Consider the following 60,948-nt stretch of genomic DNA (forward strand, 5'->3'; position numbering starts at 1 on the left):
CGGTAAAATGTCACCTTTTGGACACGTTTTGCAGGACAACTAAGGCGATTAGAAAACCGTCCAAAATGTGTGACTAGCGGTTGCAGATTTCACCTACATGTTCGGCAACCACCGCACGACTCTGGAGCAAATGAGTCGCATGCCTCGGAGCTTCGGTACACCAGAGGACCTTCGCGTGGTTGTGCGGGAGAGGGGTCCATGTTCGGATCCCGGACTTTCATTTTGACCACGAGTAGAGCCGAAAAGGAAAAGAACTGGACAGAGCGAGGGAAAAAAGAAAACGAACGGGACAGAGACTCACAGTGAGACAGCCGAGACAGGGAAAGAATGCAGAATGGTTCCACAAGGACAGGGGACGGTCGGCAAAGACCACCGCCGCGTTAGTCGCAGTTCCAGGACCCGTTTTTTGGACACGCATCAGCTATCAGCCGCAGTCTGAATGTCCGGAGTGCTTTCAGAAGGCAAAAAAACAAACGAGCATGTGTTCTGGTTTCCGAGTTGGTCTACATGTCGAGAAGCCATAGTAACACCACGGCACGAGAACTGATTATGACACACAGAGCCCTTAACCCTTGAAATCGTTCGGTCGCCCGAAGCGTTTCAGCCTTTTCCATCTCACTCGCGAAAGACTAGAGGTCTTCGCACATTCAAAACTTCCACTGAAGTACACATTACCAGCTTCCTTATTCGTCTACTTCGTTCTTACTGCAGCTTATCCCTCATAACTACGTCGCACAGAGGCAGACGAAACGCGAATATCAGCCTCTGCTCATGCTTTTTTTCCACGGACGATAGCTAGAATACAGTGTTAGCTACACCGAAAAACACCCCCCCAGGAAATGTCTGACCCTTCAGGCTTATCAGATTTCAAACGCTCTTGGATTCAGAGGCAGCCCTCTCGCGTCTACCTTCTTCTGTCCACCCCCTCTCGAGGTCGCTGACTGGGGTTCGAGGAAGCCGTGGCCGGAGCGCCCTGCCCGTTCTGAGGCGCGGCTCCGCCAGAGTCGCCTCCCATGAGACTTGCCATGACGAGAACACACAAAATCAGCCACCAGTTCCGTCTCCAGAACGACGGCTGTTCATCCTCCTTCTCGCCTTGGCCTCCTTGGATCGGAGCGCCCGCGGCGCCGGCCCGGTGCTGGCTCTCGCCGGGAAAGTAGACGGGGACGATGAGCGCCTCTTTGCCAGCTTTTGCCGGCGGCAAAACCACTTGCAGCGCAGGCGCTCTACCGGTAGACAGCTCCCTGTTCTGCCCCGCTGCAGTCGGAGTCACCTCCGGACACGTGAGCACGATGCGGTCGGAAACCGCCTTCTCGTCGGAGCCTCGATCTACACTCCGGGCAGGTTCACTTGTCGCAGATACCTGGTCGCTCGTGCTTTCTGGGAGGCGTCGAATCGAAGCAGAGAAGGGAACGAGGGAAGGCGAGACGTGGAGAGAAAGCAGGAACGGGGTCTCAGTGCGACAGACTGCTGACGGCGACCCGGGCCTGTCAGCGTTCACTAGGAAGGAAACAGGGGCGGATACTTCGAGAGCTGGAATGAGCCTATTTTGTTGGTTTTTTTCTTCCTGCGTCACGACGGGTTCCAGCCGTAGAGACAGCAAAGGAAACATGTTCCAGGGCAGCGTTTCTGTCCCGCCACTCTGCTGCTCGCGGGTAGCCGCCTCCAAAGCCGACGAAAGCACGCTGCCGGAAAAGGAAATCCAGTTCGCTCGAACCGCGCGTGTCGGACCTTCAGCAAATGCTGGTGCAGAAGCGCTGCCAGAGAAATGGCTCTTCGCGTTCAGTGCTGGGGACTCCGCTGGACGGCTGTATTCCCGGATCGCGAGGCGTCCCAGCGGCTTCCCCTCGAGTTGTGTGCCGGCCCCTAGCCCCGAGAGAACGGAGAGCTTTACATCATATACGAGGGCAGATGATGCCGAACAGCACAGGAAAACGTAAACGCCAAGGGTGGCCCAGAGGAAGAAGAACCTCACACAGTCATGGGCTGCATGCCCGCGTAGAGAGAATGGAGCGGACACCATCCTGGCGCTGCTGCCTGCGAGAGGAAGGTCACACCTTCCTCGACAGGGGAATTGCGCTCTCTCGCTGGAAGGGAACAGAAAAAAGGAGGAAGACACCTTGAGATACCCTGAATGAGGAGCCTCAGCCAAAACCTGATGCGGCGTGGAGTGCAGGCGCCGCTGGCAAGGACGCTGGGGTAACACACGCTACAAGCTCGTTCGCTGCACACCAGCTTTCAGGGAGCCCCACAAGTGCCATGGACGAAACACAAAACCGATAGTTGAGATTTTTCCCTCGTGTGGTAACTTTAAAGTGTCCATGAGGCGCCAGCATTCTTAATCGCGTGATTTGCGACCGCATGCACAGAGGTAGCGACTCAGACAGGGGGTAGCGGTTGGCACTGAGCGGCCACAGAAGTGTACACACCGTTTAGTTAGAGTCCGCTGACCCCTTCACAATTGAAGATGTTCTGCTGTGGATAGAAGAGGACAAGAATAACAAGGCTGATGTTGAAGAGGATCTTCTTCACTCGTGAATTGATAACTGTGTGGATGCTTTGCAGCCTACTAGCTGCAAGCTTGCCGCGCTGGCCTTATTGGTGACGCAGACGAAAAGCGGGCCCATGTCTGCACAGGCGTCCTGTCGAGATCTCAGGAGGAAGTAGTCGCGCTCTGTTAATGGTTCGCCTTGAGTCGGTCGATGGACACGAGGAACGATTGTTCAGTTGTATCAAAGCATGCATCCTCTCTTTAACCGCGTTGCGTCATATTCCTGTGTACGTGTGGCGTTTTCCGTCGGATGACCAGAACAATCCGGATTGTAGACGAGACCTGCTACGTGTGGGGCAAAGTGGCGTCTTATCGGAACTGAAAATGGCTAACCCTCGAGTTTTCTTCGATATAGCCATTGGCGGAAGGCCAGCTGGTCGCGTCGAATTTGAGCTGTTCAAGTCTATTGTTCCCCGGACAGTAGAGAACTTCAGGGCTCTGTGCACCGGTGAAAAGGGCGTGGGTGTTTCGGGTAAGCCGTTGTGCTACAAGAACTCTACTTTCCACCGGATCATTCCTTCCTTCATGTGCCAAGGAGGAGACTTCACAAGATTCAATGGAACTGGAGGAGAAAGCATCTACGGCCGGACTTTCGCTGATGAGAACTTCAAGCTGAAGCACACGGAGCCTTTCTTGCTGTCTATGGCGAACGCCGGCCCGAACACAAACGGATCCCAATTTTTCATTACGACAGTCCCATGCCCGTGGCTCGACGGGAAGCATACCGTTTTTGGCAAGGTCACTAGCGGGCAAAATGTGATTAAGATGATGGAGAGTCAAGGAACACAGTCCGGCAGCGTGAAGCAGACTGTGGTCATCACAGACTGCGGAGAGACCAAATAGGTATTGGGAAAGCGAGCAACTGCAGCAAAGAAAGTGCCTTCTCTCGTGAACTGCACAGAGGAATTGTAGGTGTGAGAAGGTGAATACTCTAATGTTATGAGTGGTCCCTTAAACCACTGGTTACGCCGTCGTGAGCAAGTCTACCTCATTAAAAATTTGTTTTCTGTGGGTCCTGCTGCTGGGGAGAGGGAGTGTGGCATGCAAGCGGCTGATGCGATGGCATTAACGTGCTTACATAAAGAACATTGGCTTAACTTCTGTCTGAAGACCTATTTGTTGTACCAGCAAATACCAGGACGAGCGCCTTGCGGCGCGCCGACAGGTGCAATTTCCCTTAAGTTTTTTTTTGCGAGGGAAGATTTGCTCTATAACGTTCGACGTAGCTGAGGCAAAGCGCTCCGGCTAGTAGTTGCTTCGTTGGAGCCGTCCTTAGTACTTCACAGTTTATGTTTTGCCTTCTCAGTTCACTGATTTGCAAACAGGTATTTGTCGGCGCGCGTATTCTCGTTTCCTCATAGATATACTCATGGCCCTCTTATATCTGAGTATCGTGTGTCACATACAACGTACAAGTTCTTTGTACAGTAACGTTTGCTGCTCCGAATCCGTTCTATTAGACGCATGTTGAGAGCGAAGAGCTACTCTCAATGGCGATCGACCAACACGTAAAATTTTCTTTACGCGTATAACGTAGCGGACGGACACGGTCCCTGGATACAAATTTCTCCGCAGTTTGCTTCGAATCGATTTCGACCCTGTTCTTCGCTATTACTCCAGGTGGACAGAAGTACAGCACTCCTCGGTTGTCTACAGCAATACAACGCTAACGGTTTTGCCCCGCCCCTGTGTTACACATACGTCATCCTATAGAATGGCAGCCCTCGCGCTAACAGAGTACCTGTGCAGGCAAGTAGTCGTTTGAGCCATGCTGTCTTGGCCTTGGCGGGAAATCGCTTACCAGTTGTTTCAAGCCATTGGGCCCCTACAAAGAGCTAATGGGACAGTTTTGAAGGATAGGAATTAGGCATTAGTTTTACCGTAGCGATCCATTCGGGACCTCAGTTCCTCCACCGACAGGGATGAGTAACCGCTCTGTATGAAGAATTCAGCCTGTTCCTTTCTGCGATCACTCGTCGCACTGAGGTGGCTAAACAATGCCTGCGTCACTCGAGTTTTCGGAGGTAGCAGTGGGGCAACGCCGGACAGTTCACATTCCTGTGTGGAGGCAATCTCCTGAGGAAAACAGGAATTGTGACTTGGCTGACAGTGACTCAAGTAACATACTCGCTTACGATAAATGCTTTCGGATCACTCCTCCCATTCAGAACGTCAAGGTAAACCTTCTTGGAGTTTGGATTAGTTTTGTCCCAAGCGACATTCAGGAACGCCTTCATAGTAACGAGCGGTAGTTCTGCTCCCGATAGTGCTGGCTGGTGGTCACTTCTGCTCATGAGGGCAGCTGCTTACCTCTGCCAACGTGATACCTGCAAGGATGATGACGTAAGCCAGTCAGGAGTGTTCCCCTTTCCCAGATTACTTACCAGGACGGGTTCTTCACCATGTTTCGAAAATGAGAATCCCCAATCTGCATGATCAAGGTGTGTTAAAGCGGCACTTAATGTCGTCGAAGGTAGGGAGAGGTTACGTTTCGGGGCTGGGACAGCGCTGCTTTTATGTCAGACTGCAGGGCTGGATCAGGTTGTGAGAGATCGAGTCCCTCCTGCAAACCAGATCTGCCGTTGCTTAACACGAGTGCCATTGTTCTACTTACGACACCAAGAGAACGGTCAAAGCTAGACATTGCCGCTTCGTCGGTGCAATGGTAGAAGAGCCGATCCGATGGTATGGTGGCCAAATAGTTGCTCAGCAACGACGTTACTGTTGCCTCATCGTACGGAATACCACTGGCAGCGAGAGCAAGTGTAAATTCACCAAGGTCGCCGCCTGAGAGCGACAATTCTTGTGCGTCGTGTGGTTCTACTTTGATACCTTACCAGGGGTGCTCAAGGATGCTTCTGTGATGCGGTCGTCCATACAAGAAAAGTGGTTTTCTTTTACCCTTCCAAAAGTTACATCCGAAGGTTGGCCCCAATTCACCCGTACTTCTGCTGCAGTAAGTCCGATTGCAGAGGAATGATCTTGATGTATTTTTACTTTGCTCGGATTGCTGTGTCCACAAGGATCGTATGGCAATGTCCGATTACAATAGGCGCCAGCGAAAACTTACCAAAGTGGAGCGATCTGTGCCAGCCTTCTCTCAACATCTGTCACACCTAAAAATCAGTTCATACTGCTTGCTTCAATATTAGAGTAGGGAACTAAGAACGGCAAGTCTACCTTCGTTGCAGTTGCATACTGCTCGATACGTTTTCCCATTCAATGTCAGTGTTCCTTGAACGAACGGTTCTGCGCCCGGTTCGGCCGCTTGAACGACCACACACAGACCGGCCGAGAATAGTGATGCAACTGTGGTACGGGAGAAAGGCGACATGTTGGCACGTAGGATCACTCGTTGACTAGCGAGTCACCACAATAACACGTCCATCGATAGATTTTGTGGAGTCATTTATTCAGTGACACACTGCGGTAGCCGGGTGTACATACTCTGCCTCAACTACCTGAATGAAACGCAGGCGACCGGTCGCTAAACCTTTTTGGTGTGATGAGACTTGTAAACACTTTCTTCCTGCTAACGACGCGTTTCGTCTTCGCAAGCTGTATCCGCAGTACCGTTCCGTGTCCATCCATTCTAAATTCTGCTATTCACACTGGTTTCTACAGTGAGGTCATGATAAACATGCTATGAATCAGTATCCCTCCGGGGCTGTTCCTCGCCCCAACTTCGGTCAGTAGAAGGAGGATCGTGTGGTGCTTCCGTCGTCGGCCACCGATACTTTTTCATGTGGCAGGAGACTGGCAGCTTGCAACAGCAGAGGTCTCATATAACTCAGGGAAGTGGTTTTGACCTGGTCAACCGAAACTTCTCGAAAAAACGTTGTGTGTGGTACAATAGTTTGGGAACCCTAGTGGCACGATGCCTCTCGAAAAACGGCCTCCGACTGTGGTATCGCGGACATTGTTACTTCATTTGCATGTTTCGATAACCTTGCCAGTCTGGAGGTGGAACACCGTCCAAGCTTTTCAAGTAATTGAGCAACTGCAATGAAGGGCCATCTTCTGGCATTACCATGAGACATTTCCTAGCGAATTCTTCCGCTTTGCCCCACTCGCCCCGCAAGTAGTTGTCCAGGGCTTGTCTCCACATGCCTTGGAACTCCACCGTTATTCCTCTCTGCATCATTGCAATATCTTGATCCTACCAACAGCGTCGGACATTCTGACACAGAACTGCATAAGGTGTTTTTCCTTGTTCAGTCTGTGCGCATGCCAGTTCTACAGAAGCACCCGTCACAATAAAGTAACTCACCACCATGAACATCCAGTCGACGTTTTCGCTCGTTTCTGAAGCATCATCAGGTGGATGGAATTTTCCCAACTTGGGCGGGACAATTTGGATCCCCTCAAAAGCTGCAGAAACGAGGAAGTCTCATCGACAAGAGATACGCGATATCATCGCCAGGCTGAAGGAGCCAGCTCGATCAGTGCATGCTGCATAAACCAATGATACCTTCACATTAGCGGTGTGGTCTAGTCCTCACTTACCGTGTCTAATATTGTCAAACGTGAATATTTTAATTGGACAATGAGTACCTTTAAGGACAACACAGTCGACCTGCCGGCAACGAGACTGGGCTTGCGCACAGAGGTTGGACTGGAACTCGTCGGAGAACAAGATATTCACTCCGAAATGACGGGTGGCCCCCAGTAGACGTGCTGCTAGATTCACATGAGGGGAGAAATATGATGCGTCGATTTTGAACTTCGAACCGATCACTCCTGCGAAAATTGGCGTTCGCACATCAGACGCTGCCGATACATTTTTCGGATACATCACATTGAATCAGATACAGCTGACTGGTGCCTCTTCAGTGAGTGCGTTTATTTTTATGAAATCAGTGGCACAGCAGTTGTGCCTGGTTACCTTGTATTGCCCACCCACAATGGAGACCGAGATTTATGTGTACATTGTACCCAGCGCCAAAGCGGGGGATTATTTTTGGATGCTTCGCGTACGTCGCTAAGTCCGAAGCACGACCGAATTCCGCTGCGCCACACACCCAATATGACAAAGCGAAACACGGGGGGAGCATTACTTGGCAGCCGAATTTCCAACTGTTACACCACTATAGCCAAACAGCAGTCTCTGATTAGAGCAAAGACTCACCAAGGATCTTTAAAAATGAAAACAGCGACCGATTGCATAACTCCTTCACCTTTTTTACAGCTGTGTCTGTCTGCGCGTTCTTGCCGATGCCTAACACCGACGTGCGGGAGAGGGACTTGTTATCAGCCTGGTATTAATGAAGCGAAATCAACGACGACATCATCTGTGTAACGATATGACAGACTTCGATTTCCTGGAAAGAATTTTGCCTGGTTGGTTGACTGGCTCACCACGTCCCTTTCTTCTTCGTCGTCCACGAGCCAAACAACAAAAAATGAGTCACCGATATTCTTGTTCGTTGTTCCTCCCCATTCGTTGACACAGTGATGGACGATCCGAGCAATTTTATTGACGAAGACCATGACCTGCAAAATATGTAATCGCCATAGAGTCACTGACTAAAATTCGAAGAGAGAGAGCAGACGTGAGTGCCGCTTAGGCAACAAACTGGCATTTCATGTGTTTTGAACAGGACTATATCTGCACCTCAGACTTACTTCCTCGGAGAGGCACTCTGTAATATCCTGGAAGTTGACGATATCCGCGAATCCATAGACGCCGTAGACTTTCCTCCCCGGGATGAGCAGGTCCAGGCTGCCCCCTTCAGAGGACATGTTCTGAGCAATGATCTCTGCTCCAGCTTGACCAAATCCCAGCTGCGAAGCAAGACAGTCCCCGTTTTCTAGATAGACCAGAGCGATGACCCGGCCTTAGGGTGCCAGGAAGAATAGGAAGACACAGCAACTGTAATCCGCTCTAGGAATCTCGTTTTGGAAACCGCGTCAGTATGATTTGATTTATCAGGTGGTGTCTCAGTGTAGAGCATGCTACTTGAGAGTCGAGTAATAGAAGATGTCTCCGTTTCACCGTTCAGGCAAACAGTTGGTTTCTATATGATCAAACACAAGCGCCGTTTTGTGTCCTGAAGGACTGACGCGTGCCTAAAACCGAGTAGTCCCGTATGGAGTCATTCGCACCTGCATGAGGCCTCCTATTTTTAAGATGGTGTTTTCCAGCATGCTTGTTTCAAGCTGAGCAACAACAATCGAATCACAAGCTCGCGACGCTGTTGCCCGCGCACGGTGACTCTTCTCCAAAACTCCCCTGGAGACCGACAGAAGAAACACGAAGATAAATTCCAGACTTTACATTCAGTCTTGAAACGAAGCGCAATCTAACCGCCGCGACCACAAGCCATGGAACGCCGCTGTTCTCCGTTGGAAACCCCAAACTCACGAGATGTTACTGCAAGCAAAGGCTGCAATCCTGCGTTCGAATCAGCATCTTGCTTCTGTTCAAGTCCTCCCCATACCTTGCTCTCATTCTTATTCTTCTTCGAGGTGGCGACTTCGTCACTGTCAGTGACTTGTGGCCGCTTTAGAGGATCTCGTGCGAGCTGTTTGATGATTTGGACCATCTTTTCTATGGGCTCGATAACTAGTGTATGGGTGAAGGAGCTGAAAAGGAAAGAACCTAACACACCCCGGCCCCCAACAAGAAACAGTATAATTCTACGGTGACATACGTATGTATGTCTTTTTCTTAGCGGCAGATTTAAGCGTATTTAAATAGGACCATCGACTGGTTCTTCTCGGGCCTTTGCTGGTGATGGAAAACTGTCACTATATGTACCTCTTTTATTTTAGTGCCTTACCAAGGCAGAGAAGAAAGACTATAAGCAGCGTGACAAGCATCTGTTGAATTGCCTCCAGCTGCTTCCCTGTCCGATTCTCGAAAACGGCTCGGCTTGAGATACTCATACATGCCGAGTCCTCATCCGTACACTCTTCAGGTACGAACACGACTTCATGGAGCTGCATATGAACAGGACCGAGTGGAGGCACATAAACCCGGTAGTACCGCGAGCACTGTCAAAGCTAGTACGCACATTTCTATGTGTTTAAAATATGTAGTTCAGTTTCCCCTCGAAAGGAGCACAGAAATTCGGAACCGAAAGGCACGGACTGTGAGAATTCCGCCACTGCTTTCAAGGGAGATGCACTGGATTCGCTGCAGAATGTACCTCTGTTTTTCTGTATGAACACTTTTCCAAACTTGGATCTAACCACGAGACGCATTCCGGATGGGAAACCCATCCACCTGCACAGAGATACGATCACACCACAGTCCCGAAAGAAAAGGTCCAGTGTCGTCAAAAGTAGGCTACACCCAGACATGCCACCCGTTCGTTTTTCTTTTCGGAGTGCTGGATCCATCTCATCTTCAACTTTGGGGCAGCAGTTGCTTTACGTCCATGCAGAAGGTGTTGCCTACATATAGGTATAATAACGGAAATGTATATGTTTACCTCTCAGAGTGTAGAGAAACAGATGACTAGAGCAGCGCCTGTTTAAGTTATAACAGCAGTAAAAAGGCGTGTGTGGAGCGTGTGATCAGGGGGAAGTGCCTAGTGGCGGCTGCGCCCTCACCATCAGTGGAACTTATTTTGTTCAAGGGCTGCACTCTGCCTCCGCCTTCTAGGTCCGGTACCTCCAAAGAGAGCAGCTGTCGCTCAAAGGACTCTCCGCTCAAGTACGTTCCTTTGTAACTCTGTTTGTAAACCCAGAGAAGTTTCTCCCAGCCTTCTGCAGTCAGCCAACCTTTTTCAGCTGCGCGTAAAATACGAAACAGAAGCAAAGAGAGGTCAAGTGTCTGAGTGCGATGCCGACCTTAATCTTAGGTTGCATCCCGTGGTCAGCTGAGCCCTGTCGGTCTCAACGCAGCTGCTACCGGCTATGCCAGTTTCCTTCGCATGTATTATGTTTTTCTGCGATTTCACGGAAGTGCGAATAATATGATGAGTGACGCCTACTGACGTTTGTTGCCGGCGATGTTCAATTTTGAACATGGAAAGTCCCAGCCTTGCTGGTCGCAGCTCTGTTTCGTATGGCTACTGCCGAAGTAGAAGAGCATGGGAAGACCTGCTGCTGCGGTATTGTCTTCCTCGTCGGGCATGAGCCTGTCCAATACACGTAACGCAACACAGAAACCAAAAGACCAGATTTCTGCGCAAGATCTTTGAGCATGAGGAGATCTCCGTCGATTGGTCGCGATCATGCGAACATCTGTCGTTCGTGCTAAGGCTTACAGTGGCTGAACAGTCAAAATTAGCAGGATGCTCACAACCACCTTCCGCGTATTCGAATCGGATAACGTTTTGCTGAGCCTGCTTGCCTCGATCTTCGGACTTTTTGACGGCCGTCTTTGTGGGCTTGACTCCTGGTTCGTAAGCACGTTATCGAAAATCGGAAAGACACAAAGTAGATGTCCAGTACCCGCTCCTTGTAGGCGTCAACGGCCTGTCTACCGTCTGTATCCATGTTTTAGCGTGGCGCGCGCCTCGTTGGGTCTGACTTTTGAAGGGCCGTATCTGGTTAGTTCGGCGCTTTTTCGAATGTAACGGGAGACAGCCACTCTACTAGCACTAGACACAGGACAGCATGAGCGTTATGTGCAAAAGCAAACAAAGCTACTGGCTTCCCTTTCTGGAAGAACTGAAGTTCATTTTCGCCAGGTGTAATGCTTTAGTGTCAGACCTGTGATGGAGGTGCACCCATGTTACTGTCCGCGTCATCATCTTCATTTCGTTTGTCCTTTTGGAAGTACGCGAAGACGTCGGACATTTTAACAACGCGGATCATTCTGTTGATTCGTAGGATCCGTGTTACCCTGCCGGTCCTCGCACCTTTAATGTACAGCAGTACACACAGAGAACACATGTTCACTACCGTCGTCTGCATGAAAAATCGTATCTAGGAAAAGGAGTCCAGTGCGGTTGTTTATCGATCATGATCTTTCGTTTGACAACACTGTCTCGGGTTCTGAGTGTCTCTTGACCGCAGCGATGAGCCCCATATCGTTACCATTGTGGCATTTGTCTCTTTACCGAACGAAAGCAATCTACTGGCTTGCCGATCCATTTGACAGGAAAAAGTGTGCATTTCTGGTAAACGGCAAAATTTCAAGAATGCTTGGTATTTAGACAGTACGACATCTGTACACTATGGCAGAAGACGGCATAGTTACCGCGGTCCTTTTTCTTCTCATTTTCATCCGATTTTTCCTTTTACTGTGTCTCTTTCATTCCCGTCATCCAGTTTGGACAACGAAAGACAGCCGAATATGCTTCGTTTTGCTGTGTCGAAAACGAAAGTCAGACTCACCTATTCTTCCGGCCCTGCCAGCCCTGGCTGCGGTCGTTCCTGCATGAGAGCTGCGATGTGTTTTAGCGTCGAAGAGGAACGCGTATATTGGATCAATGATCCACGGAACGTCGAGACAAAGAGAAGCAGTCGCGATAACATCCAGCCAGAAAAAGAAACTCCACTTATAGTTTTCGTCTACGAGAATTGTGACAATCATTTCTGTGAGAAAAAGGACGAGGGAAACGATGAAGCCGATTTGGAATGCGGTATCTGCTGATTTATCAAAGAACGCCAGTTGCAAGTCGCTGCCGAAGAGGGCGAAGAAGACGTTCAGAGTGGAAATGACCAGAACTGCACATAGACCAAAGCGCAGCAAGCACAATCGTTGAATGACATCGTTCTGTTTCTTGAAAGAGATAGAGAAAAAGTATATTGATTCTTCATAAGATCTGCCGGAGAGTATTTTGCAACTCTTATACAACAACACTGTTCCTGCCGCAGTGTGTAGACTAAAAAACTCGACAAGCGAAATGTGGTTTCAGAATGCGACCTGCGATTCTCTATTGGGCAAGAATGAGAAATTCACTGACCCGTCATGCCTACGGGATTCTCGTGTTTGAGAATTCCAGCCAGGCGATCCCTCAAGCTCTCTTGCGGTTTCCCTTCTGTCATCAGCGCATCGGTTTCTGAATGTACGGGGCCGTCATTTTCCTTGTTCAAGTTTGTCCGCACACAGTCCCGATTTGACATTTTTTCCTTGTCCGAGGGCTCCAGAGAGTCATTAATGTTTCGGCTGCATTCAGGCTGATTTACCAGGTTTCGTAACCTGTGGACCTGACTATAAAGCGGATAGAAAAGAAAACTTTTGAGTGTCGTGGAAATACTTAGTACGCGAAGGTAAGTTGGATATAAAGTGCTGATAATCTAGAAGCAAAGCATGAGCTGAACCCGACATGGCAGTGCTGCTGTAGCGAGTCGATCCTAACCTGCCTTCAGTCACTGTCGTCAAACTGTCGAGTGGAATCCGGTTTTTTCAGAAACTCGACAGTGCATGCACTAAAAAACTTAGCCTTGCTCTACCGCGGGTAAGCGATACTACTGTCAGGCACGCAGTCACCTAAGATTCCTTGGGGCCCAGACCGAGAGATACACAACACTCACAAGGTGAATCATTGTTTACGTCATTGACTTACTGATTGATAATGTGATCTGCCGACCAGTGACCGCACAGCGTTCTCAACCACAATGCGGGTCACTCTAGCGCCGGTGATGGACGGGACGTCTTTTTTCGCCACTAAAATCCCTATACACTTCGGGCGCTCAGGAGGGAGACTATCAGCATTAAAAAGAAAAACCAGGTTTGTTGCTTAAGAAGTTGCTGTAAAACGATCTCTTGCATGCAATACAAACAGCGCAGCAAACCAAGATGTGTCAATTCTTTCTTGTGGAGTGTTCTGTACGAGAAATCTAAAACTACGTTGATCCATCAGCGCCTTTGGTGCCAGCTTATTGGATTCACGAATCGGTGCGGGTGCTAACTGTACTTTTCTAAGCACCCGAAAAACAAGTTGATCTCCAAATTGTTTTTGAGCATGCACGCTGTCCTTGCATTAGCTCTCTGGTTTTCGTTTCCTAGGAGCATTTACGTCATTGCCGAATATTGTGGTCGCGCGTCACTTTTGAACAAGATTCCTTGGCACGCCTTGTGCACACAACATTCTGTCCATTCTAAGAATGCGCTCTACCAGCGGACGCAAAAATCACCACTAGCTGATCAGCCTCTCCTTCGCTACCCGCACCCTTTCTTACGTCAACACGGACCAGCGCACACTTTCGTGTTTGGAAAAGACATTTATGACGAACTAGTCTAACGATCTTATCTTCGGATGAGTAATCCCGTTATTGTCAGAATGGTCCGCGGAAAGCACGACGAATAACTCAACAACGAATGGACCATTGGCTCAACAAGCGGCCTCGCTGCGACTGACAGTAATTTTGTCCCATGGGGTTCACTCAGCGGACAGCAAGTGCAGCTGTTGGACCCTCGGAACACTTCTGCGGATGCGGCGGGTTTGTCGTACGTTCATGGAAAACCGTATTAGACTATATGTAGATGTGGATGTATAGAATTCGCTTGTATATCGATTTGTGATGATGACACTGATTTTGTTACTCTTAGTCGTTAAATGGATATCTCGCTACCAAATTAGATGCACCAAAAGTTCCGTCTAGCCTCTTCGCAGCGCTGCAGCAGCGGGCACGATAGTTCATTGCCATAGCATTACCCATGTTATGACCGAAGAGGTCTAAAAAAAGATTTGTTCCACTTCGAATGACATTTTACAGCATAACCAGTCCATAAGACCGTCTAGAAACATACTTCCTAATGGCGCTGCCTCGGTTCAGGAACAACCCACTGCTGTGCACGGCCTCCAGGGACCAGGGGTAAGACAGTTAAACGTTTTGTGAATGATGACCAACAAGAGGCCATCTTTTTCGGTAGGCGGTCATAGAAACAAGTTAATGAGCATGTACCGAGCCATTCGTGCATTGCCACGCATACAAATGCAGATGTGCAGAGGCTCACAAAACTCCATCCGTTACGTTGACGGATAGTTCATAACCCTACCAAAAGCGAACGAGCGTTTCGTGCAGATGTCGTGGTTCATAATAAAAAGAAGGATTCTAAATGTATGTGCCTGTCAAGATGCGGAACAGATACTTCCAGTCTCTTCAGCTCCTCACAGCTCCTGCTGTCGCGCCGCAGAAGTATGCTGGTACAAAACTGGCAGTCGTTCGCTCAGAACTGGGCTTCAGCGGAACTATGTGACCGATAGGAGCCTACGGATGCATGGCACCGGACATCTCACGTTATTGGGATTTCTTGAGGCAACGGAGTACTTCCCGTATTGGTAAGGGAGCATTCCAATATCACGTAAAATCTTACGAGGCCCCTCGGAGATATGCACAGTAGCAAGCCATATTTTTCTTGTTAGTCCTATCGTCTCAGTTCCACTGTCACCGTATCGCGACAGGCAGAATAGTCTTCTGAACGCAGTGCACCATACATGTCTCATTGCTCCACAAAACTGCAGCAAGCGCCGTCCCACCATGAACTGCAACACGGCCGGTCTTCTACGGGTTGCCTTGCAGTGTTTGTTTACCTGCATCCCCCTCTGTGGTCGGATACCACGCTGCAGCCATAGCACAGGCCAAAGTAATCGTTATTGCACATACAAGAGCACTCACCCCCCCCTACTGACGCCACCCCACTCGGCCGAAGAACTTTGTCTCATTAACACCAGTGGATGGCGTTTTGCAACCCACAATTGCCTATTTTACTATCGAAAATCAGTCCTGTCCATGCGCACCTGGGATGAATGTGGATGTGGGGACTCTGATGAACCACGCCGCTCTGAGGATTTTTTCAATGCCCAGCCCCCCTCGCATCGCCCCTGAAACGATGGTTCTAATGCGATGAACATGCAAGAAACTGCCTGCGTTGATCGTGGGCAAGCTCATCTCGTTGCTAAAAGTGAAAAACTCCACTGATCTCCACAAAAAATTGTTTCTCAGCACGGACGATCGAAACTGCCCCTCCTTGTCTGCCACTTCAGTTGAATGGTCGCCTGACACGACCTACCCTCAGGGACATGTCCGCAGGCAAGAGAACCTCACCAGTCATTAGCATAACATCAATATGGTTAGCGTTTCAACTAATTTGCCGTGTCCTTTATCACTGGTGCTCGTCCTCTTCCACAAAAACACAAAGACCGCCCCATCCACTGAATTCTATGCAACCGTGTAGACGGCAAAATCACGATGTCCGCAGTTAGACACTGGAGTATTCAGTGAGTCCCTACCTCCCCATCCCCCCCACCCATTCGGAACAGTGCGGCAGAAGTCCATGTGATCTCAATTTCTCGAGTCTCACCATAAAACGATGATCTCCAACAAGACAGTGGTACATCACACTGCTGCCTGATGACACGTCAAACTCGCTCGACTCACGAACGCACAGCAGAAAATGAACTGCCTTTCTTGAACGAAGAAACTGTTCCCTGCTACACAAAACGGTGGCACACAGAAGGCGACGAGCTGCCCCTTCAAAATTTAAAAAAAGTCTCGCCTAGCTTCTGATGCAAAGCGCGATCTCGTGGTCCTCCTCATTGACTGAGAACAAGAGCGGGAATGCGAGAAGATGCCTCCTGATTTGAAGGGGTGCGCGAATCATTCGTGGCCGCAAGCTCATCACGCATTCGCCGCGCCGACATTGCCGTCATGAATACCCCGACCAGACCGAAGAGAGACCAAAAGAGAATAAGCTGCACACCAATCACAACAACCTCGCAGTTCCTCGCCACTGTGAATACCACGGTGCTTGTACAGTATATATAGAGATAGTGGTTTTTCAAATATGATCAATGGTGAGCAAGAATCGGGACTACCGCCTGAGTATGAGCCAACACCGCGGCTCAGAAGAGACTGACCGTCTCGGCTGCCCTCTAGGACAAGGAATACAGATGCCTTAGAATCTTGGCTTGAGAACAAACACTGTGGAATTGGGTAGGTGTCGCAAAGGTGGTGCGTTGCACTTCAAACTATAAAACACACACTGGACGCAGCGAACCGCGCAAAGGATAGTCGTTGCTCACCTTGCGAAAAATAAATAAACAAACATCCGAGGAGAAGCAGCGTGCTCGTGAATAGTATACAGTGAAGCCTGTTTCTGAGGAAAGCCGGACAATTGTCCCCCATATGGGTGCACTTTATAGAAGTTTCCTCTGCGCGGCGCGCATGCGCTGCCCTAAGAAATGCCTCTGCACGCATTTCACCCACTTTCCGATCAGCGAGAAACCCACAACTAGGTACTCACTCTCATGCCGACGGTATCACCTTTAACGAAGTCCATCACGGCGCCGGGAAGAAACGTGCCTGACGAAAAGAAACAAAAAGAAAGAATCAGTAAAAACGCATGTCCTGTGTCAATCCTTGTCTTTCAGAGGCAAATGTCAATCCCAACAGAAAACAACCGGTGCGAAAGTTGTAACTCGCTCTGAAACGGCAAGGTTTACTCTGCACTCCTGGGGACAAAGAGATGCTGAGAAAAAATATGTAACGCGGTAGCCGCAAAGCCCTCTGGCTTGTGGATAGCCACGTACACCAAAACAGGCGGCCTCATGCCAAGCACAGCAGCTGTGGCTTCTCCATTCGCGCAGTGGCGTGGACAAGATGCATAGTCCCAGGTATATATATATATATATATATATACATGCATATATACTTCTATCCATGGATAGATAAACATGTACAAACACTCCTGGCGCAAGTGTATATATGCCCTCCCCTCGGCGTCTGTTCTCTGAAAGGGCTGCGTGTCTCGTTGTCCTTAGCAGCTGCTGTACTTTATGGTGGGAAGCGTGAGAGCAACCAACACAAAACCAGAGGTTCCTGGCGTTATGCGTTCCACATCCGGATGATTGTGTACTGCACAGTGAACCACAAATTTTGAAAAAGCCGCTGCCACGCACCAAGAGCGTAGCCGCAGATGTTGTACGTGAACATGGACAAGCCGCTAGCGAAGGTCCGGAGTGGTGTCTCTACAGCAGCGATTTGCAAGCCAGTTAGAGGCGGGAGCAGCGCGCCTCCGAAGCACAGGAGAAACCAGAGAGAAAGGACGAAGGTCAGAGCGTCCGTCGTCACCGCTCCAACAAAACCTGCGAGATACCCGAAAAAAGCGCAAGACACGCGATATCAAAGACAAAACCTTGACTGCGTTGCCGGCGGTCTGAGATGATTGAGACGTGAGAACGCTGGCGACGCTCAAGAGAAACGCTGCCAACGAACACTCGATACACCAAAAAAACGAAATCCTTCGTGGACGCAGAAGGAATATATATATTCGTACATCCGTACATGTGTTGATTTAGATAGGTGCAGACTCTTGTAAGGTGTGCCTCTGCGACCATACATACGAAAATACAAATTTAATCGTTCCCTCAGACAGCCACGCATGTGCATCCTAGTGTCTATTGATATTGAACACTCACGCTTCTTGCATCACCGGACACGGCATCCACTTTATCACCATGGGCAGCAATGCTCGCAGCATGCATCCAGAGTATCAAATGTTTCGTCTGTGTGACAATGAGTGGAGTTTCGAGAAAAGTCGAGCTACCTACGCTGTCACCGAATTTCTGTCACCCCCCGCAAAACGTCTCCCCAGTTATGCCCGAAGGTTGACTCCGCCGAAAAAAGAACCATGATGTCTTACCGCAAACCACTGCCGCTGCAGCTGCTGCGAGGCAAGCCTGGAGCGTCTTTAGTTTCGCGTCCAGAGTCTTGTAGCCCCCGAGCCTGTCAACCATGATGCCTCCTCCAATGACGCCTGCTGTCGGCGCGCTGGCGGCGACTGCAGCGAAGGTCAGCATCGCCACCGAGGGCGTGAGCTGCAAGTTCGATGTAAGGTGAACAGTTCCCCAGAACTGGACTCCAGTGACCACAAAGAGCAGCGCCGACAACGTGAAAACCGGCAAGATGTACAGCGGGTTCCTGAATCAAAGGAGCGAAACAACTGTCGAGAGCGTGAAAAGAGTCCGAAACTACGGCTCTGCAATTCGTAAATGTCCACTGAGTCAAATTATTGTGAGGGTGTCTCGGACAGAAGTACCAGTGTGTATCTGCATGGTGCCTACGCCACGTGGTCATCCTGGACACTTATGGAAGAGCTGGAAAAATTGTAAAGGGTCCTGGGATGTCAGTGGTGTCGCCACAAACCTGTTGCCTAAAATAACTGCTTCAGGACCCACACCCACCACTAGGAGACAGGCCACAGATTCATTCATTGAGACCTCCTCCTTACACGGAATCCGGAGACCTGCAGCCGACATTCTGTGTACAGCTAAAGCATGCGAAGACACACACATACACACCTTCTCCCTCGGTCGCTTTCACCACAGCGATACACGCGGACCACTTAGTGTTTCAAACGTTGAACGCTCTGCACCACAAACTATGCCAGAAAATACCGTTCAGGTGTGAAACAACCAAACTCGATTGTTGAAAATCAACAGTTGCACGTGTGCTCATCACACTCACTTTGCCAGCTGCTTCATCATGGCGCAAGCCGAGAGAGTCTTTTCGTCTCGTCGCTTCCGTTCTGCCCGTCGCTCCCTCCACCCGTGTCCACCGCGAGAGGTGCGCGAATCGTGAACCTCTCTCTCGTCGTCCGCAGAGCCTTCCTCCTGTTCCTCAATCATTAAGACTCTCAGCTCCCGTCTAGGCAGGCTTCTCTTGTGTGACGAGTCTGCTGGAAACCTCCCCTTCGGAGATACGTACGTGATAGGCCGACTCTCCTGCAAATTGAGTTCTCTGTGCACCTCGCCGTCTTGGCCGCGGCTGTCTCCACCTTTCCCTCGCCTGCCAGTCTCCTGCGTACCCTCGCAGCCTCCCTGTGTGTAGATACCCCGCGTCTTGTCATACTGCGAAAAAGAGTGCAAAGTCAACGTGGGCAGTGCGTCTTCCCGTTCGTGAGCACCCCCCTCCCCGGATCCCGCGTCTGCATGCAAAGCCGTCTCATCGGCACTGTCGTGCATCCAGTCTAGCTCCGCGTTCGCGGATTCACCCCGCTCGTCAGTTTGTCCTGCCTCGGCTAAGCGCGGGTCAAACGCTAGACCCTGCGCCGGTCTCGTGGAGCGGTCATCCTTCCCCATGTGCCCCCCCAGGTTCTCAGAGACACCGCCGCGGGCGCCGCCGCGTTTGAACGCCAGAGTCCGAGCAGACCTCGAGGCTTCGCGGAAGCGGCGAGCGTCTGCGATTCTCTGTTGGGGTCGCGCGTCGCAGTGACCAACTTCCGTGTCCTCCGCCTCAGAGGACGCTTCTTGCAGTGCCTCGGATCCCGATTCGTCCATCTTGGAGCTGGCATCGATCGCCTCCGAAGGCAACTCCGCGAGAGCCGCCACCAACGCAGCGCAGACAACCGCTTGGAGCAAGAACGCCCACCGCCAGTCCAGCAGCAAGTAGATGCAGAGAAACGCAGTCGCCAAGTAGCCGACCTGCAGGAGACATAGAGAGAGAGAGAGAGCTCCTTTGGTTTCCATCCGCTTAGTTACATATTATATTGCCTTTTACATAGATATGTTTACCGGAATCTGCACAGAAACGCAGTCGCCAATTAGGCTATCTATGGGCGAGAGGAGAAAAACAGCCGGATTCCACTACACTTCATGTACTTAACATGAGGGTCACGAACGGCACAGGAGAACTTGGGTGTCTTCCATTCCGTGGTGATGAGAGGCGAGCATCGCCTGCGGGGCAGGAAAGGGAGAAAGGCGCCCTTTCTATCGTTGAGGAATCTCAGTCTCAGACGGGAAATGCCTCGAAAACTGCAAAAACGGTGATAAATGACGGAGAACTCTGTGCCAGGCGCAGTGTGCCGAAACACACAGGATATCTCCGCGTTTCATTTAGAAGAAGCTCAATCGAAACAAGACTGAATACACACTTCAAATAGGACTTCAGCGTCTGACTTTAAATGGTAGAGATAAAAAGGTAGCCCTCTATGACCCCACACCTCAAATGGCGTCGCCTCACGCCTTCCGTGTGCACAGACTCGCGAAGCACGTTGTTGGTTGTATCTTACATCCGGAGTTCAGAGCTCGACACTTGTCTGAGCTCACCAACTCCAAAAAAGCTAGCGTGAATCGTTCTCGGCGCGAGTTCCCGCTTCAGAAAAGAGTGTTTTCAGATAGCCCCTGGGGTGCTTCAAGAGAATCTCACATCACAGAATGGAACCCCGCCTTCTCTCCGAGGCTGGGCCCTCGACGCGCCGCGATTCTCCGCGCCAGACAGGCACAGCTGGTTCCACTCGCTCCTCAGGTGTCTCTACAGAAGAGACACCGCCCGCGACTGCCCCACGGACCTTCGTTATTCTTTAGGAGGGAATCACCCCAGACCTTCCCGGGTGAATAGCTCCCTTTGAAGCATTATATATGTTAGAAGCTACCTTTCCTCGCCGCGTCTTCGAGACTTTTCCTCCTTGTCTTTTAGTGGAGCCTGCCACTTACTGTCACTCCAACGACGGCGGCGCCTTGGACGATGCCCATCCAGAGAGCTGCGTACTGAGGCGGAGCAAATTCATCGACCCAGACGGGGGCGTAGATGACGAAGGCAGCCTGCGTGATGCCGACGAAGAAGCGACTGGTGAGGAGAAGCCAGGCAGAGGGCGTGAGGTCATCTAGGCCGAATGCAGGCAGAGACGGGAACGAAGGAAACAAGTAGCCGCTGCTGTGTGCCTCGTCACTCGACGACCCTGCAGACAGCTGGACCGTCGTCGTGGAAGACGCCTCTTCATCTGGAGACGGCCGGGCAACTGGCTCGGGGAATTCGTGATAGGTCCCAGGAAAGGCGTAGGTCACAATCAGCAGCAACATCGCCACGACGTTCAGCGCCATCGTCGAGATAATCACCGACCGAGGACGGTACACTGTAAGGAGTCGGCCCACAAACGGAGACGCCAGCGTCAAGCCGACGTACGGCAACGCTCCCACCAAGCCTGGCATTCACAGGGAAAACACGCACGCAGGAAAAAAAGTCTGAATCTGGCAAGGTTCATTATCTAAGAATCGAGCTTAGAATATCCGAATGGAGATTCACCATCAATCCATGACTCGAAATTGAGTCAGTGGATGGGTCATTATCTTAGTATATAGGAGGCACATCTTGACGATTATATGTAGTGCAGATACAACCCAAGCCAAGAATCACAAATGGGCCACCGAAGACCGCTCGATACGAAATCAAAGAGTTTGAACTCGGCATGTGTACAGTTTAACCGTTACTCCTACCCCGATCTCCAAGAGTTCAATAGAAGTTGGAAGCGAAAAGCTTGCGAGAGAAAGTGGATCTTTGCTGGCTGCAGTGCGCTCATACTTGCGGGTGACTTTGCACGGAAACGGCCGGAGAACCAGGCATGCGTGTCAGAAATCCCCCGTTTTTTTCAAGTGAAACGAATAGGCAGAAAAACGCTTGTTTCAAAAGCAATATCTATTACGGTGCTCTGCACTCCGCGCTTACCCTGCCACGTTGTGGACAAACGAAAGTGGAGAGCGATCTCTGACAAAGAAGCCGGAACGGCGCCGCAGTCGAAATTCACGAAGACTTCCAGAAGGAAGATGAGTGCGAAGACCAGAGAGCAAAGTCGCTGATTCTCACGGGGATGGACACCCGCCTGAAAACACAGAAGACCCACTCTTACCCTCATGCCATGGAGTTATTTCGTTCTTCTGCGCATAAAATACGCATCGATGCATGTACCAGTGCGCAGAACAACGTGACACGTGCTAGGCTTGTAACAGGTGACCTCAAGAACTCAGGCACTCAGGCCGGAGCGTAGCGTCAGGTCTCCTGAGTTAGACATGCAGTCGCATTACTCGGCTTCGATCACAATCCCAAGAAACAGGCACACTTGCGTTTCACATACGTCCTCAAATGGAAACACACTTTATATCGGAGACGACACAAAGTCACATGTAGGCCGCAAGAACATCCCACAGACAGCCTGAAGTAGCAAAGACGCCAGGTCCGGGATGCCTTCTGTTGAACCACTATATCAACATTTGTGCACATCTATTTGTACGCATCTACGTCTATGCATATCTAATTTGTTTTTTCGCATGTTTCTCTTTATACCTCATGTGAGTGGACAGAAGCAAATGCACTGGCAGTCGACAAGTGACTTCGCACACACGCAAGGGCCTGCGACTCGCCACAGCGATCCCCCCATCTCGGCACCTGTGAACCGCTACCTACACTCGTTTGCTCCACTCCGATGCACTTCCACTTTTCATATTTGTTCACGTCGGCGCTGGGTTTTCTGTGTCCCGCTCGCCCGTTCTCCTGTCCCTCTATCCAGAAGAAGCGCCCCTCCCGGTGTCCTCTGCCCTCGTCTGCTGCGTCGGCTTCTCTGCTGTCTGCGTGCTGTGTCATGCGTCGCAGGGAGCCCGGCGTCTCTTCGCTTTCGGCGTTGAACTCCTCCTGATCTTCGTCGTAGCCGCCCTCCACCTCGGTGAATCCGCCTGGCCCCGCTCGCAGCCTGCGCCAGTGGCCGTGGAGTGTCTCGGCAACTGTGGCGACGCGAGCTGCCACGCGGAAGGCCAAGCGGGCGGCCATCGTGGCTGCAGATCGAGCGGCCGACGTTTCACTATTTCCCGGTCTTCCACCCGCTCTGTTGGCTCTGCGTGACAGTCCTCGATCTCGACCGAAAGAGCGTGCATACCCCGCGTCGCTTGTCCAAAAGTCAGCAGACCCCTCCTCGAACAAGACTGATGACCCAAGCTCCTCGCCGCCAGCGTAGGCTTTCTCGGCAGCTTCTGGGTCCCGCCCAGCCTTCGCGTGCGACTTCGCACGCAGATCTCCGCTCGGAAACTCCGGAACATCTCCGTTGCACGGCCTTCCGTACAGACACGGCGAGACTCCCACTGAAGACAGCAAAGTGACGGCGGGACGCGTAGGGACATCCGTCTGTGTCGACGTCTCTCGGTTCCCCGAAGACGGGACTCCTGGGTCCACAGGGCGACCCTGATTGTCAACTGGTCCCGGTAGGTGAAGCGCGCCGGGGAAAGCGGCCTCTGCGGGCCTGCCTTGAGGCCCCAGCTCGCTCGAGCAGCCCGTCGCCGGTACCGCGGGCGTGCATGCAACGGCGGCGAGAGCCTCAGAGGTAGCGAGGGCTTCAGAGGCAGTGTAGGAATTTGATGTCACGGGCGATTCGAAGAAATACGGTGAGTCTTCGGGCACTGCCAGCGCATCCGCAGGCGACGCTCTGCTCTCACTCGTCGCGCTATCACCAGAGTAATCTGCAGTAGCTACGACAACTAAACTCGGGAACGGCGATGACACCGACGGCCGCCGGTGAGAGTCCCCGTAGGTGCCGCCTTCGTCACCCGGATCGGAGAGAGGAGCAAACTCATCGGAGGAGACGCACAAGCGCTCCCCGTCTCGGCGCCGACGCATTTGAGAGTCCTCACTTCGAGGGGAGCCGAACGGCGAGGAAACCGCACCCGCCACGACATGGACCTCACTGGCGTACGGATCGTCTGCGTGCAGCCGAAACGCATCGTTGTCCGAAGGAAATACTGGCATTTCGCTCACGCGGTGGACGCTAATCTCTGCTGGGGGTCGACGCGACACGACCTCGGCAAGGAAACTCTCCCGTTTAACCGGTTTATCCAGGGAAACTCCGATTCGGCTGTCAGCTGGTCCAGAGCGGCGCGCGCCGTGGCGGGGTGTACATACACCCGGAACGAGAGCTGTGGCCACTGGGCGCTGCGCACTAACGCGGTATACACTCTGCTTTCAGTTCTGATATTGAACAAAATTCACCACAACTTTTGAGGGGCCTTCAGAACGAAGGGGCAGTTGCGCGGAGCTGCTTTCTTCCGACAAACATGACTCTCAGACCCAGCGCAGCGGACGACTCGTTACGATAATGGTTTGTCGCCAGCGAATCGAAGCTTATTCACAAGTCGAAAAAGAGTTCATGGATGCAATTAAACAAATAGTCTCAGAGTGTTGCCATGTAGAAGAAGAAGTTGAACTGCGAACCGGAAAGGCGACTCGAGCTGTCACCGCTAGAAAGTTATGTTTCCGTCTCGCTTTCGGGAAGTGTCCGTTCACAAACCTCACATAGTCGTGCACAATCGGCCTTGTGCACAGGAGATTCTAGATAAGCAAATTTGGACAATCCATGGCGTAGAGAGACATGGGAAAGCTTACTGATTTACCATGGATCGTAAGATACGTAACATACAGTGGGATTCAGCATCAACGGCCAATTCTCTTCCCGATGCGATCCTCCCTTCTGCTGCCTTAAGACAAAAATGGCTCTTTGGAACCGAGAAAACCGCCGTAGCATATCCAAGTTATGTGGATGTCGGAGCATGTGTCCAGCCAATTTCCGCACGAACTCTGTCCAGTGTCGTTCTGTTTCGAGTGTGAACTACACCCTTGCAAACGTTTTTGCGTAGTGAGAGGACAAATACGGCACCTAGCGCAGCTTGGAATGCAGAGAACAGTCGAATGCAAGAAAGCTTTTCAATTTGCCCAAGGTACACAGAAGAACATGTGAGAAGGTTGAGTCTTGGATCCCGAGAGAGTCTCCGCAGAGACGATTCTACGGAAGGCTCACTTGAGAAATCGCCATCGACAAACGGTTCCCTTATTCGGGCTTTCTCTGTCTCTCATTCGACTCCAGAAATGCGGTAAGCAACTGGGAAAGAGGAAAAACGGACAATTTGCGCGTTGCGAAAACCGGCAGCAATGAGTCGACAGTCAAGCGCGCGGCCGAGCATGCGTCTCTTCAAAAAATACGCTGCGGCGGATACGGAATCCGAAGTACGACAAAGAACTCCGATTTTCAGCTTTGACCTTCAAGCAAGGAACACGAGAAACGCATTTGGCGTTCATCTTCGAGCAAATGGGTTGAGAAGAAGTGTTTGTCTCATCCAGGGTCTGTACGGCAAGGTCGAACCTCTCTGTCGCATGTCGGCAGTGGTTCCCGCCGCTCAAGCGATCCTGGAAATGTTGTTTGCAGTGTGATTCCAGCTATTTCCCCTAGATTGTGTTAGGGAGGGATATTTGTCGAAAATCCGCTAGGAAAAGTAGGGCATCATTTTCGTTCAACTCACATGGTTGTCAACAACCCTCAAGAGAAAACAGTCCCGTCTCCTCAATCCGACACTTTCAATCAGGTGATGTTTTAAGAGGATTTCTCGCCAAAAAGATATCTGACCCTTATGGTGTGACAAGTGTTCACTGTAGCCTCGCTCTCAACTTCCTACACTCAAACAGTTCAAGTGGTTTAACTCTCGACTGAAGGGAACCGAAAAAGGGAATCTTCCTCGAACCGGAGCCTTCACAGAAATTCTGCTACCAGAAACATGCACACGAGTCGCAGTGAATCGTTTTCTCATCCGTTGACCCATAAGGATTCGGTATGCAGGTAGTTTCCTGGAACAATGAGCGTGTCAGCTGTGCATCAACACCAGGTAGGCTTCTGTCGCTGTTAATGCTGCTGACAACAGTCATACATGTACTACGCTTACAACACCAGCAGTGTGGAATTGTAAAAATTGTTGTACGGTGCCTGGCACACACTCAGGTTCGACCCGCGTCGCTTGATAGCTTTCATGCATCCAGACATGTGGCGATTGCAGTCGAGTTGGCTTTCAAAAGTTCCTGTCACCGAGATGACTACTCCCAATAATCCTACGGAGCAACCCTATTGTGTTTAACTCAGTTTATGAGTATTAGCGTTGACCTTCTGTACCAACCGATGTGAATGTTTTGGCGGGCCGAATTTCCTCTGTTGTCTCTGGTGTTTTCGAACGATCGGTTTCACCAGATTTGTCGAGAGACTGAAGCAGATTTTGGATTGTGGTGCATGCTGGGCAAAATATCAGAACCACGTGGGCACATTCGGGAAATAATTCTGTGCATTGGCACGCCACTGACGAAAGTACAAATGTTACGATCAGAGAGCAGATGTTGAAATGAACAATGGCGTGATGTCGCGAGCTCGGTTTGAGAGGGTAAGGTGTTGCCGCTCTTGGAGGCGAAGCCTGCCGAACTTGTTCCGAACAATCCAGCAGATTACTTCCCCTTTCAAGTACGCATTGCAGCGAAGTCCATTGTCGGACTCATAAACACCCAGATAGCCTCACCAACGACTCTAATGGCACGCATGCACCAGCAAAAAACAAAACATATTCTGTCGCGGGTGGCAGTGTTGGAACGTGGAGCCGACTCCACCGTTTCCGTGGAAAAAACAGGGAACCCCCTGATAACCTGTTTCCTCTAGAACATCCTTCTTGCGCCATCCCGGACCTGAACCACCGGCAGACCATAAACCCTTTAACCCTAGACACTTGGGCACTTAACCCTAAAACCCCCAAACCCCAATAAACCATGGATCCGATTTTCTACTGCTATTTCCCTTCTTTGGCTCCGTGTTTCTTCTGTGAGCGCAGAGCATCTGCATGCGCGGCCTGAAGGTCGTAGAGGAGGTCGTCAAGGGAAGGCGCTCCGCGCTCAATGCCTCGCGCTCCTGCAACCCTCGCGATATCTTGCAGCTCCTACGCAGGAAACATACACATGCAGTGGAATTCAATAGTCCGTAGCCGATATCACTCTTGAACATCCGTCTAATGCTCTCTCCGCTGAAGCCAGCGTTGTCGCTACGGGGTTCAAGAAGCGGATCGAGGACAAGCATTGAATGGGAGTCCTACGCCTACGATTTCCAGACGAAAGTGTCAATTAGAGTCGGAAACGCCGTACTTAGAACGTGTCTGCTCACCTGCAGCGGCAGTCAAGAACCCCTATAATTGCTCTACCTTCAGTAAAAGGTTTTGCTAGGACGCCGTCCCGACCTTGCGAATCTCTCACAGTCCGTACCCATGCTGTGAGCAGGACCCCCCTGCCCAGGACTGTGTCCCCACCAAAACGAATCCTCAAATGAGTCACCAGGCATGCCATCCCTCAGGTAACAGCTGAAACCAGAAATCCGTCCACTCAGCTCACCTTAGGCAGCTGAAGTGTCCCATCTCGAAGTGAGGCATCTGCTTCGTCTGGATCTTCGATGATTCGCAGCTCAAGATTGCCAGATCCACCTCCAGAAAACGTTTGCAACTCAGCTTCCGCACAAGTGTTTGAAATGTCGCTTTGAGCTTCCAGGAAAGTTCCTGAAACCCGTGAAGTGTACGCGAGTATTCGCAGCTCCTCCCATGAGAAAAGGAGAGACTCCGTTTTCTGCCCCCAAGGCAGCACGTTCAACAACCTGCGAGAAACGCATGTAGCACAAAGGAAACAGGCAGCGCTGCAGTGTATCAAAATCAAGCCCGGCGTAAGCGAGTACACCGTTCGACCAACTAAGAAGCGGAAGTCGAGAGAACGGTGTCTGCGCTACTTCGTGACGCAATTAAGCACCTGGAAACGTAAAAACCCCTCAATATAAGCAACATGTTCCACTCCCCGAGTAAAACGCAAAGTACAACAGCTACAAACTCCTCGCCTCATCGAAGGCAAAATACACTGTGAACCAACTGCCCGGAAAGGCACAGAACGCCCAGCAGAGCATTTGTGCTTGTGAATCACGATGGATCTTGCCCGCCACGAAGTCGAGAATGGGAGTCCGAGAAATACGTTTATTCAAGGCGAGTGGGTTGTCTCGTTTCTTATCCTAAAGCGCTGTGATGCCACATCTACCGTCTCGTAGATATTGTTTCTGTACAAATGATATGTGATCCAAAACTGTCTCTACCACGAACCACCCTTAACAGAAGCCGCCGTAGGCACTGTCTGGTCTCGTTTTTCTCGAGTTCATACGAAAAATGAAATTCTAGCCCTTCGAGCATCCGCTGCATTCTCTCTAATCCTCCTGCAAGTTCCTCGAAGGCACGATACGCGCCCTCCCCATCTGTTCTGCATGCGACGTTCAGTGCCTTCGCCTTTCTGTCTGGCAGGGACCCCCCTCCGCGTGTAAGTCGCGACCGTGCCTCACCAGCACTTGAAGCGACCAGGGAGCTCTTCGCTGGCACTCTTTGCCTCTCTTTTTTGCTTGCGTTGAACGTAGACATCGACGACAAACCGTCGAAGGAAAGGTTTCTTTTGCACGGGATTCTTTCCGCTATTTGCCTCAGCTCCGAGCACCGCCCTCGCCACGAAGGCGGCGATCGATCGCTTCACTTGCACCTGCAGCTGCGGCTTGTTGACCAAGAAAGGGAAGTAGTCTTGCAGGTATCGCTGGCTGATGCCAAGAAGCTGCCCTCCATTGATGAAGCACCTGAACTCCATTCCCTCTTCTAGCCGTTTCGTCTCCACAAGCGACAGCTCATCGAGAACTCTCACGCGCTCTCGCCACTCCGACGCGGCTCCAAATGCCACATGCGGATAAACAATGCTTTGTTCTTCCGCCTCATCCTTCTCATTTGAAATCTTGAACGCGCGAGAGACTGAGGTCTTTTCTCCCTCGCTTCCTGCACATCCCTCCACGGGTGTCAAGTTTGACGGGTCTGTTGAGTCGCCTGGCTCCGCCCCCTCTGCCCACAGCGGCAGCGCCACGTGAACCCGGGAAAACTCTCTGACTGCATGCGCTGAAAATGCCTGAAAAGGTCGTCCCTGAAGCGTCTCCCGAGTTTCATTTCCCTCCTTCTTCTTCTGCACATTCCCGACACCGCCAGCTCCTGCGAAAGACTGCGACTCAGAGACGTCGTGTCTAGCACCTGCTCTTGCGTCCCGCAGACAGCCTGTCTTGCCCTCTGGAGGTTCTGCGGTACATAGATCTCCTATATTCGAGAAGGTAGCTGGTTCGACAAGCAGATCCACGCAGCCATGGAGAGGCCTGGCGAGGGCATCGCTCACGTGCTGCGAGCTCTTCAGAAGCAGAAGGACTTCCCATGCATGCGAGCAGCAGAAAGCCATCGTGCTGCTGCTGGTGCTGACGCTGGCTGTGGTCGATCCAAATGCACTCGTCCGGTTCGTAAATGTCGCCCCTGAGACCATCCACCGGGCGTCTGTGGGGCAGACAGAGTTCACGAACGGGACGCAGCTGTCTCCTAGCAGCGAGATCGCTCTCTCTATTCTCTTGCTGAAATGTCGGACGGAGTCACTCGCATGCAGAGACTTTCTCGCGCGTGCCACTGCCCCGCTTGTACCCGTGGGGCGACTGTCGCCAGCTGCGGAAGAAGGAGCGTTCTCTGCTTCGGTTGACGAGACGCCAGTTCTGCCCTCGGTCTCCGACTCTGATGTAAGTCTGCGTCGAGGGGCAGAGGGCGGCAGCTGCACAGTAGTAGAGCCCGGCTGAGGCGGATCAGGATCTGAGTCTTCTTCATCGGACGACGAAGATGGGTCATAGTTCCATGAATCGTCGCTGTCGCTCTCGTCGGTAGCCGGCGGTGCCTGCAAAACGGCCCGCAAAATCGAAGAAAGAACGAAGTCAGACAACGGCATTCTCAGGTTGGCCTTTCAGGCTTCGAAGACACAGAGGGCAAGCAGAGCAAGAAGACGAGGAAGTAAAACAGATGAAGAAGGACAGGAAGTCGATTCATCTCTCGGCGCAGGGAATGACGAGTCGCAGTCGAGATACGTTGCAGGATAAGAATCCAAGAATGAAGCAGCCTCAAGTCCGGTAACGCAGCTCAAGTTCACGCCAGAGCCGGCGAAGCGAAACTCTACTCAGATTTAGAGAAAATGTCCTGCATTTGCAGTTCGTTAACTTCAGGTGGCTACGGGTATTGTCGACCTTGTGTTGCTTTTTCACAGCAGGGCACGTGTTTCTCCACTTGAGTAAATCGGCTCAACACATTGAAAAGGACAGCGCTCGAAGCCAACCCCCGAGTGTACATACAGACGAAAAGCCAGTGACAGTGAACTCGACTGCGACCCATAGGGGCGGGGACTGACCAGCGGTCTGTGTGCTTCGTTGCACCCTCACTCTCACGAAAAGACCTCTTCTCGAAACGAAGGCTTTGGCGAAATAAAATATAATTGAACAACAATCAGCATAAGCGTTCCCACAGAATCTCGAATACCGATATCCCGCCGGCATTCATGCCTGCAAGGTGTAGTCATTAACACTGTTGGTTTACTAAGAGCATAGAACCACTCCGGCTGCAACGTAGAAAACAGTAGCAACTCTACCATGCACGATGCACATCGCCTGTGGATCGGCACTGCCTATACTACTCGAAAAGCTCCCCCACATGGAATTACCTGTGCACTGACATCCCCAGCCTGTTAACCGACACGGAACTCAAAGTTTCTCGAGAAACGAACAGACATTCCCTGTTTCGAGAACAGATGTATCGCTTCCGAACGAATGGTCATCCTACTGAATCTGTCTTTCACTCGAATACACCGAAACCTTTTGGCTGCCTAAGCTTTGCGTCAAAGTTAAAATGGATTCACAAACAACGCTAGTAGGACTCACAAAAGTGTAGTTGACGAGCCTTTCGTTCTTCTTCCCACTCTCGGCGTCTGAGTCTCGTCCGCCTTTTGCACCCTCAGGAAGAAGCAACGAATCTTCATCGAGGTATTCTGCGACATCGCGGTCAGCTATCGGGATCACACAGCTGCGAAATCTGCTACAGGTACAGTCGAAGAACTCCACGAAGTTCAGCTCCTCGTCTTTCTCTCCCGCGGGGATCCCACACCCCTCTGGCTTCCGTTCTTCGACATCAGAGAGACTGTGTTCACGCGTCTGTTGCGCCGCACTGTGGCCGCGGGACGGGTCTTCTTTTCCGACTCGGAGACAGCATTCGCAGCAGCTTTGCTTGCATGCATACCGCTGACAGCAGGTGCTTTTCACCCCCGAGCATTCTGAGCACACTGCCAGGCGCGAGCGCCACACCGAGGGCCGACAGGCAAGAACTTCTTCCGTGAACGTCGAATCTGAAGAACAGACACGTGGCATGAAGTAGCTTCTTACTTGCGCGTGTTATCTACGTCGAACGAAACAAACATCACAGAGTGGTGAGAGACATGAGGTCGCTTATGTTGAGTAAAACGAAAGTTAAGAAATGGTGATGGACGCGTCGAAAGCAACTGACAGATTCCCTGCTTCTTTTTCTTGTCGGCTTCATTCGTTAGCCTCATCTGTTTTCACCAAGGTGAAAAAGCAGACAACGCTGCTCTTCAAGTGACCTCTGTCCTTATCGCACACGATGACAGATCGAGGCGCTAGGCCTTCACAAAGAAGGGATGGGGTGTTGCAAGCCCAAGATTCTCCAAGCGTTGCACTGGAGAACCAAAGTCGACCGTACTTTGTGGAGCACAAAATGAAAATGATGCGGTTTCGTCTGGCCTTACAGATGTTGAACCCCTGTGGTTTCGTGCCATGTCACACTCCAGGTCGAGAGCAGAAACAACGAAACTGAAACACAGTGCACTCTGCTGCTAGCCCCTGATGCGGGCTTTGATTCACCACGCTTGTATCTACTAAAAAGACGAAACACACTGTGCTCTCAGTCACAACACCGGGAAACACGCCTGAAAAGTTTTCTTTGCCACCTTGGGGAAGCATAGAAGTTCAACGCCGACGATGCAGTCAACACTCCACAGAACGTCGAAAGAGTCGATCGATATGAGAGCTGAGACTTCGCGTAAACCTGAAGAGAGACTGACCTGCTGGTCCCCAAAGAACGAAGAGAAGCTGCTCTAAAAGCGGCTCCGCCAGTTTTGTGTCGCCGGTCTCCAAACTCCGTTGACGTCCATTTGTCACTTCCTCCTCCTTTTCCTCTTTTTTGTCACTGTCCCAAAAGCTAGCCCCCAGCGCTGCCGCCACGGCTTCTCGGAAGTGCAGGGTGTCCTTGCGGTCCCTGAAGGTGAAGTGCATGCATGTTCGTTCTTCCGCTTCTCTCACGTCCGCGTTCTCAGGGCGAAAAACGCCCGTCGAGTTCTCTTGAGTGTCTTCCACTGTCTTGCTGGACCAATCCTCGGTATTGGTTTTTGCATTCTCTGCGGCATCTGAGACAGCCTGCCGCTTTGCCTCTTCGGACATGTCGCGAACGCTCTCCACAAATCTGCGCTTCACATGCGCCTGGTGCTCACGCGCAAGAAGTTCATCTGCTGGATCTGTGAGTTTCGAACCGGGCCAGACGTCCAGGTGCCCAGCCTCTACGTTCACTTGGCCTGCACAAGACAAACATCCCCGCTTGTCACGTGTCGAGAGCATGCGCACAAGTGCAGAGAGGTGTTCGAATGGGTTGCTGCTGCAAGCTTATCAGACGAAATGAGGGTACGTGTGGAAACTCCTGTCGAAATGAGAGCAGGATTAGCTGTCAAAAAGGCAGTGGATGGAGCGAAGAGGGGACAAACAGACAACGCGTCCGCTTCTGCGTACTCAATAATCTCGGGGTCCAGCGATGCACAATTTCTACGTAAAAGTTAAAGTCCATTGAACATTCCAGAGAGCAGCGGACAAGACGACTGTGACCTCATTTCTCGTCGATGCATGTGCACAAGTCTAAATATCTGTCATCACACATGAACACATATGCGCGTACAGACGCGACGGTAACTCCACAAGCGGTACCGGAAGCGGCCCTTTATGCAAGGACCTACAAACAACACTCCAGAGACTTTATTTTGATCGGCATCTGGGTTTACAGGACAGGATCCCGTCTTTCTCAACGAACGTGCGACAGCCGTCCTGCAGGGTCTATCCCGCTCGAGACACGGTGGAGTATAATTAGAAAGACGATTCAGACGGTGATATCCAAGATAGTTCACACACTGCCTGGGTCCATTTTCGGGAAATAAGAGTACACTACATCATCACGGAGGCGAACCCGACGGGAGCTATTTGATAGCTGCACTTTCACGAATTCCCTGGACGCGATAGTTCTAGAATTTCCAACACTCGACTCTGCACCTTCCACGAGACACCGCTGGATTGTCACGAGTGCTTGGATAGGCCCAAACGTCCCACAGATGATTTCTTTCGGTGCCTTATACTTCTCCAAGTGCTTAGGAGTTTCGCTAATGTGCTTCACGGGAGAACTCGTGGTGTACGTACAGTCGAGTATGGCCCGAGTGAGCAAGCCCTCTGTGAGGCTTAAGTGATCTTGGGAACCTGTCCGCAGAACGGCCGCCACTTTTCGTGCCTCTTCCTCGATTGCCTCGAGACTCCCAGAACTGCATGGATTCACCGGAATCGCGAGGCTTCCCCTTAAGGAAAGCAAGGTTCTGCACCAGCAGTCCTCGCGGCGACAAAACGCCGCCTCCATGGCACCGGCGGAACAGTTCTGTCCGCAGCAGTCCTGGTCTCCCCCGTTGCTTTTGGTCTCCTGAGGTTCTGTCTCATTTGTCAAGTTCGATTTCTCAAGGAGGTCCTTTGTCCCGAAAAGCGCTTCCGCCGCCGCGGCTCCGTTAACCTCTCGGATGCGCGAGTAAGTGAGCGGGACCTTTTTTTCGGCCTCTAAAAAAACGGTTGAATTCCCGCGATAGTGCTCCAGAAGAAACCTCAATAACGGCAGAGCTTTGCCAAGGGGAACGTGGAAACGCGTGTCACATCTCTCGAGACATGCCCTTTCGGATCCGCTTTGAATTTCGAAATCCGCATTCCCTACGGAACCAGCCGCGGCACCTATTCGCGCCTCAGAGGTAGCCATCGTTCCAGTGGACTCGGATCCACGCGTCCACAATGGCATATCCTCTTGGTCTATTTACTTTTCGAAAGAAAAAGGTACGCCGACCTCGGGTCCGCTGCTCAAAAAGCACTGCGTTGATTGAAGTGTTTAGCCAAAAGGTGGGAAGACCCGTACCAACGGCGCGACAGACGTGGTAGGAAGCATGTATTCCGTAGACACATTTCTTGAACTAATAGTCTGGAACAAATTACGGAATGTAAGGCCACGTTCTGTTCCCTTAGACCGCGTAGGCATTTCTGCAGTTGCAGGCCCTTTCGAGCCAGGCTTTCCACCACCGCGCTTCGTAAGCAACTTTGTTTTACGCGGGCCTGCCCCTGAAGGTGAATGTGCCGGATACGGTTATACTTGCTGCACTTAGCATGGCGCAGAAATGCCAAGCAGTGAAACAGGAGGCTCTGAAGCTCCACGAGAAAAGTGAAGTGTTCGCGGGAAAAAGCGGCGGAACAAACCCACCATCTGAGGCGGGAACTCACAGCGGAAACGAAGTTGTAGCCAGAATCTGGACGCGTTTCGAGAAGTCTCTTCTTCGGGGAATCGGAGACAAGAAAAAAGCCATGGGAATGAAACTCAGACAAGCGGTGGGCGTCTCCCGATGTTATGTCTCGCTTGCGGAGTTTGCCCCACTGCGTCATCCAGAGAAGTCGTCACTTTTTGGTAGGTATTTCAGGGAGCATGGGCGTCTCCTTTCCTTTGAACCACAGAGCTTTCGGTCGGTATTTCATCTGGAGAAAAGGAACTCCAGAAACGCGTCCAAATGAGATTCTGCGGCGCGGATTGACCCTCACATCCGTCGTGTTTCCTGTGTTTGGTCTAAAGCTGCTGAGCGCATGCAGATCGCATGTGCAGCCACGCCGTAATGTGTGTGCCGTTTGAAATCCTCGAAAAGATGCTTACCGTGCCACGAGCTCACGCCTTTTGGCGCTTACTACTACTTTCTGGTTATGCTGAAGCTATAGTCTGCTTTTTTTGACTAGGGAACGGTGCTCTAGCCCGCTTCTGGCCTGCTTCTAACAGACGAAACGTGGAGCGTCGCGTTCCGTGCCTTCTCTGCCTCGTAGACGCGCCCTCCTCACCTGGTGGATTTTCTCGCTTTTCACCCGAAAAGCTTCTTTCCTAATTCGGCAGACCATCACTGCAGGCAGACTAAGAGTGATTCTACTCTAGCCGACGACCTTTCCGACAAACCTCCCTCTTCACCCCGAAACGTGCAGAGTCACCTGCAGGTGTCGTCTTCCTCTGTCGGAATCCCGGAGTTCGTTCAGCGCATCCACAAGTGTTTCAATTGCGTATTTTTCTTTCCATCAAACACATCTTTACTTGCTCCTGTGTTTGCGCCCCTTTCCTTTGTCTCCGTTTTTTTCGGGGGTTCTATGCCACGGCGGCTGGCTCGGACAGGAGCGCGTGGTGCGATGAGCATCGTTCATATTTTTTCTGGCATGCGTCGTTGTCCACTACATTGTAATGGGTTTGTTCTATAGTATTCTTCGTGAACTACCTTCCTTTCTGTCTTACTCCGCACTCTATTAACTTCTTATCTGAAGCAGCGTCCGCATATTAACGCCCTCTGTCCTGCTCTGAAACGTGGAGACCGAAGCAAGAGGTCTCGTTTCGGTTTCAATGGAACATTTCAGCTGTATTTCCACAGCAACGCACGGCGTATCTGTAACTTTCCCTGCAGAGAGAATCCGACGGCACAGGTCCTGCTGGATCTCCAAAGACAGTCATGAGTGTCTTACTCCATAGTCAACCGTAGGACGTCCGCGTTCTTTCAGTTTCTCCTGTCGCTAGTGCGGTCTTGTCTCGTCTTTCTCGTCGGATTTGCTCATCAGAAGCGAATTCCTCAAAGACAGAGGGACGTAGCGAATGGGAAGCACTCTTCAGAAGAGTGCGGTTCTCAACAAACTGGGGAACGCTGCAGAGACACGGAAGAAGGAAATGTCCTGACTGAGGTAGCACGAATCCCAGGCAGCTTTTTTACCAAGCAACAGTTTGTACGGAAAACAGGCAGAGCCTCTTGATGAGTCCGTCCTCCATGGCCTTTCTGAAATTGTGATGCATTTCTGTTATACGACGAGCGGTGTGCTCAAGGCGAGTTTGCATGCGCTGCCTCACCTGTGAGCAGCTATGGCGTCTGATTCGCGAGCAGTTTGGGCTTTTCTTCAGTCCTCCTCTCTGTGTGTTCAACACGCTGCTTGGTGGGGGGGAATGGCCGTCGTGGTTCTCGCTCTCCTCAGCTTCCTCTTCGTCGTCCTCGCAGTTTTTCAAGTTCTGCTTTCCGGCTGGCGCACTAGATCGAATCGCCTCCGAGATGCAGAGGACATGTGGAAGGAACTCTTTCATCGCAAAGGGTCCTCAAACGAAGGAGCGGCGTCCCCTTCCGACGATCTAATGGTCATTCCCAATTCACATCCTAATGCCGATTCACCGTCTTTCAGTTCGTTCGCTCCTTCTCCTTTACTTTCTTCTACATCTCTCTCATCTTCTACGTTAGGTTTTCTTTCTACCTCTCTCTCCTCTTCCCCTTTGCATTCTTGTCCTCTCTCAAATTCTGCTTCTCATTCAGGGTCTTCTTCTTGTGATTCCTCGCCTACAGTGGGCTCCCGGTTTCCCTCTGTCGTCCATGTGGTGATTGTCGTGTTGGGAGACCTGGCTCGGAGTCCTCGGATGATTTACCACGCTCAGGCGTTGGCTTCGAGTATAAGCCCGCCTCCGATCATTCATGTGATTGCGTACACTTCCACGCCGGTACCTCCGAGTCTCTCGCGTCTGCCGTTCCTCCAGATCCACTCGCTTCCGGTTTTCGCACTCGACCGTCTCCGCCGCTTCTTCCCAGGCCCGTTCGTGTTTGTTTTTCTCTTTTTCAAGCTGCTCCAGCAGACAGCGGCGCTCTCCTGTCTCCTGCTCTGCCTGCTGAGGCGCCTCGGACGCCGCTCTGGAGACGGCGCGGCGTCGAGACCTGGCAGCGGAACTCAGTCTTCCGCGCTTCTGCGGCAGCGCCCCCTCGTCCTCGTTCAGGCTCCGCCGGCCCTCCCAACGGTGCTCGTTTGCGGGGTGACCAGCCGCCTGATGGGCGCCAAGATGCTGCTGGACTGGCACAACTTTGGTTTCACCTTGATGTTTCCTGAGAGAAAAAAAGAGGAAGGCTCCTCCGCCAAAATGTCGCCGCTCCACGCTTTTGCGAAGACGCTCGCGGCGCATGCAGAGGGCTGGGGGGGCCGCCTCGCTGCGGCCGCGCTGTGTGTCTCCAAAGCGATGCAGGAAACGCTCAAACAAAAGTGGGGTCTGAGGGCCGCTGTCTTGTACGACCATCCGAATGCCCAAATCAGACCCATCGATCTGGGAGAGCGACATCAAATTGCCGTCAAGTACATGCGCCTCCCTAGCGATTTTGAGAGCGCGAGCCGACGTCCAGGCGACGCTTCCAAGCCCCTCTGTGGTCGAGCACGGTGCCAGGACGGAGAGCGGAAACATGAAGTCAGCGGCAAGCAAGTCCTACGATCTATTCACGATGCGGCAACACGTTTGGCAGACCACTCTGAAGGTGATTGTGAAACCTCTGAGGGGTTGAGTTCTGATCCGGACTCCCAGAGATTCGCGGCCTTTGTCGAAGACTGTGACGGTGAAGGCACCGGCGCCATCCCCCAAACCGGAAGGGTGTCGCGTCTCTTCCCAGGGGTTCCTGCGGATCAGAGAAATACGGAACATCTCGGACAGCAGCCTCACTCCCCGCGGACTCACTTGCTGCGCCAGTGGACATTCCCAGCGCAGATCTGCCGCAAAAACTGCGGCACGTCAAACGACAAAGCGAATGCGAGGGAGAAGGAATCTTTGGAGTTAGTTGAAACAACTCTTGTCTCGCGTGCGGTATGTGCAAGTGCTTCCAAGGTGTCTACCTCCCTGTACCAAAAAAGCGATGGGGTGCCGGCTGTGCTCGAAGGGAATATAGCAGGCTGTCGCCGGCGCTCTAAGCTCCACGGGCAGCCGGTGGAGTCTAGTGTGGTGTTCTGTCAATGAGAGACATAAATACATATGTGGATCTCTTCAGCATTTCCTGGGGTTATTTGTAGTGTGAAATATATATATGCATATATTTGTGTATGAATCGCTGTATCGGGGTTTGTATTAGTGTCTCAAGTGACAGAGATATAGATGCGTGTACGTGAGTATCTTAGCCGTTTTTTCTGGCCTCTCAAGAGGCAAAGATATAGATTCTTGTGTGTGAATCTCTTTAGCAGTGGTTGTCATAGAACATGCTCGGTACCTGTCTCTTTTTTCTTTTTCCGCTTCATGAAGTTCCACGTGGGCATCTGTTTGTTCAAGTTCACCTTGGGGTACCGCACTTCGTTTGACGTCGGCACTGATTTCGTATACCGATGACTAGCTACATTCGTTTTCTTGTGTGTGTCTTCTCTCGTTTTTAGCGTCTCGTTTGCGGTTCTCGATCAGAGGAGCCGGCGGTCAACCCCTCCAGCGAGACTCCGGTACAAGGTGGTTCGCGGACCTGCGAGTGTTGCCAGGTTTCCGTCGAGATTCGCCGAGAACGGCCGGCAGTCTTGCTGACGGCAACAAGTTGGACCGGCGACGAAGATATGGATCTTTTTCTGCATGCGCTGCGGCGCTATGATAGCGAGAGAGAATGGGAAGTACGCAGCCTGGAGAAGTCGCAGCTCGACAGCTGCAGACGCCCCTATGCGCGCGATTGCAACACGACTCCGGAGGCGCTCCTCCCTTCTTTGCTGGTGCTTATTAGCGGGCGAGGTCCGAAGAAGAATCAGTGGCTACAGAGAGCCCGACAATGTCAATTCCGGCACATTGCCATTCGAACTCTTTTCGCGACTCTCGACGACTACTACAAGTGAGTTTCTTGCACGGAGAATGTTCCTGCTGGTGGTCTTTAGCAGGCAGGTACAATATTGGAGTCCAATTTACTGTGGCGTGAAACGTATTCCATATCTTGAATGTTCCAGCAGTTCTTGGGTTACTGTGGTCATTCAAATACTAGGCAAAGCTCAAACCAAGGTGGACTCTGACCTTTGGTCGTCCTCGCGGTTGTTTCTGCCCACAATTCTCTAAGAGGCCTTGAAGTGCCACGGGTTGCCGTGGTGCCAAGGCCTGATCCTCAACTGCAGTGATGATGTTTTTACACGCCAGACGTTCCACAGAACATGCCGATGCTTTTTTCCAACTACTGCCGAGGGCTTTGTTTCGTACTGTTTTGTGGGTTCGGTCTTATTTGCTAATTCAGGTGTAGTGATACCTGGGAAGGGAAGAGAGTAAGAATAGAAACTAGAAGAGGCCATTAGACCCATAGAGTATGTGCCCGTTTCTCCACATTTACTCGACGGTTTCTCGATTGTTTACTTTCCCAGGCTTCTTGCGGCTGTGGACGTTGGCGTTTGTGTTCACACGTCGAGCAGTGGCATCGACTTGCCGATGAAAGTCGTCGACCTCAAAGGCGCAGGAGTGCCTGTTTGCGCGTACGAGTTCCCTGCAATTCATGAGGTAAGACGAATACTCATACGCGTTTCGAACGATTATATTCACCGACTGGTTTCGATCTTGAGTGCGTTTGCTTACAGGATCCGAGTTTATGCCGTTCTTTTCTTGGCCGTGTTAACTGCATTAAGGGTAGTGAAGACGCACGTCTTCCATGTAAAGGGTTTGCAGACACTTCAGCTATAGCGTTCCAAGCAACGTTTCTTGAATTCGTCTGTTCTTTTTGAATCTCATGTGTCATCGTATCCGTCGTACACGATGCTGTCCTTCCCACAAAGCGACATATCAAAATGACCGCATCTAAAGTAATAATCACTCAATCATTGAAACTGTCCACTCAGTGTCAGAAAACGGAGATGGTCCAGGGAACGGTCTGTGAATCTATTTCTGCCCGTGCGTTCGTTTCCAGCAAAATGGCTCTTGCCGTTCTATGTGTACGCAAGGTGTCTGTGGCCGAGCCGTGCAACTGCGACTGGGCTTTGCAACCAAACAGCACTGCATCTTCCGAACGATCATGTAAACATTTTTGGTTTCCCGATTGGTAATATCTGCGTCTGCAGCTCGTACAGGACGGTCAAGATGCTCTTTTGTTCGTGTCCGCCGAGGGTTTGTGTGCGAAGTAAGTCCTTCGTTCCATAGACCCTGTGCGTGTTTGATTGTATCGCATGTAAATAGGAGCGTGCCTCAGAACTAGCGCAACAAGAGGATCCCGGCAGATCCGTCTGACCCACCGTTTCTATCTCCGCATTACAAATTTTTCTTCCTGAAAGACAGTGCCCAAATTTTATGAAATCTGGGGTGTTCAGTAGCAGGGCCTTTCCGGCCTCACTTCAAACAGTGTGGTCTCGTTGTATCTGCATGTGGTTCCCAGTACGGAATCGGATATGCACGTAGATGTGTATGATATTTTTTCCTATCAGGCTGCAGCAGCTTCTTCGGCGTTTCCCGCTGGCGTTTGATGAAGCTGTCGAGTCCTGGCAACAGCTGACTTTCTTGCCCACGAGCTTTTCTGCCTGCGCGCATGCTCGCGGCTCTAAAGCAACCCAAAAATGCGATTTCAGCGAAAGCAATGCTCCGCCTCTGCAAGCAGACGATCCAAAATGCGAAGCGAGTTCTCCATGTCACACCGATGAACAAAGCGCTTGCCAATCACAGGGGCACTCTGACGCTTGTCCAGAACGTGCGAGCCCAGCGCCAAGATGCGCAAGTCCGCTGCACGTCACTGGAGGTCATAACCTGTTCGAAATGCGGCGATTCTCAGAGAGCCACCGGATGGGATCTTTCCAGCAGGAATGGAGAAGAACTGTTTTGCCGATATTAAGGAAACTTACTGAATATAGTAACCCCTAGAGTTCACAACGCTCCTGTCGAACGTCACTGTAATGTCACACGTTTGAAATGTCCACGTGAACGAGGATTTTTTCTTGGCTTATCCATCGATGTGTCGATTTGCAAGTATGCATAGAAGCACTATATATAGAGAGAGAGATTTAGCTGTGTGATCATTGACTGAGTTGTACGTTGTCGTGGTGAACATGGTTTTTTCCTCTTCTTCTGTTACGTAAATGCATGCGTTAAGCAGTTTCAGCCCTCAAGCGTCGCTGCTCTACAGTGAATCATTTTTGCGGCGTTTCAGAGGCCTACCCGTCCGGTCATGTCTGGAAGTGTCTGCGATGTGTGAGGTGCTTTTACTGTTGTGGGTAGACCTGACGAGGACTTAATCCAAGTCTGGGTACCGGTTTCTGGGTCACCCTTCTGCCGTAGTTCTCCTTAATTCCCTCGTTGTGGTGCGCCTCCCATAGAACTCCCGCGGCATGGCCGACGCCATTACGCGTGTCATCGGAATGACCACTGCTATAGGGCACTTATTGTAGATCCAATGTGTATATGCATGAAGGGAACTCGTCTTTGGTGAAAGTCGATATTCGTGGCAGTAGACAGCTCTATATAAGTATATGTAGGAATATCTATTGCACCGTAGACAAAGTGCTCCATTCCTACGCACCAACATATGTGTTATGTGCACAAATATCTCGTACACAATGATCGGTGGACACGGTGAAAGAATTTCAAATTATTCGATTACCACGGTAGCGGCTGAAAGGCAAAGTTCTGGGGGATCCAGACTGAACTGACGCGTTGATGCCTGCCAAAATGTCCTCGTATGCACTTTTTTTTGAGGAAGCATTAAGGAGTATGTGGCGCACCACATAAAGCGCTGTATGATTTTAAACGTAACCAAAACTGCACGCTTCTTCTTTGTAATGCATTTCAGCCGCATTAATCATTCGCAAGTATCGACTGCGTTTCACCAGCCATCGTCACGGGTGGCTTTCGGCATGTCCCACACGAAGGGAAAAAGTCGGAAAGTCAAGGGCGAGTCCCCTGAATGGTAGGTTCGCCGGATCAAAAACACGCACGACGGCGCAAATGAGTCCCCTTCCTACCCACCAATTTCCTGATGTACGCAAGCGGCTGCACCAAAGGACATGCAGATGTGGTTTGTCTTTCGGTGCATGTCACCCTGTTCTGCAGAATGTTCTGTGGTGTAAAAGGAGGGATTCTGTCTATCCTGGGTTCCGTGAAGTGTTTTGTACGATCTGCGAAGATGTATAGAAGGATGATGCATGGAAATATGGCGCTCATTGCGACGTAATTACAGTACTAGAGAATTAGAAGCTTATGAACGTTTGATGGTGCATGAATAGACGTTGTCGACGTCGCGGGAATGAACATGAGGCATCAAACCTCCACGGAACAGTGCACCTGATGGGTTTTTTTCAACTTTGTCGCGAAAGCATTCAATTTCAACAAGTATTTGGCGGTTCAGCGTGGGTCAAGGCCAACGTATGAACTGAAGATAAAGAGTGGCTAAATCAAATCTGGTTGTGCGAAAAATAAAACGGACGCAAGGCGGGAGGGGGATCAGTGAGGTAGGGGAAATGATCTGTGGGGAAACGTACATAGTAGTATTGCAATACTACATATTCAGCTGTCAAGGTTGATTTGATGCAATTGTATCTGTAGTTCCTGTCGTCTGCTACTAATCTGTAAAGCTGGTGGACGCAAACGTGTACGCATGACATTCAGCGGGCGAGCGTCCGAAAATCTGATAGCGTCTGCAGCACAAATGTTTGACAGAAGAAAAGAGACAGCGTCTGAAGTCTGCCCCAATAACTTCTGCTTCTGATATCAATAAGTGTAACAGAAATCTTCGCATCTGCGCAAACGCTATTGCCGATACGATGGCTCAACAACCGGTCGTACGCCTTCAGCGGAGTCACACCATGACAGTCGTGGGAAAGGGCGCTAAATGGGTTGTGGGAATTAAAATATTGTAGACTGTGCATCTACATTTGGGAGATCGGGAAAAGCCAACTGTCCTTTCGCATGCATAGACGTTTGTGCAAAGTAGGTACCTGCTACAGGCAACAAGGGAGTATCGAGTGGTTTATTCACAGTGCACAGTGTTGGACGATAATCTGCGGGTATGATTTGATTTCAAAGGCAACCCTAGTCATCCTTGTTCCACGCGACCGTGTTAGAATTTGATGACTACTGAAGCGAAAGATTAATCGAAGACACCGGCCGGAATTTGCCCGGCACACGAGTAACTTACACGTGTTCTGAATATGCAGTATTCTATGGTAGTACAACGTATTCATTCCCAAACCTCGTGAATCATAGTTTGGGCAAGGGTTCTTTTCGATCATGAGAGGTGCTGCTGTGCAAGCGTCCTCAGATCCTTCCCAAAGGTATGCCCAAATAGCCGGAGAAATTCAGTGCCCTTTCTGCAGTTTCTGGAGTAGCTGATTTTCGTTCATCTGTCGTTCGCAATTTTAAGGTGGATCTATGCTTATGCTAAATCGGGGTCCGAGATCGTGGTACTTCACGCACTACATCCAGTTGAAAGAGACTTGGAATAATCTCTGGCCACAGTCATGTGGCTTACAATTCAACTTCTTTGCTCCGCGTATAACCGAGTCACCTGATGCAACTAATATATTTCGCAAGGTAGTCCTTAGTGTCAATGGTCATCAATCATGATATTACCTTTAGTACCTGTTATTTGCGATCAATAGTAAGAGTCGACTAAAAGTGTTCCTTGTCTGTCTTAAGTTCCGTACGGTTGCATGTCTTCAAGCAACGACTATTTTCAGCCCATGTCTCGTCAGTGACTACATGAGTTTTCTTCCTCTTTTCAACTGACGGAGAATGTCGAAGCGCCCCACAAACAGCTTTCCGCTAGTAGATCCGAATCTGGCGCCCGCCGGCCTTCCTGGTCAGCAACGGAGGGTGTCGGGCGGCGACGGCCCTCATACTGGCACCGTTATTTTCGTGCGACGGCGTGTGCGCAAAGACGAAGATGAGGCTAATGGAACCATAAGTATCGCCAGTGTAGTCCAGGCAGCAACCCGTAGTTTTGCTTTAGTGCAGACGGCGGAAGCTGGAAGGGGCAGCCAATCTCAGGAAGAACGCCCTGGCACAGTTTCAACCGACTTGATACACGTCGGACAACATGGGGTCTCTTCCAATCTTTGCCGGTATAGTCGGGATCAACTTACTTGCGACTCCAGCAACGCTGATAAGCAACTACCCCATTGTGTCTACATGGGCACTTCAAACGTGGAAACAGTAGACACAAAGAAAAGAGAGAAAGAGGAATGGGAGAAAAGACCACAGAAATCTGCATCACGCCGTCGCTCATGGGAGCTGGAAAGAGACAGTCGGGCATTGGTGGCCCACAGCAGCATTCAACTTTACTGGGAAAGGTTACAACAAACCGTCGCAGCGCGGCTTTCCCGGCCAATTGAGGATACGCTGCTTACACAGTCATCAAACTACAGAATAAACAATGAGGTAAGCAGTGTGGGGAAGATGGAGTGCAAGATCTCTGAATTTGTCTACATCAAGTGACAAATTCCCGGTTAAGACCACGTTGTCATCATCAGACATCAGAGGATCAACCGTTTTGCTCAAAAGAAACAAACCACAGGGTCATGTCATTAAACTGGAAATCCTCTTCGGAAACATTAGGCGGACGGTAGGTGTTTGCGAAGGGCCGAAATCGCTCTGGAATGTCACTCGAATCACTGCACTGCACTGCATTGCATCGGATTGAGGGAAGAGGTAGACAGCATTATCACCGCGTATTCATGATTAATCCAAACGGAAATTCGAACCTGATTATTCCGCGCACCGCCTAGCGGATGGCGCGTCGAATATGTTCGAGTCGTCTCACAGTATCAATGTGTGCTGTGGCAGGTGGTGACCGACGCCGCGATGACAGCATCGTCGACCGACAATGAGCCAGTGAAGTGGTGCCTTTCTTTAAGGGACTGTGGAGAAACTGTATGTCCGATAGGAAACCCAAATGCCGGGTTGTTCGTGAGAATCCGACGCAGGAAACGGGAACCAGAAATTGTTGTTCCGCACCCCCGGTTGCTACCGGACAAGGACGCTGACTCCAGTTCCGCAGAGTTCTCGGTAAGCTCCAGTTCCGATCTGCCCAGAAATGCGCCCACCCCTTTTCAATGTTCCCCTTAATATCAGGTGCAACCTGGTGGCAAAAGCAATTCACGTCCCAATTCGAATTCTAGTCATGTGATGTACCAATGAATTGTGTTCCGCTGTCCGTGCCGCACAGCTGCCCTGGAGCCTTAGGCACATATAGAAGAAAAACAAATCAATGTAAATGCATAACGGTGAAACACGTGTACTACATATGAACTTCACTCTAAACCCTACGATTCCTGCAGGAGAGTCTCACGTGGGTGTCCGAACCATACTTCGCGTGCCGGCTACATGAATATTTAAGCAAGTCCGTTTAATTATGTCCACACAACAGTTTCACACATAGTTCTCTTGTTGGAGACCCTGGGCGGCTGCAGCACTAGGACCGTCGGTCGCATTGATTTCGCCTTTCCTCAGACAAAAGTGAATTCCGAGAAGAGTTGCTCACAAAATGAAGCAAGGAGCCACCAGGATACGCTGCGCGTACGTAGACAAGGGAAATGGGCTAGTGACAAGCAGACCGCGAAAGGCGCTGTTGCCACCCATTATGACCACTTGGCTATAACTGGTACGATACGTATTAGTACCATCCCCGAAAATACACTTTTCGCAAGGCAGCGTAGCATCCTGCGGTACTCGATGCACCCGCACAAACCACGCTTAGATTCAAATAAACATGCGTACGCACCTACTTTACAACAATTGTAGCGTTAGATAAAATAACTACAAGCGGCCGAAACGGCCACAACGGTGTGCAACATTAACTGAAAATCTACTTGTTATTCTCACGTCTGCAGGGCAGAAACACCTTCAAACCGGCCAGCAGGTGATGCTCACCCGACCCGTTTCACAGGCTGCGTCATCAGCGGCCTCCGAAATTGAAGAAAGACTCGACTCTCCCGTGTCTGTCACGCTTCCTGAAAAAAGCGGTATGACCAGAACGCCTGGGTGCCTCACCTGAAGGTGGCGCACGCCAGTTGACAGCCTACTGTTCTTAAGCCATAGACAAAGTCGACGACCTGAGTTCATTTATGAATCTAGGTGGGTGAGTGCGTCTGTAGCGTGTATATGCTCATCTCTGTAGACTTGCGTAGACGTATGTATATGTGCGCATGCCTTGCGTATAACTGTATGTCGGCATGTGTCTGTATGCAGACGCCATTGCTGCATGCAGCATGAGTCTCATGCTTTCAATCCGGGGGGCAGGGGGCTCGGTAATGGTGACTAGAATGGTAGGGCACCACCAGGTTAGAGCTCTTCGACTTCTCTGTCCATTGCCTTCTTTTCAGGTGCAGCGTTTACGTTAATCCCAGCCCGGCTGTCATTCTCAGTCCTGGTAAATCAGGTGGCTTCGGCTTCATTGGAGCTTCGCAACACTGGCACGGTGGCATTTACTTTCTTGTGGACCCCTGAGAAAACAGCGTGTGACACTTCCAATGATCTCTTCATTAGTAATGACGAGGGCATCCTTTTTCTGCCAGCGGATACAGCAGGTGAGTGAGCTGTCTGAATCCTCTCCAGCGCAACCTCCACGAAAACTCAGCAGGGCAGCACGCAGCAGATTTACGTAAAAACTGGTCAGTAGTGGGGTGAGGTGTCATGCAGCTTCCCATGCAAATAGTGACGATCATTTTTTTCGAAAGTAATGCTGGTAACGGGAATGAAATTTTTTGTTTATGTCAAGTGCATTCCGGTCACCAAGGCAACTAACTGAAGACGCAACAACGATAATGATGAATAATGATGAACATGCATGGCGCATTTTCTGGTGTTTCGACAGAAAGAAATAAGCGAGTCTCTTGATGGTAGGGTGTGTGCATTTTTTATCAAGGTCGGAGCTCCCACAGTTGTTTCCAAGTCTCTTCTGAAGCTGCGCGTCATTGAGTCCTGTAATTTGGATTATCAACGAGATTTCTGTGGTATTTTCTTTTGAAGCCGAACGTGCAGGCCGCCTGTTTTGCAGAACGTTCAAAGGAATCATTCTTCCTGGTAACTCAGAACGCATTCAGTTTTCCTTTCGGGCGACCAGCCAAGGGGTATACCATGGGACGTGGAGGCTGACGCTTACACCCCCAGGGGAGAGACAAAACCCCATTCTCGTGCCCATGTGGGCAGTCGTAGAGGGCATCGATGATAGTGCGCCTTCTGTCCACGACTTGGAACAACGGCTACGTCGACGTGTGATCGGACAGTACATCAAGGAGATTCTCATAGTCCTTGTGGACAATTTACCGTATGGCGACACGTCAGGCCTGTGTAAGCAATGCTGTAAAAGACAGTCACACAGCAAATCTCTACGAACCGGCGATGCGAAACGGGGACTCAGTCGTCGCTCTCCGTACAAAGCTGGCAGTAAGAAGGCAATGAATGATCTTAGCTGGACCATTCACTGTTATTCCTCCTGAAATTCGCCGGGTGGTTGGCAGGCTCGTTCTTCGTCCACTCGGGCCGGCATCTTTGCTTTCCTCAAAAGTGTAAAGTATGTGGTACCGCAGTTTCTTGGATATAAACCGAAAATAACATGCTCTTCCACAAGGCAGCCGCAGTTTAACTCACTACTGTCGACACCACCACTCAGATTCTGCGTTTCACAAAGTTGTGCTCCTCAGCTTCCTTGTCCACGACGTCCGCTGTTCAGGTGTGGAACGGGCAAATATCCGAACATACAAGTTCGAGCATATCAACTCGCTGTACCGCGTAGACGGTGCAGAAGCAATTGTCAAAGACTTCTTGAAGATTCGTGAGGACTTACGAGCCTTCAAAGAAGCTCTCACGTTGAAAGAAGCCGAAAATGCTGGACATCCTCATTCTGCATCGCCGCACCACGCGCCTAAAATTGCTCATCCAGGGACTGAGGAGTCACTGTCACTTGCAGTCCTCTTCGAGGAGATATTCATGCTCGACAGCATTCACTTAGAAGAAAAGAGACGCTTCGCCCTACGCCTTCAGATTCTCAGCAGCACTGCTCAGGAATTCAGAGCGCGGTACTCTACAGGTCCAGCCTCCCTGATGGAATCCATTTTTACCTCACTAGTTCCAGCTTGCTGTAGCGCCATCGCGGACGCTCGGGACCGGGCTGGCCAGCCCACCATGATGCCACAGTGGCTTCCACCGGGTAGGACAGTTTGTTTGTAGATCATTTTTTGAAACGCTCACAGAGCGCGTTTCAATAATGTAGTGACTCAGGAGCTGTGTGGTGGAGTCACTTCCCTTACTGACTAGACGGCGAAACAGTGTCTGCCTGTCATGAGAAGCTGCCCTGGTCTCCCCACCTGGTTTTGACAGTAAACAATTGCCGGTGCCGATGAACGGCTTGTCTTTGATAGTAATTCTGAGACGGCCTGGCATCTCGTTCGATATGATTCGTCAATAAATGCTCGAATACGTATAACGTTTTTCCAGTGTGTCTTATGGTACTGCTACAACGCTCACGCAATGTAATTGCACGTCATTTTAGTAATGGAGTGTAGACCGAGCACCAATGGTACAGTGATCCGATAATCAGAAAGGGCATTGTGAAGTGTATATACTTCACCGTTGATTGATACATTTCTACTGATAGCTGAGCTACTCCTCAGGACACAAGCTACGGGACGAATCCGTTGTCCTTGCGACACATAGTCCTGAACGCCTAGGCTCCCAGCAAATGGTGCCGTCGTCGAAGCCGACTGATAACATTACAACATATCGTTTGACATCACAGCAGCCGCATTTGTCTTACAAAGAAGGGCTGCACGCCTCGCGATGCGGGCGTTCGCAGACAATCAGTATCCCGGACTGGCAGGAAGTAGCAGCAGAAGTCCTTGCAAAAACATTCCGCCAACATCTGGAAGACTGGGAACTGGACGCGGTCTTGAGCCACGCCAATCATGTGTTGCTGCACAATTTCACGGAGATGCTCGACAACACAGGCCCCGTACTGGACCATGCAACACCCAACACGGTAGAACCAAAGCTGGAAAAAATGGAGGCTTCCACAATGAAACTCCTTGTCGATCTCTGCTTGAAAGCTGACCTCGATCATGCAACACCAGGTGAGCAATACCGCAGACCACTGCGCATGTAGAGTAACCTTACCTTCAACTAGCCGCTTCCTGGAAGTGTTCCATCTCGGCCTTGATTTGACTTGTAGATTTTCCATGGTCTGCAGTGAGTGAACATTCAAACGTATCCGGGGCGAAGCATTATTGCTACGCCAATCACTCACACGACTCATTTTTTACTGAAGTCTTTTGTCCTGCTCTGAGCGGCACATCAGTCTACACTCGGCAATGACTCGGGCTGTAGATAGAGCAACACATCAACACGATGAGCTTGAAACACTTTGCCCATTCAGTTCCCTGTGTAAGACACCACTTCATTCAAAAGAACGTATACCGTTGTAGGGAGGTCATATGGTTTCCTTGGCCATGGTTTTGGCGGAGCATGCCTCGCCCCCCCGGTGTCTTGTACATGGTGAAAAGAAAATCGGATGCATCACTGTGAGATCATACTATTTTGATTGTCGTCTTCGCACCTTAGCACAATGTCTGCTGACATGGGTCGGCAACAGAGAAAATAGGTTGGCTTTTATGTCAGTCGTCTACACTACCTCCAATGACGTGTCTCCTTTGACGCCAAGCTTGTGACCTTCTTAGGCCAAAACGCGGCTCTTCTATTAGGAGGCTCGATGATTCCGCAGAAGGTTAAGGTTTCCGATGGCGACGAGAGAGACAGAATTCTCGCGCAAGTCCGAAAATCCTTCCAAGTCGTCGAATACATCATCAGACAATCGACACAACAGCTGCTTGTTGTTCTCGATAGCGCAACAGCGCCGAATGTCCTAGCAATTGAGGACATTTCTTTTGAGGTGCTCACCCTAATATGTGAAGAGAATGAAGCGACCTTTCGATGCCTAACTTCCGAGGAGGATATTTGGGACTTCATTGATGAAAAACTTCCAGAGGAATGGGATTCAGTGAGAGGACCGCAGGTGGCAGAGACGGCCCCGGAGACAGTGGTGTACTTCATCAATCACTGGTCACGATTCGTATATCTAGCTCTGTCATTCATTTACGAGAAGCAAATTGACAAAGTCGAGAAAGAGGCTGTTGACGCAGAGAGGGATGGCAGTATCACTGCACTGTCAGGAGACTGGAAGCCTCGAAAAGAATACCACGGAGAAAAACACATCTCTTTGTTGTTTCATGTACTAGGAGTTGACACGATTGTCCTCGACTACTTCCCCTCAAGTGATATGGACTTGCCGTCGTCCATCACCACCTGGCAGTCATTAGTGCCAGCTAAGCGAATACTGGGACCCTACATCCGCCGCTTTCTGCAGAACCTCTGCGTGTTCTTTGGCCTGGAGCTAGAGGGCATGCGACAGGCAATAGTGGAGAACTATACAGAGACAAAAGATAAGTTAAAGCGGTGCTACTCGTTCAACTCGCTGGCTGACTATACTGTAGACTCCATTAGGCGCCGAATCTTCGCACACAAACGATCGGCGCCAGATTCGCTAGCAAATCGGAAAAAGCGAATGGTAACCATCATGACATTCTACTGTGATGATTTCTGGGATACCGATTCAGTAGTTGCCGTGAACCGAATAACGGAGTTAATGGATCTCCTTGAGAAAGTGGTTACCTTCTCTGCGTCGACGACCATTTTCCTCTGTGGAGATATCTGCACAGTTTTGCTAGCGTTCCTGTTCGACGGCAAAGTAGAGGTTCACTCGAAGGCTCATGACAGAGATGAATCGCTACGGTCCGACGACTTCGATGAGGGCAACAACCGCTATGAAAGCTCAGGGGCTTGCTTTGCTAAAGCGGATTTCGTGCTCCCGCACGTAGATAGGGCAGCGATGGTGGAAGGACGTCTTCACGCTGGCGAGGGGACAGAAGCGATGCCCTCGGAAGTACTGGTGTCTTGTTCAGACACCGGAGAAGCGTCACCAGGGAAGGCAACTACGGCAAAAAAGAGCGAAGAACGATTCGCAAGCAGAACCTCTCCGTCCGTCACGCCACACAACATGGAGGGTCGTCAGAGCTCGTCCATCAGGCGGCCACAAGTTGAAAAATCCAGTCGTGGACGTCGTGGTCTTGTGTTGATGCGAAAGTTCCCCGGATGGTCGAAATACGCAGCCATCGTAGCGGAAGCATTCAAACGTATATTGTCTACTGGTAAGCTCTCCCCAACTTGTTAGTTGTCATTCAAGTTTTGGATCTTTGTTTGCACCTCTCCATTCTCGAAAAGTCGTGCAGTTTAAATGCAAGATCATAGACAGCAAACGGGACCATCCGTGCTAATGTCGTGTCTGAACGCGCCTTGGGGCGATGAAAAGCTCCGTAAACTCACTATGTCTCGTAGTCGCGCTCTTCCTCTATGGACGACAGCTGAACGGCGACAAATATCGCTTTGCTTTCCTCGGGACATCCTCCTGCGGATAGAAAATGTGAGGAGAGCGAAGGAAGCTCCCAGCCAACAACCTCGGAAAATAAGTGGCGCAAGATATCGACAATCTCAAGGCGATGGCGCGACGTCTGAAAAATCGCCGACATCGAAACCTTTCACAAGAAAACCACTAAGAAGGCCCCTGCAGGCATCTGATGAAAGTCGTCCTTCAACGGAACACAGCTGTACGGGTGCCTCTGTAGAGCTACCACAACCCGATACCTTCCTGGACGGCGATGAAAATGTAGTCTGCTGCCAGCTGCCACCAAGTACCCAGATGCTGAGTTGGTTCTTGCGGAAATGGGCGACTCCTCATCAGTACCCGTTGGAAAAGGACCTACGGGACGAGGATAACATTAGTGAGGAGGTCGCAATATACTGGAGTGCTGGCCCGACGCTGCTCCGGGATTTGAAAGAAGCCATTCTCACAAGTGATATTCTATGTTATTTGGGTGACGCTTTGGAGAGATACAGTGAAAGGAACAGCAAAAGCACATACGACGTGGCATTGCCAACAGCCTGTCCGACGTCTTGTACAGCCGAGTTCCTCAGTGTCCTCAGCGTTCTCTTGCCAAGCGAGTACGTCAGTTCTTGTCGCGTACTACATCCGCCAAGCGGTTCACCTAAGGAAACCCCACGCATTCGCCAGGTTCCGAACGCAATGTATTTTATTTCTTCCCTTAGAAAATCCAAATCTTTGTTCTGTCACCGCTCCAATGGCGATTTACCTTTCAGATTCTCCTGGTGCCTGAGTAGCACCCATTCGCCAACCTGAACGTACCAATCAATATTTTACACAGACAAGACGCAAATAAAATCGTACATAGCACTTCATTCCACTGCGGCGACTCAACAAACTACTCGGTACCCTTTCGAGAATCACCTTTCTTCTTCCTGATACATTTGCCTTCTTGCAGCTCACTCGCTATGCGTTCGACAATTACCTTTGTTTCCCTGACACATTTCACTTCTTTCAGCCAGTCCCCTTCGGGATCAGTATCCGCCGGTAGCCAGAATGTTGATGAGGTCGACGATGACAGTGACGTGGAAGAAGCCACAACGGTGAGTCGTATGTGAGCGTTTTGGGGAAACAAAGCCATCACGTCTTCCCACACTTCATGGGTTCGTCTCTCCTGATAGTCTACGTATATAGTCTTTCTTAGTTGCCTTCTATCCGTACATACTGCCGAGGCACCTTGTTTTCACATTCCAGTGGAAGCAGCAACGAGGGACGATGATGGGGACAGAGACTCTTTTCGTCAGGCATCGCATGGATGTGCCTCGCTGGAGAGCAGAAACGACACCGATCCCCACGCCTTGCTCGTTGTGTCCCATTTACGCAGGCTCGTGCTCCAAGAAGATCAAGCATTGTCACCCAGCAGAACAGTGCTGGAGCTGGCAATAGTCTTCATCTAGCATTGCTTGTCGGAGGTATCGCGAACGAAGCAAACTGTCAAGGCATTTCGGCAGACGCGATAAATTGCTTGTCAAATGACGAAGGAACATCATTCATGCGAGTTTGTCGAGGGCACCATGTACAGCTGCTTAGCCCCGCAGACAGCATTTTGCTGGACCTCAAATGATGACTGCATAATCACTAATATTTCTATCATCGGGCGAGGTAAGCCTGCAGTTCAGATTCCAGGCCGCCGCTGAGTTTGAACCCTCGAATAAAAGTAGTCCTAACCACATCCCAGTCCCCCGGACTGAATATTATGTGAAAAGGGGTATAATCGTGAACATCTTTTCAGGGACTCTTGTTGATTTCATCAGGGACTGACCGTCCCCGCCAAGACTCCGTGGGGCTCCCGCGTACAGTTCTACTTGTCTGCACGTTGACAACTCACGCCTCTAATGTTACAGGTGACATGGCGACGAAGCAACATCGGCTCGTAGGAAGACTCCAATTTATACACCATCTGTTTACGACAGGTCACATGTTATAAGCAGCGAGACCAATTTCGCACAGCTCTTGGGGAGTCGATCGATCGTGCCTCAGCTTCTCTGACGCGCATGGAAGCCCAGTGTTCATGATTCCTTGTCTGAGACCGCTGATCGGCTACGTTGATCCAAGCACAAAGATCTGCATACTTGTAGAACATGGACTGCTTCCCTCCACAACCAGTGGAACGTTTATACGATGATAAAGCTGCCATATTCGAGGCAGACTTGAAGATCCTAAAGCGGCGTCTAAAGGCGCACCTCTTTTGAACAGATAATATAGTAGAAGCCAGGCACATGATGGCGTGCTGCAGAATTCCAGCGGTGCAGAACTACGTTGCGGGGCCGTGCAAAGTAATCAGCTTTTGTGTTAACAATATAATCGGTGAAGTTCCGTTGTCACTCAGCCGATTTTAGCTGGCCCCTCAGATGTAGACGCCCTTGCCAGCGGCTAGCGCATCGTTGGAAGGACTGTACGTGTGTAGGCCAGTAGTCGGACCCGTGGCTGATGCCTTTCACGTGCTTGTCAGGCTCGCGAGGCGCTACTGGATGACGTGGAGCGGTTCCTTTATAACATAGATGGAGAGTGAGCGGCAACAAGTAAAACGAACAGATCTCCAAGATTATAACCGTCATTGTGACATAAACTAAAATTGCTCGCTATATGATGTAGCATCTGTCTGCAAGAACTTCTCTTTGTCTGCCCTCAAAAGTGATAGACGATCTGGTTCTTGTCTGTAGGCTAAAGTCCGTGCGACGCTGCTCTTTGATTCAGACGGCTGGATTCCTTCCAGCACTTGATGGCAAGAAAGTGTCATATGAAGCTAAAACAGCGGAGCTGAGGCAGTTTTTTTCGCCAACCACAGCCACTGCGAATTGTGCAGCTCCGCCCGAATCACTCGGCATCCTGCCATTATGGTTATCGGCGCATGAACACGAGTCGGCTTCAGTGCCTAATTCGTCCATAAGCACCTGGTTTTCGGATTGGATGTCGAACTACACAGATCACGAGGAGCACTGCGTCAGAGGCAAGGGCCCAGTCACAGCGTGCGGTTGCACAAGTTCCCGTCGGCCAAGGGCTAGTCTTCTCTCCATACCCTGATATGTGAGAAACGTGTACACTACAGCGATCCAGGGTCAAATTGAGAGCAGACGCAGTAGCACATGGTTACAGCAAACCGCAGACAGGACCAATGGATAGTCACAAAGTGATACCGTGCGAGATTTGCGAGAGAAGACGTGCTACCATTGGAAAACATACAACTGATGACTTCGCCGCTTAAGCCGGAGACCTACGAGCCCAAATTTATGTTGCTGGTGTGCGTCCCTCGATTATCTAAAGGAGGCGCAGAGTTGGATACCCCGCACACCACTACAAAATCACAATTAAAAAATGGGAAATTCTACGTCTCAGTCTAAAAGGCCGTCAGGTGCGTCAGGCCGCTAGCGCTTGTCCCGAGAGGCGTCCCCCTCTGTCCGCTCTTTGCGTTGGCGTCTATTGGCTGAGGGAAGGCGTGGGGGATGGCAACAGAAAAATTGCGAGACATATCATCAACTACAACATCCAGAGACACACGTGGTTCGTGCCCTGCACTGATTGCCGGAAAGAATTCTACAGCTGAGGCTTGGCGTCAACGGTGGGAGAACCCGTGACGTGGGATAGGTTCTGTTGCGACAGCGCATAATTCAGGTAGCGCCTTGATAAATAACAAGAATGTCTTTTTTGTCGTCTCGGATGACGTAGTGGTGGAAGCCACGCCTGTGTTCAACTAGGAAGTCGCCGGGACCACGAATGCTGGTTTGGCATTCGCCCGGAAATGATCCGATATTAAGGTAAACGACAGGAGCGAATCTTCCATAAAAGGTGTACGCCCTTTGTTCAATGGCACTACCTAGAATGAACAACATCATACTATATACATCGTCGCCCATCCCCGTACTACATTTCATGTCGTGAATTGCTGACGAATGAACATTTGATCATTCCAAACTCGAATCTCAGAGAGTAATCCCGGAGTAATAAGGGAGGACATAAACATATAACGAACCCACAGGTCTCAATAGATTTTTTTTCAACACCCCATAATATGCTAGAAAATTCGACTAAGCCACGACATAGATGAAAAGGTGCAATGCTTAAAGGCAAATGAAAGGCTACACGCCATAATTGCTCCTTCGCCGTCACACAACAGCAACCGTCACTTCTCTCAGAATTTCGGAACTATCTTGCTAACGCCGTATCTCATCCGTACACGCTATCTACTTCGTCCCTGGCAAGGACAATCTGGAAGCTGTCAAAGCCGCAGTCCCAGAGACCGGTCCGAACGGCGTATCATCTGTTGCTATCGGGTTGGCAATGCCTCACTTGCTTAAGTGGGTCCGCCGTAAGGTACATGTCTTGTCACTGAAGAGTCAGAATCGCTTCCACTATTGACGACGGAGGATGAACGTTATACTCGCCCCGGGTTACCTCGTTCTGTGGCATTGGACAATCATGGGAGATGCCTGCCATCATGCATGCTTCGCAGCCGATACTGCTCGTAGTAACTCTCTGCTAATTGAGCCGACAGGCTCTCTTCGATCACTTCGCGCAGAGATCACATTCTTATCAATCTCGGAAAGCATACCCGCGCTACCAGACGTAACAAACGGTTACGAACAGCATGTGCGCTACTGCCTTACTGCATAGTCATGCAAATCTTGTCAGTCCTCTCTCTGGGATCAAGAAGCGTGTCAGCTTACGTGCCAAGTTTGTCCATCACGGGCTTCTCTCTGATCGGATGTCGAACCTTAGACACCACGAAATACAAGTACAGCTCTCACTGCGTCAGAACCGGCGTCGCACTGACTGTTCACCTAGCATCTGCTTTCAGCAGGCCGTTGAAGGAGTAGAGTCTTTGACATACAGACACACAGAAAGGGCATGTAATTGTATCACCGGGAATTTGAGGTCGAGACACTCGCAGACGAGGCAGAACCGTCTCACAGGACTCCGAAAAAAGGGATGAGTACATACGAGATGATTAAAACGATACAGGATTTGCGACAGGAATCACGCTACCGGTAGAACCCACTGGAGTCAGGATTCCGCTGTCTGCACTGTAGTGTGCGACTCATAATTTATGACGTTGTTCCTTGTCTGCTTCGCTGGGGCTCTAGGGGCTAGGCAGATTTAGGGACTCCAAAACATCGCCATAGAGACTGCGGAAGGGGAGACGTCGGAGATGGGAACAGTTAAAAACAAGCGACCTCCTCGCCTCTAGCTGCAAATTAAATGCACAACCGAACCTCAACAGAGGCCTTCCTCAGTGTTTTCCACTGGCTGGTGGGGTTGACAGACACGGGAGTAGCATTGTACCGTCTCATGGGAATACAGAGGCCAATAAGGACCTGCGAAATCTGTTGGTGCCGAAGACAGTGGATTTGTTTCTGCCATCTCTCTGCAGGCGTGATAGAGCAGTCCCATTATCGGTGGGTTCAATCACCACCGCCCCCCATTCTTCTCCGGCGTTCTGTCAAGCATGGTGACACGCCGGATAAAGCTGTCCCGTATTAGCATGGTGATTCGTGTGTGTTCTCGACATTCACAATGGAAGACGAGTACGTCGCAAATACGCCACGGATGCCGGCTTCGCATGGCGTCAGTTTTCTTTATTCACGTCGAACTTTAACACGCGTTCACGCAGAGTCACAGCAGAGTGCTGTGCCCGATGAAGGTTCAATTAGTGTTCCCATCGAGCGTCGTCTCTCCTTGTTGTCGAAACACAATTACGTCTTCTTCACAACGCTGGGCGTATTCTGACGAGGCGTTTAAGCCTCTCGACAAGCTCAGCGCCGCGCGCTTCCCTACCCGGCAACACGTGTAAAAAAGAACATCGACTGTAGTATAGTCAGCGTGAAGACCATCCACTGTATTATTACCTCCTGTCGGATGGCCGTCACGTTGAGGAACTCGAGAAGTATATCATTCCGTTGTTTCCAACACTCTTCGGAAAGATTTGGGTTCACTGCAAGGGACAAGACGAAGGCTTTCTTGGTAGGTCATGCAATATTTTCCAAGCAAAGAGTTATCCCAAGGGAATTCTAGAGAATTGCAATGCTAACCAGATAAAAATTGAAGCTGGACACGGTCATAACATTTCGAGGTGCCTGACTTCTAGACATTACTCTTCCCTGATACCGATGCATCACGTAGATGGTATACTCACCCAAACAATTAATCTTTTTGTGAAACCTAGCGCCAGCTAAATTGTGTTTTTGACGATTACACAGCTTAGTGGCTTGGGTAGAACGAGGTCCACGTGAACGCCGTTTTGTCGGGAGAGCTGTGCAAATAGAGAAAGATTGACTTTCCCACGGAGGGGCAAGTTTTTGATTACTCCATTCAGAGACAGGCTCAAAGAAAGTGCGTATTTTCCGTATCGGTGAGCGTAAACCGGTACGGGAAACAGGCTTCGATGAACGTCTGTGAGCCGGTGTTCTGTAGGTGCTGAGGAAAATGTAGTTAATCCCGGTGTAGCCTGGTCACTGTGTTTACGTGCTTGTTACGTCATGTGCATTTCCGAAGTCTCTCGGCTCGCTTGTCACGTGAAAGACTATCCTCCCGTAGATGTCTATGGCGTCCGAAACCTGCTTGCAACTTGTGAAACGTTTAGAATATGATTCGTGTATGAATCCATCGAAAACAGTCACTCAAACACTGAAACATCTTTGTGTCGTGCATTGACTCCCGCAGAGGCACAAGAGGAAAAACAGAGGCGTGAGCCGCACTCCGTCATGCCCCGACACATGATCGGCACCGCTCATGCATCTACGTGACTTCAATCAGCCCAACAAATTGCCCCTTGCTGGCACGCTGAGAATGCTGACACAAAAGAAAAAATGCGGATGAGGGACTCAGCATAAAATGATTGTGGGTTGACTCTCCACCGTCCGCATGCTGACGCTAGAAGTGTTATATATTGGATAGAGAATATAATTGTTCGTTGCGCACTCAGATGCGGGGACACCTATGTTCTCAGTGATTGCCACAGTGAATCCCATGGATTCGCATAGGGCCCATTGGATCCCCTGGCCGCGCAGTTCGCTTTGACGCGGCACAACAAGTGGGGACCAGCCGGTTGACGACAGTCGACCGTCTATAATTCGAGAAACAACCTGTTGATGGTAGTTCATGACAACCATTTGCAGGAGGGAATAGCCCGCTGCACCCGTGATATTGCTTCCGAGAATCCAAGCTGCGCCACCTCATGCATGGGCATCCGAAATGCTTGGAACGGTTTCTGCGACAACCGGCTATACGATCGGGGCGATGAAGAGGATATTGTGTCCACGGTTCGTTCTCGGCGGGGCTCATTCCTCCTCAGCACGATACCCACCTCTACGAACAATTGGGGTCCAGGCAGTTGTTGTGTGCAACCGTAGGTGGGAATCTTGGGCATTAAGCCTTCGTGTCAAGACGATGGTATGTTGACGGCTGCATAAATGCCAAACGAGCTGTCTTCACCATGACGGAGTTGGTGACAGGAAAAGCAGCTATCGGTGAAAGGACTGCCCCGACATGGTGGTGAGTAGCTTGCAGGTGGTTGCACTGTTGGCATTCTTTAGCAGCACGGTACGCGACTACAGGAGTGCCACATAAAACGATGAAGCAAAACAACCTTCCATGACGCGAGGGGGCGTAGTCCGGCCGGATGCGAACGACAAGAAATATCCAAGGTGACGGTCTTACATGCATGCAAGACAAAGACGCACAGGCAGCGAAGCTAGCTAATCAATGAGCACTGAAAAGCTTTATCCTAGAGGCGTCAGCAGAACTCTCAGTTCCAGAATTTGTTTCAATGATGAGACGAGCTACTCCATCGAACGTCGATCCCTCGGATATACGAACGTTTCACAGCAGACGGGGGCAGTGACATCTACCCTAAAGAGGCGACAAAGTCTCAGCTTTCTTTTGTTATTCTCGCATTGGCGCTTCTGGTTTAAGTGCGCAGAGATAAAGGCAATTGTTTTAGACCAGTTTCGAAACGCCGAAACACAGGCCGTCGTCACCTCAAACCCGCGGACATAGCATAGTCAAGAACACGAGCTTCTATTTAATGAAAATAGATAGACGACGTATTGAGGGTCGACTGATTTCTGGTGGGATTAAGTAGGCCACGAATCGGAATCTTGTCATTTTTGCTGACACATGATGCTTGATGCTTATTTTGGTGAAGTCAGTTGTACCGCTCGATACCTATGTTGTGTCGCGATTTAACAAGAACACATTTGGCTGGACAGCTGAGACCACCGAATTGGATTTCTCCAGCCAGTTGTTCGGAAGCCCATCCAGGCGTTACGTGGGGTGTGGCCCCGGGTCACCAGCGGACCGCCCTCGTGCACGACACCCGACCGCGCTTTCATGCAAGTACGGTTCTGTGCCACCATTCGCAGCGACGTGCGGACCGCTAGTCGAGGCGTATGGGATAACGCGATGGCGTTTCGATTTTTGTTGCATGAGAACGGAACAACGAGGGGATGCGAACGTTTGCGCCTCTCCTGACTCGCGAAACTTTCTTTTGGATCGAGGCCTTCCGTCTCTTTCTGATTTCAGAGCAAAGGCAGTGAGTGCACAAGGGAGGCGCTTCACACATCCCACGTCGTGCGAAGGCGCGAGCTAGATGCTTTACCCTGTTTCGCGACTGCGCGCCTTGCGCCAAACGCAGTGAAGGACCAACGACGCGCCTCGGAGTGCCGACATCTGCCCCCGGTAAAATGATACGTGTGTTTCAAAGCCGCCTCTACATGGCTGATACCGGCAAGAAAATTCGCGTAGGGGGACTTGCCCCTGACGGGCTCCGCGTGCCGGAGAAGAACGCGGGCCCGTATACAGAAACGGGACGAATTGCGAGACCGCTGAGACGCGCAATCACGAGCATCACCTCCCGTGGGAAACGAGTTCTGCTCTCCGCGTGGATCAATACCCCTCAGGCGTTGTCAACTAACCCGTGACCTCACTCGGTCTGTGGGAGCGCTGACCGATCGATCGAGCGAGAACAACGACGCCGGGAAACGCGCTTCTACTTAGCCCGCCAATGGCGCATTTTTGTAACGAACATTCCGAGAAGACCGCCAAGATGGGAACGCGTACGCCGTTGAACCTGATTGTCTTTCGTAACCTCCACTGTTTCAGCTTTTCGTGCCTCTCCCCCGGGGATAGCGAAACACTGAACTCCCAGTTTTTTTTGCCTGCCGGATGAGATATCTGAAGACATCAAGGGTCCTGTTGCGCTGCGACTCCGGTTGCCTCAGAGGATATAATGACGACGGCTCTAGCTGCAGACGCGCACCCTCAGTCACGCGACGCGGCTAACAATGGCGCAGTCGGTGGCGTTTGCCCATGACCGATACTTTGCCCACTGCAGAGTGGTGTCAGCCCTTGCCCGACTTTGGTTTTCTTTGCAAACGAGGCCGGGGACGAGGCGCGGAAGCCAGCGGCTTCGCGTTTTGCTTATTCCGAACACATGTCGCATGGCAAGACCTACAGTGACCTCGTCG

At 50.8% G+C, this 60,948-nt stretch overlaps 10 protein-coding genes across 10 annotated transcripts; 5 read left to right on the top strand and 5 right to left on the bottom strand.

Annotated features, from left to right (window-relative positions):
• Positions 1–904: 904 nt before the first annotated feature.
• On the bottom strand, positions 905–2,525 carry TGME49_230510 (hypothetical protein; the record flags this gene model as incomplete). Its single annotated transcript, XM_002367921.1, has 1 exon — positions 905–2,525. Exon 1 carries the CDS (start codon positions 2,021–2,023, stop codon positions 905–907), a length of 1,119 nt encoding a protein of 372 aa, XP_002367962.1. The 5' UTR covers positions 2,024–2,525.
• A 155-nt stretch (positions 2,526–2,680) lies between these two features.
• TGME49_230520 (cyclophilin 1, putative) lies at positions 2,681–3,775 on the top strand (the record flags this gene model as incomplete). The annotated part of the gene is made up of 1 exon (XM_002367922.2): positions 2,681–3,775. The coding sequence occupies one exon, from the start codon at positions 2,681–2,683 to the stop codon at positions 3,392–3,394; it is 714 nt and encodes a 237-aa protein (XP_002367963.2). The 3' UTR covers positions 3,395–3,775.
• Positions 3,776–4,100: 325 nt separating this feature from the next.
• On the bottom strand, positions 4,101–5,947 carry TGME49_230535 (hypothetical protein). The gene is made up of 11 exons (XM_018780259.1): positions 5,732–5,947; positions 5,622–5,667; positions 5,389–5,561; positions 5,166–5,338; positions 5,040–5,114; positions 4,936–4,979; positions 4,862–4,878; positions 4,687–4,805; positions 4,432–4,627; positions 4,353–4,376; positions 4,101–4,292 (listed from the first exon to the last, which is right to left on the bottom strand). The coding sequence occupies exons 1-11, from the start codon at positions 5,883–5,885 to the stop codon at positions 4,243–4,245; spliced, it is 1,071 nt and encodes a 356-aa protein (XP_018636883.1). The 5' UTR covers positions 5,886–5,947; the 3' UTR covers positions 4,101–4,242.
• A 526-nt stretch (positions 5,948–6,473) lies between these two features.
• TGME49_230555 (adenylate and guanylate cyclase catalytic domain-containing protein) lies at positions 6,474–12,574 on the bottom strand (the record flags this gene model as incomplete). Its single annotated transcript, XM_018780260.1, has 16 exons — positions 6,474–6,710; positions 6,822–6,922; positions 7,058–7,291; positions 7,437–7,559; positions 7,680–7,806; positions 7,910–8,044; positions 8,177–8,335; positions 8,657–8,710; positions 8,992–9,136; positions 9,746–9,779; positions 10,109–10,288; positions 10,496–10,638; positions 10,768–10,898; positions 11,216–11,364; positions 11,843–12,175; positions 12,415–12,574. 16 exons carry the CDS (start codon positions 12,572–12,574, stop codon positions 6,474–6,476), a joined length of 2,445 nt encoding a protein of 814 aa, XP_018636882.1.
• A 3,416-nt stretch (positions 12,575–15,990) lies between these two features.
• On the bottom strand, positions 15,991–23,993 carry TGME49_230570 (transporter, major facilitator family protein; the record flags this gene model as incomplete). Its single annotated transcript, XM_018780261.1, has 8 exons — positions 22,634–23,993; positions 21,899–22,052; positions 20,890–21,377; positions 18,923–19,878; positions 18,099–18,376; positions 17,356–17,541; positions 16,701–16,759; positions 15,991–16,149 (listed from the first exon to the last, which is right to left on the bottom strand). The coding sequence occupies exons 1-8, from the start codon at positions 23,960–23,962 to the stop codon at positions 15,991–15,993; spliced, it is 3,609 nt and encodes a 1,202-aa protein (XP_018636881.1). The 5' UTR covers positions 23,963–23,993.
• Positions 23,994–26,805: 2,812 nt separating this feature from the next.
• Positions 26,806–34,023, bottom strand: TGME49_230580 (hypothetical protein; the record flags this gene model as incomplete). The annotated part of the gene is made up of 6 exons (XM_002367928.2): positions 26,806–26,952; positions 27,398–27,653; positions 28,377–29,773; positions 30,804–31,264; positions 31,997–32,503; positions 33,390–34,023. The coding sequence occupies 6 exons, from the start codon at positions 34,021–34,023 to the stop codon at positions 26,806–26,808; spliced, it is 3,402 nt and encodes a 1,133-aa protein (XP_002367969.2).
• Positions 34,024–36,147: 2,124 nt separating this feature from the next.
• TGME49_230590 (chitobiosyldiphosphodolichol beta-mannosyltransferase) lies at positions 36,148–41,298 on the top strand (the record flags this gene model as incomplete). The annotated part of the gene is made up of 5 exons (XM_018780262.1): positions 36,148–37,887; positions 38,445–38,878; positions 39,393–39,525; positions 40,080–40,138; positions 40,440–41,298. The coding sequence occupies 5 exons, from the start codon at positions 36,148–36,150 to the stop codon at positions 40,867–40,869; spliced, it is 2,796 nt and encodes a 931-aa protein (XP_018636880.1). The 3' UTR covers positions 40,870–41,298.
• A 4,564-nt stretch (positions 41,299–45,862) lies between these two features.
• TGME49_230598 (hypothetical protein) lies at positions 45,863–46,534 on the top strand (the record flags this gene model as incomplete). The annotated part of the gene is made up of 2 exons (XM_018780263.1): positions 45,863–45,962; positions 46,323–46,534. The coding sequence occupies 2 exons, from the start codon at positions 45,863–45,865 to the stop codon at positions 46,532–46,534; spliced, it is 312 nt and encodes a 103-aa protein (XP_018636879.1).
• A 604-nt stretch (positions 46,535–47,138) lies between these two features.
• TGME49_230602 (hypothetical protein) lies at positions 47,139–49,099 on the top strand (the record flags this gene model as incomplete). The annotated part of the gene is made up of 3 exons (XM_018780264.1): positions 47,139–47,289; positions 47,672–48,148; positions 48,612–49,099. 3 exons carry the CDS (start codon positions 47,139–47,141, stop codon positions 49,097–49,099), a joined length of 1,116 nt encoding a protein of 371 aa, XP_018636878.1.
• Positions 49,100–49,702: 603 nt separating this feature from the next.
• Positions 49,703–51,220, top strand: TGME49_230605 (hypothetical protein; the record flags this gene model as incomplete). The annotated part of the gene is made up of 1 exon (XM_018780265.1): positions 49,703–51,220. The coding sequence occupies one exon, from the start codon at positions 49,703–49,705 to the stop codon at positions 51,218–51,220; it is 1,518 nt and encodes a 505-aa protein (XP_018636877.1).
• Between the last annotated feature and the right edge of the window lie 9,728 nt (positions 51,221–60,948).

Source organism: Toxoplasma gondii, chromosome VIII (genome assembly GCF_000006565.2).
Source record: "Toxoplasma gondii ME49 chromosome VIII, whole genome shotgun sequence".
In the NCBI taxonomy this organism is placed as follows: domain Eukaryota; phylum Apicomplexa; class Conoidasida; order Eucoccidiorida; family Sarcocystidae; genus Toxoplasma; species Toxoplasma gondii.

What these genes read in the sequence shown, in the direction of transcription:
- TGME49_230535 (XM_018780259.1), bottom strand. Translation starts at nt 5,885, where the DNA reads ATGTCGCCTTTCTCCCGTACCACAGTTGCATCACTATTCTCGGCCGGT. An exon ending in GCACAGATCGCTCCACTTTG is followed by an intron (nt 5,562 to 5,621) that starts GTAAGTTTTCGC and finishes TTGTGGACACAG; the next exon opens with CAATCCGAGCAAAGTAAAAA. An exon ending in AGCATCCTTGAGCACCCCTG is followed by an intron (nt 5,339 to 5,388) that starts GTAAGGTATCAA and finishes TGTCGCTCTCAG; the next exon opens with GCGGCGACCTTGGTGAATTT.